Source organism: Lolium perenne, chromosome 7 (genome assembly GCF_019359855.2).
Source record: "Lolium perenne isolate Kyuss_39 chromosome 7, Kyuss_2.0, whole genome shotgun sequence".
Lineage (NCBI taxonomy): Eukaryota > Viridiplantae > Streptophyta > Magnoliopsida > Poales > Poaceae > Lolium > Lolium perenne.
Genome location: NC_067250.2, coordinates 157,015,494 through 157,087,582, shown reverse-complemented (window position 1 = coordinate 157,087,582; position 72,089 = coordinate 157,015,494). Strand labels below are relative to the sequence as shown.

General features: G+C 45.5%; 1 protein-coding gene across 3 annotated transcripts; it reads left to right on the top strand.

Moving 5' to 3' along the window:
* Positions 1–28,384: 28,384 nt before the first annotated feature.
* Positions 28,385–58,655, top strand: LOC127300949 (exocyst complex component SEC8). Of its 3 annotated transcripts, none has more exons than XM_051331149.2 (26): positions 28,385–28,549; positions 28,651–28,863; positions 28,989–29,162; positions 30,726–30,830; positions 31,105–31,214; positions 31,506–31,682; positions 42,236–42,374; positions 42,474–42,580; positions 43,526–43,827; positions 43,915–44,081; positions 44,351–44,466; positions 47,379–47,446; positions 47,635–47,753; positions 47,848–47,897; positions 49,454–49,554; positions 51,063–51,175; positions 51,259–51,366; positions 52,117–52,308; positions 55,586–55,671; positions 55,960–56,155; positions 56,247–56,324; positions 57,550–57,651; positions 57,759–57,833; positions 58,021–58,116; positions 58,198–58,247; positions 58,325–58,655. In XM_051331149.2, the coding sequence occupies exons 1-26, from the start codon at positions 28,493–28,495 to the stop codon at positions 58,410–58,412; spliced, it is 3,189 nt and encodes a 1,062-aa protein (XP_051187109.1). In that variant the 5' UTR covers positions 28,385–28,492; the 3' UTR covers positions 58,413–58,655. The 3 variants fall into 3 exon arrangements, with proteins under 3 accessions (XP_051187109.1, XP_051187110.1, XP_051187111.1); XM_051331150.2 differs by having other exon boundaries at positions 28,386–28,549; positions 47,641–47,753; XM_051331151.2 differs by lacking the exon at positions 31,506–31,682 and having other exon boundaries at positions 28,386–28,549.
* Positions 58,656–72,089: the final 13,434 nt, after the last annotated feature.

The window sequence follows — 72,089 nt, the reverse complement described above, 5'->3', positions numbered from 1 at the left end:
TTCTAATAATGGAGTAAGAGAGAGAGAGCTCAAGAACAGCTTGTAGTGTATTGCCTAAGTGTTCTGAGGTAGGAGAAGGCCTATTTATAGTGTACTTCAAAATATGGCCGTTGGTCACTTGCCACCTCAGCTTTCTTCTCGTCAAACCCGGTCAACCGGACCAGTGACCGGACTGTCCGGTCTGGAGTCCGGTCCGACCGGACCAGTGACCGGACCAGCCGGTTGTGACCGGATGCTGGGCCGGATCCCCTTTTTCTTCGTCCAGAGGCTCCTCCGGTTGGCGTCCGGTTGGCGCCCGGTCGACCGGACCGTGCGCCGGACTCGCCGATCTGGGGCCCGGCTGACCGGGCGGCAACCGGATTCTTCCAGCGTCGATTTGCAGCCCGGTTGACGCCCGGTTGGCACCCGGTTGGCGCCCGGTCGACCGGACCGTGCGCCGGACCATCCGGGCTGTGGCCCGGTCCAACCGGGTGACCAACCGGATTTCTTCTGTAGACCCCTTTTCGATTGTTGTTGAAGTGGGGGGGTCTCCTTTAGCCTTCTTGTTCCTTTGATACACCATTTATGCCTCATTGCCTAATACCTGAGATAATCCTTATAAACGTATTAGGTCAAATACTCTAGCACGGTGTCATTGTTACCAAAATAATGGATAAGGGTAAATACCCTTACAATCTCCCCCTTTTCGGTATACGATGACAAACCGAGCTAGAGTCACATATAGATATTATGATAAGCTCTAAACCTTGATTCCATATAAGATATTACGACAGCTCCCCCATAATGTGTGCACTTGGAGAGTTTGCGTTTGAATGCAAAGTGCACCATATGTGTAACATGAGAAGCTCCCCCAATATCTTTAGGAAACAAGCATGGTATGGACAAGTATATCAAGATATATAAACATAAAACATGATTATCCTAATAGAGTGAATAAGCACACACATAGTCGTCCATACACGTCCATACACAAATTATTCAAAGTAGCAAATGATTCTCGAGAAATCGAAAACAAATAAGCACAAGCCATATAAGATCCAAATAAAGCAACTCCCATGGCTTGTGATAATCAAGGAACCCCGTGATCCTAGACTCTACTCTCTTCTCCCCCTTTGGCATCGGGACACCAAAAAGGCGAACAAAAGAGGAGAGAAGCTATCGCACCCATCAATAGAAATGATGCCCGACGGAGTAGCCGCACCACGATCATCCTCATCATCATCAGCAGCAGGAGGGGAGGGAGCACGAGCAGTCCGAGGAGGAGGGCCACCATGAGCATACATGGAGAAGTCAAAGTTCTGGATCATCTCATCGGTAATGTGAGGCATCTCCCAAGCTGGTGCAACCACAGGCTCCATCTCAGGGCCAGAAGGAGGAACAGGAGCATTCCGTGCAGCCATGAACTCACTCTGTCTCCTTCGTGTCTCCTGGTTAATGGCAAGACTCTGATGTGCAACATCATTGGTGTTCTTGCACATCTGCCACATGCTGGTGAAGAAGCGAGCGGCACCACGCTGAGGGCGCCGAGTGTAACTGGGTCCTGCTGCAGGATCATGTTGTTCCTTGGAACGGCGCTCAGCGGTGGGCATCATGGAAGGGACTTCTATGCGACCATCCTGAGTAGGGAATCTGAATGGTTCCATGATGACCTTTTCACCAAAAACGTTGAGAGGAGCAGGAACAATGGTGTTGATGAGCCGCTGAATATACTGAGCATAGTTTGGAGTCATGCGGTCCATCACTGCACGCTTGATTTCACAGTAAATAAGATCACACCCATCAATCTTCCTTCTCTTGTCGGGGTTGCAATAGTACATCAGGTTCAGGTGATAGTTCCTGACTTCACTAGAATCTCCAGACTTGCTGATGAGGTTCTCATGGAATAGCTTGGCAAGGACAAGGTAGGAATAGTACATCCCGGAGATGGTGGGGGGCGCAGCTGTTGGGTTAGTGGGGTAGCAAAAGGAGATGTCACCCCTAGTCATCTTGGATCGAGAGTGAATCTTGTACCCTGGAGTACGGTCACCACCACAACCCAAGGCCGCACAGAACTGTGTGTAGGTGCAAGAGTACTTCTCCTTGCCAGTCATCCAAGTCATGGTGCGGTCTTCATCTTCATGAAAGTAGACAGTGCAATGGAACTGACGGACTAGCATAGGACAGTAGGTGGGATCTTCTTGTGTATCATCAGGCTTGAGGATCACAAGATCATATAGGCCCAGCCCCTTCAAGGTTTCAACCACAAAGCGGTACTTTGTGGCTTCATGCAAGGCAAGCTCCTGAGGATTGATGGCCTTGGGCATCACAACAGATCCATTCTTCATACTGTATGATCATCATAGAAACCATACCATAGGGTTGCTTGTGTCTTGGTCCAGAAGAACTTGTCACCACCCATGTAAGTCCGGCGCTCATGGCGATATGGATTCACCAATCTCACTTCCCTCCACTCACCGTGGTGTGCATCCGCAAGATTGAAAGTTGGCACTTCTTCATCATCTTCTTGGGCGGCATGCTTATCCTTCTTCTTACCACCCACAGACTTGGTTCTTCTCCTCTCCGAGCTGCCAGTGTCAGTAGTTTGATGAGCTGCAGGAGGTGCGCGAGCACTAGACCGGCGAGGTGGATTCTCAGCAGTCCGGCCTCTCTTGGCAACAGTGCCCCGTCGTTCAGGTTCACCACTCCAACTTCCTGTGAATGAGATAATAGAGCAAGGATAGCAGTGGGGTAAGTGTACATGTCATCAATAAGAGGGGAACCAAAAAGCATAGCATATATTCAAGTGTATTGATGAGATTGTGCGAAAAACTGGGCGATCCGGCGCACAGGCCGGTCCAACCGGGCGGCAGACCGGACGAGCCGGTTGCCAATCCGGTCAGACCGGACGGCACGGCGGGCCGGCCGGTTGAGGGGCCGATTGACCGGGCGGCAGACCGGATCTGTCGAGTTGTAATGATTTGCCCAGATTTTCTACCACAAATTCATGCAAAAACTCAAAAACTTGAACATAGACTATAGCAATAGAGTGGAGTATGTGTTGTGTGTTGTGAGACACTCTAAAGGCATGAGGACTTGCAAACCCTAACCCTAACCCTAAGATCTCCTCAAATCTTGTCAAGAACTAGCAATGTGTGAAGAGGACTAGAAATTAGGGAGGAAGGGAGAGTACATTACCCGAAGACATTGTTCTCCTTGATCAAGAGAACAAGAAGAACACAAGGTAAGGCTTGAAAACCAAGAACACCAAAAATTCCCAAACTAGCTTGAGAGGGCTCAAATCCTTCGGTGGAGATGTCCCAAAGAGCCCGATCTATGGTTTGGTGAAGTTTGGGGGGGTTCTTGTGGTGGGAACGGCCTAGATCTTGGTGGAGGTGAGCAGGGCGCCGGCCATGGAGGTGTGGAGGTTGGGGAATAATGGGGAAGATGACCCCAAGGGGTATCCCTTCCCCCATTTATATCAGGCCGCGTGGCCGGTCGGGCGCCCGGTCGACCGGACCTGGCGCTGGCTGATCCGGCCCCGCGCCCGGTTGGCGCTCGGTCAACCGTAAAATCCGGTCAGGAACCCGGTCCAACCGGGCCAGGGACCGGCCAGCCCAGAATTGTCTAGTTTTGCCTCGTTTTGCCCCTATGCTTTGTGTAAATGTGTGTGAGTGCTCAGATGATGACATGTACATATAGATAGATAGATGATGATGAGATGAGCATAGACATGGGGTTGGAAACACAAAGTTCTCTAGGCATACCCATTGGAGAGAAAATCCAAACAAGATGTGAATAGCAACAATGGGCATGATTCGAAGTATATATCAAGAAGCATAAGTCATTTGGAAATGATGTTTGCAATAATATCATTTGGCCTTATATAGTCAAATCAAGTTGTAATGAAGGCTCAATGAGGGGCGGGGGATTACTCCCCCTATGTGAAAGCGCAAATGTCATGAGACCGCGAAGAGACATGCTTGGGTCCATATAATGACATTGGGTCTATTTATGTTGCACACATAGGTATGCATCGTACCAAGACATGGTAGGATGACTATCCCCATATGTGCTATGCCTCTAAGCTAGATAGCAAGATAAATGCAAGAATATAGTGCAAGAAGTTAATCAATCCAAGTTTTTAGGATCAAGAATACCAAGTTCTCCTCTCAAGTTAACAAAGCGGGCTTCATCCAAAGGCTTAGTGAAAATATCCGCCAATTGGTAGGTTGTTCCCACATGAGTGAGATCAATATCCTTATTGGCAACATGATCACGTAGGATGTGATGGCGAATGTCAATATGTTTGGTGCGACAATGTTGAACCGGGTTCTTGGCGATCTTTATTGCACTTTCATTGTCACAAAGAGGAGGCACCGTACCAAGAGACACACCATAGTCTTTCAAGGTTTGCTTCATCCATAACAATTGAGTGCAACAAGATGCCGCGGATATGTATTCGGCTTCGGCGGTGGATAGGGCAGTGGAGTTTTGTTTCTTGGATGACCAACTCACCAATGACCGGCCAATAAATTGGCAAGCCCCGGAGGTAGACTTCCGGTCAACCTTATCACCGGCCCAATCGGAATCCGAATAGCCAATGAGTTCAAAGGTTGACCCCTTTGGATACCATAGCCCGAGAGTAGGAGTGAGAACAAGGTATCTTAGAATCCGTTTGGCCGCCACTAAATGGCTCTCCTTGGGAGCGGATTGAAAAACGAGCACACATCCCTACACTTAACATGATATCCGGCCTAGAGGCACAAAGGTAGAGCAAGGATCCTATCATGGAGCGGTATACCTTTATGTCCACATCCTTCTCACCGTCACATGAACCAAGTTGCCCCTTTACGGGCATGGGTGTCTTCATTGGACTCGCATTGGTCATGTTGAATTTCTTGAGCATGTCCCTCACATACTTTTCTTGAGAGATGAAGGTGCCTTTTCCAAGTTGCCTCACTTGGAATCCTAGGAAGAACTTCAACTCTCCCATCATGGACATCTCAAATTTCCTAGTCATCAATAGCTCAAAAGCTTTGTTATGATTGGGGTTAGTTCCACCAAAGATAATATCATCAACATATATTTGACATATAAAGAGGCCACCCCCTTTAACCCGCTTGGTGAAAAGGGTGGAATCGACCGTACCCATGCAAAACCCATCATGTAGTAAGAAATCCCTAAGGAACTCATACCAAGCACGTGGAGCTTGCTTGAGACCGTAGAGTGCCTTATGGAGTAAATACACGTGGTTGGGTCGGCATGGGTCTTCGAAACCCAGGGATTGAGCCACATATGCGGTTTCTTTTAGGGGACCATTCAAAAATGCACTTTTCACATCCATTTGATATAATTTGAAATTGTGTAAAGATGCAAATGCAAGCAAAAGAAGAATAGCTTCAAGACGGGCTACCGGCGCAAAGGTATCCTCAAAATCCATACCTTCTATTTGGGCAAACCCTTGCACCACTAACCTTGCTTTGTTTCGTATGACAATGCCATTCTCATCTTGCTTGTTCTTGAATACCCATTTGGTCCCAATGACATTGATGCGATGATCCTTGGGTCTCTCAACTCGAGACCATACTTCATTACGAGTGAAACACTCCAATTCTTCTTGCATAGCAATTACCCAATCCGGATCGACCAAGGCTTCATGTACCTTAAGTGGTTCAAAACTAGACACAAAAGCATGATGTTGACAATAAGTGATAAGTAATGCATGGTGTCTACGAGTTACCACTCCTCTTGAGATGCTACCAAGGACTTGATCCACTTTCATGTCACTTGCCCTTGTAGCGGCCTTGATCTTCCGAACGGTTCCTTCATGATCAATGAATTCATCTCTTGCTAGTGCTTGATCATGAGGGATCACTTGAGCTTGATCATGAGTTGAGGATGTTTCTTGATCATCATCATGGTCTTGCTCCATGGAATGAGGATCTTCTTCTTGTTCTTCGGAACGCGACTCATCTTGAGTAGAGGATGGTTCTTGAGTTGCACTTGATGGTTCGGCTTGAGTTGAGCTAGGCTCCACTTGAGCCGTGCTTGATACATCTACTCCATCATCTTGATCATCATTATGAACTTCCATGGGCCGGATGTGTCCAATGCCCATATGCTTGATGGCACTAGATGGATCATCATCATTACCTGCAACACATGGAACAACTTGCTCCACTTGGGAGCCATTATCCTCCAAGAACACCACGTCACAAGATACTTCAATAGTCCCGGTGGACCGGTTGTAGTATCTATAGGCGTGAGAGTTCTCCGCATATCCAACAAATATACCCTCTATGGTTCTAGTTTCAAATTTACCGAGCTTTCCTTTGTTGTTCTTAACAAGACATTTGCATCCAAAAACACGAATGTACATGACATTAGGCTTGTTACCGGTAAGGAGCTCGTATGGAGTTTTGTTGTGGAGGGGACGGAGGAAGAGCCGGTTGGAGTAGTGGACGGCCGTAGAGATGGCTTCTCCCCAAAAGTTGTGGGGTGAGTTGAATTCACTCAACATGGTTCTTGCCATCTCAATGATAGTCCGGTTCTTCCTTTCAACAACACCATTTTGTTGAGGAGTGTATGGAGCTGAAAACTCATGCTTGATGCCCTCATCATCAACAAACTCTTGCATAGTGTAGTTCTTGAACTCGGTGCCATTGTCGGTCCTAATTGCCTTGATCTCGGATTCATACATACGTTGAGCTTTCTTGGCGAAGATGATGAACTCTCTATGGGTCTCGTCCTTAGACTTAAGGAGAAAGACCCAAGAGTATCTTAGAGTAATCATCAACAATGACAAGTCCATACTTGCTCCCACCAAGAGTATCATAATGTGATGGCCCAAAGAGATCCAAATGAAGGAGCTCCAAAGGCCTAGATGTGGTAACAATACTCTTGATGGGATGCTTCTTCTTGAGTTGCTTTCCGGCTACACATGCACTACAAACATGATCTTTCTCAAAAGAAATGTCGGTTAGTCCCACAATGTGATCACCCTTTAGGAGTTGTTTAAGATTCCTCATGTTAACATGACCAAGGCGGCGATGCCACAACCAACCTTCGTCATGCTTGGCCGCCATTAGACATGTGGAGAAAGAGGGGCTCTCTTTCGAGAGGTCAACCACGTAAAGGTTGGTCTCCACATATCCAACAAGGACCAATTTGAGATTGTCACTCCTAAAGACTTGCACATAATATTTAGTGAAATATGAATTGTAACCGGCATCGGCAAGATGATATATAGAAAGTAAGTTATAGCCAAGGTGTTCAACAAGCATAACCGTCTCAAGGCACAAGTCCTTAGAGATTGCTACCTTGCCATACCCAAGTACCTTTCCCTTTGAGTTGTCACCAAAAGTGATGCTTGACTTCTTGTTGATATCTTCAATGAATTGATCAAGCACACCTCTTCCTCCGGTCATATGATTGGTGCATCCACTATCAAACACCCATTTTGGACCACCGGAGGAATACCCCTACAAAATCAAGTAGAGGATTTAGGAACCCATCGATTAATGGGTTCCTTTGCAATGGCAACAATATCTTTTGGTACCCAAATTGAGCACTCTCTATAAGCATAGCCATTAGGAGGGCCAACATAGTTAGCATAGACATCACCATAATAATCAACAAATAATGCATAGTGATCGTTTGGCCCTGTGCGGTCACCACTAGTGGCTTTGCCCTTTGAGGCTTTGCCATTATTAGTGACCTTCTTGTTCTTATCTTGAGCGGGTTTCTCCTTCTTGTAGTTGTTCTTCTTGTGGGACTTGGGAACATATCCAAGTCCATACTTTTGATTGTTTGACCTTTGCTTACTCAAGAGGTCATCCAATCCCATCTTGTTCTTGGCGGTGGTGAACTTTGCAAGTTCCTTTGTTAACCTAACATTTTCCTCAAGAATAGATGCTTGCTCACAAGAAGATTCATTAGGATGATAGTCAAGACCATATTTGGTCACCAAGGATTCAAGATATGCATTGGTCTCAACATGCAAAGAAAGTTCCTCTTGTAAACGAACATGTTCCTCAACAAGTTTAGCATGCTCACTAGTAAAGGAAGTGGAGGAACAAGCAAGCTTTTCAACATCAATGGGATCCTTCATTGATCCAAGAGCCTTTTTGTAGGATTCTTGGAGTAGATCATGGTTCTCTCCAAGTTTCTTGAGCTCATCCTTGACAAGCTTGTTAGCCTTTTCAAGGTGGTCAAGATCCCTATTGAGAGAAGCATGAGCAACTTCAAGCTCCTCCTTTGAGGCATTGAGCTCTTGGGTCAATAATTGAGCCCTATCAATAGTTTCTAGGTCCTTAACTTTATCAAGTTCATAGGTTTCAATTTGTTGCTTAAGGCCTTGAGATATGCACCTTTCGGTTTTTAGCTCTTGTCTTAGGAGATTGAATCTCCGTTCCTTCTCATTCAAATGATATTCTAATTCCTCAATGGACTCATCCTTTTCTTTGAGTGAGTCCATCAAGAAATCAAACTTGACAAGAGCTTCACCACGAAGGGTGCATCTAACATCATAGAGTTCCTTAAGCACAATTAATTCATCTTGATTTTCGTTTTCATCATCAAGAACACTAGATAGGGAAGGTGGAGGTTCCATTACCTTGGTTTCCCTTGCCATAAGACAAGAGCCAACGATTGTAGATGAGGTAGAGTCATCGGAGTCATCATCTTGAGTTATCCTTGCCATGAAGGAAGATCCAACATCATTCTAAGTGGAGTAGTCCTTGGAGTAGTCATATGTGAAGAGTGACCCGGGCTTAGAGAAAGCCAAACCGGCCACCCCGGCCTCCTTCTCCTCATCTTCCTCTTCATCATCGGACAAGTACTCGGCCCCAACAAAGGCTCTTCCCTTGTTCTTCTTGTATCGATCATTGATTGGGTTTGGCTTCAATCTTGGCTTGACCCCTTTGATGAATCTTGGCTTGTCCACCCTTTTCTCATAAGGGCACTCATTTGCAAAGTGGCTATCTTCATCACAATTGTAGCAAGTTCTCTTCTTCTTCTTGTCATTGAGGAGCATAGGGAACTTTGCCTTGTACTTCTTGGCAAAGAAAGCAAAGTCGGTAGCCATGTCACTAGTTGAAGTCATCTCTTCATCTTCTTTAATTTCATAGTCTTCTTTGCTTCCATGATCATCCCTAGCTTTGAGAGCAAGGTTGTGTGGCGCTTCATGGTTGTGTGAGGCTTCATCAACACGGTTCATTGCCATTAGCCTCTTTCCCGCTTTGGCCATGTTTTCATTGGCGGCCACATAGGAGACTAGATCATCGGAGTTGAGGTCGGCACTCTTGGTCATGATTTGCAAGTTGAGTGCGAGATTGGTGTCTTCTTGTTTGACGGCAATCATAGCAATGACCTTGGACTTTATGAATGCTTCATTCACCTCGAAGCCGTCATTGTATTTCTCAACACCAAGTCCCTTGACCCTTACTCTAAGAGCACCAAGTCTAGCATAAGCATCGGCCACGGACTCTCCTTCTCGAATCATGAATTGATGGGCCTCTTGCTTTGCGGTCTCATAAAGAGCGGATTGGATCAAATCGGTTCCCTCTTGGAGTACTATGATTCGATCCCACAACTCTTTAGTGGAGTCTATGTCATTGACTTGATCAAGGAGCTTGCGGTTGATGCCACTCCTAATCTTGTCATGTGCGGAGGCATTGAGTTGACGGTTGTAGAATTCGGTGGAGGTCAACCGAATGGGATCTTGTGGCTCCCGGTATCCATGAACAATGATCTCCCACAATTCCACGCTGCAGCTGCGAATATGAGATTCCATAGAAGATTTCCAAAAAGGAAAGTGAGTTCCATCAAAATGGGGAACATTCCCACTATGGTTTATATGAGGCATGGGTGAAGTGTTTTTGGGATAGTCATGGTTGACTTCACGATAGGGCCCTAGGGAGGCCGAAGCCATACTAGGAGACCCATTAGTCAAGTTCTTAAGCATGATAGACATCTCTGCCATTTGGCTTTGTAGCTCATCCTCCCTTTTCTTCTTCTCGGCATCATATGCCAAGAATCTAGATTTCATCTCTTTAACCGAAAGGTTAGAGTCTTCATCTAGACCCTCGAATAGTTTATCCATCTCACTCTTAAGGCGGTGAAGCCCTTAATAAGAGTCCAGGCTCTGATACCAATTGAAAGTATAGAGATGGTAAACCTAGAGGGGGGTGAATAGGTTTCTACATATTTTAATTCTTTCTTTGCAATATTAGGCTTTGCGGAATATAAAGGTGAGCCTAATGCAAACTAGGTGAAGCAACCTATATGAAGATACAACTATCTCGAGCACGAAGGCTCTCTCAGGCAGTTAAATCACAAGTAAGGAGTTCGGTTAGAGATAACCGATAGCACACGGAGACGAGGATGTATTCCCGTGTTCCCTTGCTTTGCAACAAGGTACGTCACGTTTGGAGGGGTGGAGGTCCCACGAAGGATTCCCCACGCCACGAAGGCTCACCCTATTCTCCGGAGCTTATCCCACGAAGGAATAGCTCACTCACTTGTGGTAGACTTTGAGGTAGCCTCCAAACCTTCACAATCTTGCCCGGAGCAAATCCACAGCCCGGATGCTTCCGGACTCCTCTTGCCCACCTAGGGTTTCCAAGGAACCCTAGGAAGCAAGCTTCTTGATGAATACAAGGGGGAATGAGATTTGGCTTGGTAGAACAGTAGATCGGGTCCTCCTCTAGTGATTCCCCGGAGGGATTTGAGTTTGGGTGGAGGAGGAGGGAGATCAGAGGCTTTTGGTGTTTCTAATAATGGAGTAAGAGAGAGAGCTCAAGAACAGCTTGTAGTGTATTGCCTAAGTGTTCTGAGGTAGGAGAAGGCCTATTTATAGTGTACTTCGAAATATGGCCGTTGGTCACTTGCCACCTCAGCTTTCTTCTCGTCAAACCCGGTCAACCGGACAGTGACCGGATCGTCCGGCACTGGAGTCCGGTCCGAGCCGGACCCGATGGCCGGACCAGCCGGTTGTGGCCGACCGGATCTTGGGCCGGATCCCCTTTTCTTCGTCCGAGGCTCCTCCGGTTGGCGCCCGGTTGGCGTCCGGTTGGCGCCCGGCCGACCGGACCGTGCGCCGGACTCGCCGATGCAGGGCCTGGCCGACCGGCGGCAACCGGATTCTTCCGGCGTCGATTTGCTGGCCCGGTTGACGCCGGTTGGCGCCGATCGGCCGGACCGTGCGCGGACCATCCGATCTCGTGGCCGGTCCAACCGGGTCACCAACCGGATTTCTTCTGTAGACCCCTTTTCGATTGTTGTTGAAGTGGGGGGTCTCCTTTAGCCTTCTTGTTCCTTTGATACACCATTTATGCCTCATTGCCTAATACCTGAGATAATCCTTATAAACGTATTAGGTCAAATACTCTAGCACGGTGTCATTGTTACCAAAATAATGGATAAGGATAAAATACCCTTACAAGCTTACTACGCAAGTTATTATTAATGAATCAACAGGTGCAAGTTGTCTATGGTCGAGTCATACAAATTCAAGTCGTCCATAACCGCGGACACGACTTATCGATAAGATGTAACCCTGCAGGGTGCCCAAATGTGCCCACATGCACGATCAACCCAACCGAGCAAGGGAAGGATATCACGACACGCACTCTCCTCCACGACAACAATGTCCAGGAAGCCACCTAACTAAGTTAAACCCATATCGAAATCCGGCCGAATCTCCGAAGCGGACCTAGCTGTTTCAGTCTACGGCTAAGTCAGTTTCTAGGAGATGCACATTGGATCAGAGCTCACTCTGGGGAGATGACCAATGACCTCACTCTTTTGGTTACCGCTTAACATCGTATCCCAACTATATGTGCACACAAGAATAAGGGGATACAAGGCACATGGCTTCCCCAAAAGTAACAGAAAGAAACAAGCTTGTACGCACACATCAAAAAGAAATCGTTACAATCTAGTTGTGGCCATTGGACAACCTTGTAGATTCTGGCAGTGGTCGAGGGGAGACCCATAGGCATATCCACGTGTGGTTAGAGCGCTCAGTCTCGGAATAGATAACATGAACTCAGGTCGCTTTAAAGAAACACAAGTAAGTCGTCATAAAACGAGCAACCGACCCACCGATGCCTCCGCTAAGCAACTAGTAACAAGTAACCATGATACCCTCAACAGATATATCCATAAACCATGTGTCATGATTCCCAACTGATAACCCGATAAGATGGCGATAACGGTAACACGATATAAAGATCACTAGCATGCACTACGACTCGCAAGGCAGACCCGGTAACCAAACAACAGCTGTAGGAGGGTGGTGGAGGCAATATGGGTTGCTTGAGTTAACAAGTGGATAGGACACGTGACAAGAACGCAACTCAATGATAGAATGAGGGAGAAGACAAAATAAAATAGGTGGGCGACTCCTGCAGAGATAGGAGTTTAGGAAATGCTTGTCTGTTAACGGTTGCCAAGGAACATCTGGAGAACTTGTCGTAGCTCACATCAACTCATCGGCCTATCCGTGAAGAAGCGAAACACTAGACCAAACAACGGATGTAAAATTTACTACTACGACAAAAGAATCGGCATGATCATAATATGATATGGATGACATGTCAACGATGATGCGATGCAATTTATCCAATTTAAGCGGAATCGGAATCCCGACACATAATTATTAGGTTCAAGTTATTTTTCTATCGGCAAATTAATTGTTGATTAACATGGCAAAGACATAGCATGGGTGAGCTACTTCAATATTAAATGAAACCGGGACAACATTTATATAATATCCTACATATTCCATATGTTATCTATTAGGTGATAATGCAAACTATCACGAAATTATATGATGCATGAAGCAACAGCAAGCATGGATGTCATATTCATGTTCTTCACATTTTTTTGAACAACTTTCATATATAACACATTTTATTTCGAGTTATATTTTGGAAGATATAAATTTTGCAAGTTTGGAACATATTGTGCAATTTTTCAGAAAAACAACAGATAAAGAGGGAAAGCCTTTCTCACCCAGGCAGAGAGAGCGACAGAGAATGACAGGCGGGCCATGGAGGCGCTGACTGGGAAGCTGACGAGGCAGTGCTGGTGCAGGATTTCTGTCACCGAAGGTTGGCTAGTCCAACTCAATGACGTACAGGGGCCACCTGTCAGCAGGACGGAGAAACAAATTGAGAAAAATGTTGGATTCTCTCCATGACGGGTATTGAACCCAGGATTACACGGTAAGGTGCAAAGCAACAAACCATTGCACTGCTGATTCAGATCGCGTATAGATTGTTGAGCCTGGAGTATTGGAGCAACGAAAGCTATGGCCTTGGGGTACATCGCATCGGAGGACTTGACGAGCGGACGTCGTCGTTGACGCACGACCGGAGCTGGTGTACAAGCCGCTCGACGGGGTCGATGTAGAGCCGGGGCTTGGTCGAGTTAGAGCGGCGCACAAGCCTGGCGGCGGACGGAGCCTGCAGCACACGGAAGGTGGCGAACTTGAGGTGGTGCTGAGCGGGGCGACGCGGAGCTTGACCGAGGCGCGAGGACGAAGTAGAGCAGCGATGGAAACGAGCAGCGAAGCTGGCCGATGTTCTAGACGACGAGGATGACGGACGCCAGATGATCTTCGAGGCCGAGGAAGCGGGCCTGGAGGTCGAGAACGTGTGCGTCTGGAGGCTGTAGGAGGCCGCTGCCGGCGACGACGAGGTAGAGGCCGGCGACGAGTTGACGATGCTCGTGCGTCGACGACCTTGGCGACGGAACGGAGGAGAGCGTCGGGAGCCTGGAAGCGGAAGAAGAGAGTGGCGGCGGTAGGAGGAAGTGAAGCTAGGGTTGCAAGGACAAACTAGCAAGTGGTTTTATGGAAGGGAGCCGAAGCACCTCGTCCGTCCCATCCATCACGTAGACTAGTAGAAGTGCTTGTTCGTCGCAACGGGAGAGAAAAACTGGAATACTTAAGCTAATCATCCGATGAAACATTTCCGCTATGTCATCTTCTACTGTACTGTTCTATTAAGGTGGTCATATTTTTTTCTAGTTCTGAAGTGGTCGATCCGAGGTGAACCGATGCTGAAGGATTATAACCAATTGAGAATTTTTTAATCAAGATTTTTTTTGAACATACACTACAGAATAAGCATATGTGTAATAAGCATATGTGTTTGGATCTAAGTCCTTGTAATGGGAACTCACAGCCGGATAGATTTCCCTTTGTCCCGGTCATCCTAATTGTTTCCTTGCCATCTCGCAGTAATCCTCAAGAGTGATTCATCTAAGTGCACAATCTAGAAAACCCAATGGCAACATGGTTAATTTGATGGCGAAGACTTCGCTCCATCATTGTGATCCCAACGGCACTCTGCTGTTTGTTGGCGGAGCACCTGCAGGCTGCAGCGGCTCTCTGGCCACCGTGACCAGCACAGACGCACCGCTCAAAAAAATTTGAGGCTCCTACTCATACTCATGAAATGCTAGAAACATGCACATGGACATTAAATGAATAATTTGGTAAAATACAAAATCATGGTAGCATAAGTTCTTGGCGTGCGCGTATCTCCTGAACAACAAATGCCAAGCTGGAAAATAACAGTGTCCATGAATTCACACTTCGCACCTTTTCAACAAAGGTGTCATCACAAACGATCCCCTACCAATAGTATAATAGAGAGTATATGTTGTCCAGGAAAATCACTTGGATAATACCAGTTAGACGGATTACACTGTTATTGCAGGGAATTTTGAAATAGCCAATTTGCATCTTCTCAACAATCAGACTGTACTGTGATCGATTCTTGCAAGTACAGGGTTAACATCACAAAACTGAAGACCATACCATAGCTTCTGGTTCCATCTACGGAAAAAGCTACAAAATCTGCAAGATGGTACCAAGGAGGGTTAACCAAGTAATCTGAAAGCTCCCTACATATGCATAATTAGAACCTCCTCTGCGGCGTGAACGAATTGCTCCATTCCTTGGAAGCAAGCACGGCCTTCCTCCTCCATGGCTACCAGCCTACCACGGGACTGCATGAAAATCCAGATCGAAAAAAAAAATTAGATCCAGAATTATTCTGAATTTCGTCCTCCACGCTGTCACCTCCCTTCCAGCCGGTCGCTCCCTCCTTCGATCCGTCGGACGGCTCCCCGACCTCGGTCTAGAATGGCGCGGCTAAGTTGTTGTGGTGCCGCCGCTGACTTTCCGTCCCCTGGACTCCTCCGCTTCCACTGAACTGTCGGCCGGCTAGCTCCGCTCGAGTGTTGCCTGCTGGTGCGGTGCTCAAGAACTTCGGCTCTAGCAGGTATGAAGGCACAGAGCTAGGATGGAGAAGGCTCCGCCCATGGAGGTCTCCAACAAACCGTTTCCTTTTCGGGATGTCACTCGGTCGGGGAGACGAGGATAATCCAAGGAACCGGTACCATGATGGTGGCTCGCGGTGAACGTCTCAGGCTGGCCTGAGAGGCTGAGACGCGGAGGACGACCCCGGCTAAATCCGGCGGTCGGCAGATGGCAACCAGATCGATCCGGCTGCGGCTTGTATTCTGCTCGGGAGGAAGAAATAGTTGGGGAGAAAAAAAAGTGAACCGGTACGATGGCAGTGCAGTATTATGGGATTTGGTGGGAGGGTAAATCCGTTCAAATAAATGTTGGACGAAAATTTTGGCTATATATAGATATAGGTATAGATATAAATATAGATATAGATATAGATATAGATTACGTGGCTGCGCTCGGATTCCTGCTGTTACAGGTAGAAGAAAGACTGAAGGAGGCATCGAGTTGGTCTCGTTGGAGATACTAGCAAAAGTGCCCGTGCGCTGCATCGGAAGAAATAAATACGCAAACGTTTTAGTAAGTCATCCACGTTGGCACTTCTCTTTTTCACAGTCGTCGATTGTGGTTACGGACATATAGCGTTTTTACGGTTAAAAATGCAAATAACATGCAAATAATTTTTTGAAACATAAATAAAAATGAGTGAAATATACACAAGTCTACAGGTAGTAACAGAAATATATATCTCAATGCTTTATAAAGGATTTTTTTTACAATATATAGGATAGGAATCGTTCATAAATTTCTTCCGAATTACGCACAACTCATGGATGAATATCTCCATTCGCTGAAGTTTGATCAATAGAAAATTGCAGAAACCGCCAGCAGCCGGCCATCACCCGCATCCTAGCATGCGTCTTCCAGGAGCAAACGAACTGAGCAAAAACAAAAAAAAGGGATGCAAATATGTAGGCTCTAATGTTCAGATCAGCCTACAACACCCCATTCATATCCCCACTCATATGCAGACATGCAGAAATCCGTACATCTGCCACACAACACGGCTACATATGTCCTCTCTGCACTTTATCTTCATATTTTTTTTGTATGCAGTTGGCATTATATATCTCACACTCACTATTACATGTTTAAATTCACCTCTAAATATGCATCACATAAATAGATTGTAATCCTAAGAACCACGGTCGGAGAAAGCCAATAATATTATAGAAAAGTACTTGCCTGTTTCTACTAAGAAGAGCTGCTGACCATTAGTTTCGTTTGGATGGTGTCCTGTTGGTCTTGACAGAAGGCATCTTTTGGACATTAGATCAGCCGAGACAATATCGAATAAATTTCTTTCTTAGTGGTAAGTTCACATCGCTCCAATCTCCACTCAGCTGGTCGCTGGTTGCTTCCCTGCAACTTCTCTTCTTCCTTGGACGAATTGGGCGCATCCTCGGTCACGTCGTACACCACGCCGAAGGCGCACAGCTGCACAAGCAGCAGAAAAATCCACGAGAAATAAAGCAATGAATGAACGTCATCGCTGGGGATCGATTACCAGTTCGCCGATCTGGGATTCATTCGCCAAAAATCACACAACTTCAGGGGTCTCGATCTCGGCTGTGGAGATCGATTATCACCTCGCCGGTCTGGATTCGTACGCTAGAAGACCCACAGCTTCAGCGGTCGCCGGTCTAGATTCGTACGCTAGAAGACCCAGACCCACAGCTTCAGCGCCGATCTGAGATCCGTACGCCGGGAGATTCATAGCTTCAGCGGTAACAAGCGCGTGAGTTGGATCGATGTAGGCTCTCTGTGGCCGCGCGCACAAAAGAGGGCGGCCGTCCCTGCATCAACATCAGCTGATTCCATAGCTCAGAGGTGCTAGGCGTTTGGCTCCAAGCCCTGCCCAGCAAGATCGGCGGATTACGCGTCGTCTTGAACTGCAAGGTCATCACGGAGTTTAGATCCGTAGCAGAACTCGGGAGAGAGGGAGCTGATTTATTTCCTCGCGGGGAAGAGAGAGTCCATGTAGGATGGGGCAGGGAGCGATGGACTTCGACTCTTACACGGTGGCAGGAGGAGGCGCGTAGGCGTAGGTCTCGCCTCCGGAAGCGGTGTACGCCCACGGAAAGAACAAAACGCGATGAATCGGTACGATGGCAATCTGCAGTATTATGTATTTCGGTGGGAGGGTAAAACCGTCCAAAAAAATGAATGGTCGTTGTCGCGTTGCGCTACGAGAACCAGGCTGGTATGGACTATCGTCAGTAGTGTACGGGCCAAACCCTATACACCGACCTTGGCACCTACCGCATGTTAGATGTATATATATATGTATATTGTAGTTTCGTCATATGTTAGGGGACTTCCTGCATATTTGCACTTGTACATGTACTATATATTGTGACATTTGGCCTCCTGGTAATACAACAAGCATATTGCCCTAACATGGTATTAGAGCAAAAATTGGTCCTCCTCCTCTTCTAGCCCGTACGAACGTTTTTTTGAAGCTTGTTCCGGCCGCCGGCCGCCGCCGATCCTCCTCCCTCGCTCCCGGTCGCCTCCTCTCCTTCCCGGCCACGGCCTCTCCTTTCCGGCTGCCGCCGCCGTGCGCCCGCTCTCCCGGCCCGCCCTCCGGCCGCCCGCTCTACCTCAGGCCAGCCTGTCCCCGCCTGCCCTCGGCCGCTTCTCTTCTTCCCAGCCACTGCTTCGTCGGGTGGGTTTCGTCGGGCGTGTGACGATCTGTTTTTCGATCTGAGTTGAAAAAAGGGTTCTGATATGTCTTCCTCGTCGGGCTATGTGGCGATTCCTCGCTGCCCGGTGATCTTTGATGGCGCGAATTATCCTGATTTTGCTGCCTTCATGCGTGTCCACATGCGCAGTCTTCGTCTTTGGGGTGTTCTTTCTGGCGAGGTCTCCTGTCCGTCGCGCCCGTTGCTCCTACGGTGGCTGTTGCACCGACACCCGTTGCCCTTGCCCCTGATGCTACTCAGGCAGATAAGGATGAAGCCAAGAGTGCTGATGATACTGCTCTGGCTGATTATGACCGGAAGGTCTGATGGCGTGTATTTCACACGTTCATTGGGCAACCCCAAGAGGAAGGTATGATGCGCACAGCAGCAAGTTTTCCCTCAGAAAGAAACCAAGGTTTATCGAACCAGGAGGAGCCAAGAAGCACGTTGAAGGTTGATGGCGGCGAGATGTAGTGCGGCGCAACACCAGGGATTCCGGCGCCAACGTGGAACCTGCACAACACAACCAAAGTACTTTGCCCCAACGCAACAGTGAGGTTGTCAATCTCACCGGCTTGCTGTAACAAAGAGTTAACCGTATTGTGTGGAAGATGATTGTTTACGAAAAACAAGAGAACAAGTATTGCAGAGATTGTATTTCAAAGAAAGAGAATTGGACCGGGGTCCACAGATTCACTAGAGGTGTCTCTCCCATAAGACGAAACGACATGTTGGGTGAACAAATTACAGTTGGGCAATTGACAAATAAAGAGAGCATGACAATGCACATACATATCATGATGAGTATAGTGAGATTTAATTGGGCATTACGACAAAGTACATAGACCGCCATCCAACTGCATCTATGCCTAAAAAGTCCACCTTCAGGTTATCATCCGAACCCCCTCCAGTATTAAGTTGCAAGCAACAGACAATTGCATTAAGTATGGTGCGTAATGTAATCAACAACTACATCCTTAGACATAGCATCAATGTTTTATCCCTAGTGGCAACAGCACAACACAACCTTAGAACTTTACGTCACCGTCCCGGTGTCAATGCGAGGCATGAACCCACTATCGAGCATAAGTACTCCCTCTTGGAGTTACAAGCATCTACTTGGCCAGAGCATCTACTAGTAACGGAGAGCATGCAAGATCATAAACAACACATAAGCATAACTTTGATAATCAACATAACAAGTATTCTCTATTCATCGGATCCCAACAAACGCAACATATAGGATTACAGATAGATGATCTTGATCATGTTAGGCAGCTCACAAGATCCGACAATGATAGCACAATGGGGAGAAGACAACCATCTAGCTACTGCTATGGACCCATAGTCCAGGGGTAGACTACTCACACATCACACCGGAGGCGACCATGGCGGCGTAGAGTCCTCAGGGAGATGATTCCCCTCTCCCGGCGGGGTGCGGAGGCGATCTCTGGATCCCCGAGATGGGATCGGCGGCGGCGGCGTCTGCGGAAGGTTTTCCGTATCGTGGTTCTCGGTGCGGGGTTTCGTCACGGAGGCTATTTGTAGGCGGAAGGGCGAGTCGGGGCCGGACGAGGGAGCCACACCATAGGGCGGCGCGGGCCCCCCGGCCGCGCCGCCACGTGGTGTCGCCACCTCGTGGCCCCACTTCGTGTGTTCTTCGGTCTTACGGAAGCTCCGGTGGAAAAATAGGCCCACGGGCTTTGATTTCGTCCAATTCCGAGAATATTTCCTTACTAGGATTTCGAAACCAAAAGCAGAAAAACAAAGAATCGGCACTTCGGCATCTTGTTAATAGGTTAGTTCCGGAAAATGCACGAATATGACATAAAGTGTGCATAAAACATGTAGATAACATCAATAATGTGGCATGGAACATAAGAAATTATCGATACGTCGGAGACGTATCAGCATCCCCAAGCTTAGTTACGCTCGTCCAGGCGAGTAAAACGATAACACGAGATAATTTACGGAGTGACATGCCATCATAATCTTGATCATACTATTTGTAAAGCATATGTAGTGAATGCGGCGATCAAAACAATGTGTATGACATGAGTAAACAAGTGAATCATATAGCAAAGACTTTTCATGAATAGCACTTCAAGACAAGCATCAATAAGTCTTGCATAAGAGTTAACTCATAAAGCAATAATTCAAAGTAAAGGTATTGAAGCAACACAAAAGAAGATTAAGTTTCAGCGGTTGCTTTCAACTTGTAACATGTATATCTCATGGATATTGTCAACATAGAGTAATATAATAATTGCAATAAGCAAGTATGTAGGAATCAATGCACAGTTCACACAAGTGTTTGCTTCTTGAGGTGGAGAGAAATAGGTGAACAGACTAAACATTTAAAGTAAAAGAATGGTCCTCATAGAGGAAAAGCATCGATTGCTATATTTGTGCTAGAGCTTTGATTTTGAAAACATGAAACAATTTTGTCAACGGTAGTAATAAAGCATATGCATCATGTAAATTATATCTTATAAGTTGCAAGCCTCATGCATAGTGTACTAATAGTGCCCGCACCTTGTCCTAATTAGCTTGGACTACCTGGATTATCACCGCAATACATATGCTTTAACCAAGTATCACAAAGGGGTACCTTTATGCCGCCTGTACAAAGGTCTAAGGAGAAAGCTCGCATTGGATTTCTCGCTTTTGATTATTCTCAACTTAGACATCCATACCGGGACAACATAGACAACAGATAATGGACTCCTCTTTTAATGCTTTAAGCATTCAACAACAATTAATTCTTTTCTCATTAGAGATTTGAGGATGTTTGTCCAAAGCTGAAACTTCCACCATGGAACATGGCTTTAGTTAGCGGCCCAATGTTCTTCTCTCACAATATGCATGCTCAAACCATTCAACTCGAGTAGATCGCCCTTACTTGAGACAAGACGAACATGCATAGCAACTCACATGAAATTCAACAATGAGTTGATGGCGTTCCCCGATAAACATGGTTATCACACAACAAGCAACTTAATAAGAGATAAAGTGCATAATTACATATTCAATACCACAATAGTTTTTAAGCTATTTGTCCCATGAGCTATATATTGCAAAGGTGAATGATGGAATTTTAAAGGTAGCACTCAAGCAATTTACTTTGGAATGGCTGGAAAATACCATGTAGTAGGTAGGTATGGTGGACACAAATGGCATAGTGGTTGGCTCAAGTATTTTGGATGCATGAGAAGTATTCCCTCTCGATACAAGGTTTAGGCTAGCAAGGCTTATTTGAAACAAACACAAGGATGAACCGGTGCAGCAAAACTCACATAAAAGACATATTGAAAACATTATAAGACTCTACACCGTCTTCCTTGTTGTTCAAACTCAATACTAGAAATTATCTAGACCTTAGAGAAACCAAATATGCAAACCAAATTTTAGCATGCTCTATGTATTTCTTCATTAATGGGTGCAAAGCATATGATGCAAGAGCTTAAACATGAGCACAACAATTGCCAAGTATCACATTACCCAAAACATTTATAGCAATTACTACATGTATCATTTTCCAATTCCAACCATATAACAATTTAACGAAGGAGAAACTTCGCCATGAATACTATGAGTAGAAACCAAGGACATACTTGTCCATATGCTACAGCGGAGCGTGTCTCTCTCCCATAAAGTGAATGCTAGGATCCATTTTATTCAAACAAAACAAAAAACAAAAACAAACCGACGCTCCAAGAAAAAAGCACATAAGATGTGATGGAATAAAAATATAGTTTCGGGGAGGAACACGATAATGTTGTCGATGAAGAAGGGGATGCCTTGGGCATCCCCAAGCTTAAACGCTTGAGTCTTCTTGATATATGCAGGGGTGAACCACCGGGTGCATCCCCAAGCTTAGAGCTTTCACTCTCCTTGATCATGTTGCATCATACTCCTCTCTTGATCCTTGAAAACTTCCTCCACACCAAACTCGAAACAACTCATTAGAGGGTTAGTGCACAATATAAATTGACATATTCAGAGGTGACACAATCATTCTTAACACTTCTGGACATTGTATAATGCTACTGGACATTAGTGGATCAAAGAAATTCATCCAACATAGCGAAAGAGGCAATGCGAAATAAAAGGCAGAATCTGTCAAAACAGAACAGTTCGTATTGACGAATTTTAAAATGGCACCAGACTTGCTCAAATGAAAATGCTCAAATTGAATGAAAGTTGCGTACATATCTGAGGATCATGCACGTAAATTGGCTTAATTTTCTGAGTTACCTACAGGGAGGTGGACCCAGATTCGTGACAGCAAAGAAATCTGGAACTGTGCAGTAATCCAAATCTAGTACTTACTTTTCTATCAACGGCTTAACTTGGCACAACTAAACACAAAACTAAGATAAGGAGAGGTTGCTACAGTAGTAAACAACTTCCAAGACACAAAATAAAAACAAAGTACTGTAGGTAAAAACATGGGTTGTCTCCCATAAGCGCTTTTCTTTAACGCCTTTCAGCTAGGCGCAGAAAGTGTGTATCAAGTATTATCAAAGGGTGGTGCATCGTTATCATGAGCTCCCCCATCCATAGTGGTACTAAGGGCTTTGTCAATTTTAGGCCTATAATAATACTTCTTTGGTCTAGGCACTTTAGAGACATACATAAACTTTTGCTCCTTACCCACATAAGCTTTCTCCTTATATTTAAGAGAAGAAAATGTTGAACCCAAGGTTCCCATAGCTTTTTCAAGTTCGTCAATCCTATTGATTTGATCATCATGGACAGCATTAGTTCCTAGGACACTAATTCTTTCATCAATTCCTCCTAAGGATTTATCAAGTTCATCAGTTTTATCAAGTAATATTTCCAATTTAGCTTCAATACTTGGAAAATTTTTCTCTATGGTTTCCAATTTTTTCATAACATCTTCAAGAGAGATTTCAGTTTTAACTTTATCAACAGAGGGTATTCCAAATAAACTCTCAATAATGCAACTAGCTTCTAATGCAGGGGTACTTAAGAAGTCACCTTTTGCGAGACTATCAAGAACATATCTATTCCAACTAGAGATACCAACATAAAAATTCTGAGTAAAATAATAGTGGAGTGCTTCTTAGTGCATCTATTATGAGCATCGCTAATTCTATACCAAGCATCTCTCAAACATTCTCCCCCTCGTTGCTTAAACGTACGAACTTCAACTTCAGGATTACTCATTTTAGTAGTAGTAAATAAAGCAAACTAGATAAAGTAAATGCAAGTAACTAATTTTTTTGTGTTTTCGATATAGCAAACAAGATAACAAATAAAGTAAAACTAGCAACTAATTTTTTTGTATTTTGATTTAGTGCAGCAAACAAAGTAGTAAATAAAACTAAGCAAGACAAAAACAAAGTAAAGAGATTGAGAAGTGGAGACTCCCCTTGCGGCGTGTCGTGATCTCCCGGGCAACGAGCGCCGAGAAAAAAGAGCTTGATGGCGTGTATTTCACACGTTCGTTGGGCAACCCCAAGAGGAAGGTATGATGCGCACGGCAGCAAGTTTTCCCTCGAGAAGAAACCAAGGTTTATCGAACCAGGAGGAGCCAAGAAGCACGTTGAAGGTTGATGGCGGCGAGATGTAGTGCGGCGCAACACCAGGGATTCCGGCGCCAACGTGGAACCTGCACAACACAACCAAAGTACTTTGCCACAACGAAACAGTGAGGTTGTCAATCTCACCGGCTTGCTGTAACAAAGAGTTAACCGTATTGTGTGGAAGATGTTTGTTTGCGAAATGTAGAACAAGTATTGCGGAGATTGTATTTCAAGAAAGAGAATTGGACCGGGGTCCACAGGTTCACTAGAGGTGTCTCTCCCATAAGACGAACAGCATGTTGGGTGAACAAATTACGAGTTGGGCAATTGACAAATAAAGAGAGCATGACAATGCACATACATATCATGATGAGTATAGTGAGATTTAATTGGGCATTACGACAAAGTACATAGACCGCCATCCAACTGCATCTATGCCTAAAAAGTCCACCTTCAGGTTATCATCCGAACCCCCTCCAGTATTAAGTTGCAAGCAACAGACAATTGCATTAAGTATGGTGCGTAATGTAATCAACAACTACATCCTTAGACATAGCATCAATGTTTTATCCCTAGTGGCAACAGACAACACAACCTTAGAACTTTACATCGTCCCGGTGTCAATGCGAGCATGAACCCACTATCGAGCATAAGTACTCCCTCTTGGAGTTACAAGCATCTACTTGGCCGGAGAGCATCTACTAGTAACGGAGAGCATGCAAGATCATAAACAACACATAAGCATAACTTTGATAATCAACATAACAAGTATTCTCTATTCATCGGATCCCAACAAACGCAACATATAGGATTACAGATAGATGATCTTGATCATGTTAGGCAGCTCACAAGATCCGACAATGATAGCACAATGGGGAGAAGACAACCATCTAGCTACTGCTATGGACCCATAGTCCAGGGGTAGACTACTCACACATCACACCGGAGGCGACCATGGCGGCGTAGAGTCCTCCGGGAGATGATTCCCCTCTCCGGCAGGGTGCCGGAGGCGATCTCTGGATCCCCGAGATGGGATCGGCGGCGGCGGCGTCTCTGGGAAGGTTTTCCGTATCGTGGTTCTCGATGCGGGGTTTCGTCACGGAGGCTATTTGTAGGCGGAAGGGCGAGTCGGGGCAGACGAGGGAGCCACACCATGGGGCGGCGCGGGCCCCACAGGCCGCGCCGCCCCGTGGTGTCGCCACCTCGTGGCCCCACTTCGGGTGTTCTGCGGTCTTGTGGAAGCTCCGTGGAAAACTAGGCCCCTGGGCTTTGATTTCGTCCAATTCCGAGAATATATCCTTACTAGGATTTACGAAACCAAAAGCAAGAACAAAGAATCGGCACTTCGTCATCTTGTTAATAGGTTAGTTCCAGAAAATGCACGAATATGACATAAAGTGTGCATAAAACATGTAGATAACATCAATAATGTGGCATGGAACATAAGAAATTATCGATACGTCGGAGACGTATCAAGGTCCAGGACCATTCTACTACCGTTGCGACTTACCGACTGGATCTGACTGACTACACTCAGTGGATAGATGAGGATGCTTGTGCTGCTGCTATTCTCACCTCCAGTGTTGTGCCTCAGTATGCTGCTGAGTTTATGGGTCTTCCCACTGCTGCTGCTCACTGGGCTTTTATTCGTCAGCGCTATCAGCCGTCTGGGGATGCTCTTTACCTGTCTGTGGTCCACCAGGAGCATGCCCTTCAGAAGGGTGATTCTACTATTGATGAGTTATACACTCAGAGTGCTGCTATTTGGCGTCAGCTTGATTCTCTTCGTACCACTGTGTGTACCACCTGTCCCTGCTGTCTGACTGTGCACGCGGATCTGAAGTTTCAACGCGTGTTTGAGTTCTTGTCGCGGCTCCGTAAGGAGTTTGAGCCGCGCCGTGCACAGCTGCTTGCCCGTGGTCGTGTTCCGCTCTCTGAGGTACTAGCTGAGCTTCGTGCTAAGGAGACTCGTCTTCGTGGTGCTGGCCTTCTTGAGGTTCCCTATGTACTTGCTGCTCGTGGCCCTCCTGTGCCGTCTGCTCGTGGACCTCCTACGCCGCCCGCTTCGTTGCGGTCTCCAGCACCGTCGATACTCTCTACTCCTCCAGTCCAGGGCCAGAGTCAGCCCCAGCAGCCTCGTGGTACGACAACACTTCCCTGCACCTACTGTGGCAGGACTGGCCACACTGTCGCTACTTGCTGGCAGAGGGATCCCAACTTACGTCAGCGGCACTATACTCGTCGTCATGCTGGTTCTTCAAGATCTTCTGCTGTTGCGCTATCTGATCAGGACATTATCCGTGGTCTTCGTGGTCTGCTCGCTGCTACAGGCTCTTCCTCGATAGGTACTGCTGGTTCTATGCCTGGCTCTTCTGGCACCGCACCACTACCTTCTACACAGTCAGGTATGTCATCCCCGTGGTATCTGGATTCTGGAGCTTCTTTTCATATGACTTCTGCGTCTTCTATTTTTTTGCTCTTCGTTCTATTGTTTCTCCTGTTCGTGTTATCACGGCCGATGGTACCTCTCTTCCTGTTTCCAGTCGAGGCACCCTTTCTACTTCTTCTTTCTCTGTTCCTGTTGTATCTATATCTATATCTATATAGATTACGTGGCTCCGCTCGGATTCCTGCCGTTACAGGTAGAAGAAGGACTGAAGGAGGCATCGAGTTGGTCTCGTTGGAGATATTGGGCTGTAAAGATCGCTTCGGTAGGGAGTTGGGCTGGGCTGGAATTGGTACGGTGAAAAGAAGGAAACAAATACCGGATACGATTTAGTGTAAATATGAACCACCGGGCTGCTGGTTGCTCTCTTCTCTTCTTTTCTTTGCTGCTTCTTCTTTTCTTTTTCTTACTGAACACTTCCAAGCCAAAGATGAGGATGAGGGGAGCGTTCTGGAAGTTTTTACAAACTATATTTTGATTTTAGAATAACTTTGCAAAGTCCCAAAAATATTTGTTTTGTTTTTAATTAAGATAAGAAAAGGACAAGGATGGCTTCTATAGAACCATATGAGAAGAAACAACTTAAAAGACGTACCCAGTGCTGAGAGCTCCCGCACTGTGCGGGGTCTGGGGAAGGTGTTAGTGGCAAGCCTTACCCTCACGAAATGCAATGTGAGGAGACCGCGACTCAAACCTGGGACCTCTCGGTCACAGGCGGTGAGGCTCTACCGCTGCACCAGGCCCGCCCTTCATGAGAAGAAACAACTAAATAGTTTTATTTGCAAATAAATTTTATTTTGTAAAAAAACATGTTTATGATGTATGCATGATGTTGATGAGTTAGGAACGACACGGACAAACAATCAGCGGAGAAAACTATTATGCTGGGTTTTTCCGGATCGTTACAGCCGCCGCCGAAGCTCGCCTACCACCGGTGCCGCCCCAGGAGGAGGAGCGTGTGGATGTGTCGTCGCTTGGATGCTGCGAGCGTGGATGAATCTCGTCGGAGGATTTGGGGAGAGCCATGTGAAGAAGAGAGAGATAGGAGAGAGAAAAGTGAGCTAGGTGGGGAAATGAGTGATTGACGTATGGGCCAGTTTTGGCACAGAGCCGGACGCATGCGGACGAGAAGCGGTCACGCAGTCTGTCCGCCCAGACGCAAACCTGACGCATATTTTGGTAGTGATGCAGCCCGACCTACGGTCTTCAGTTCATCATGTGCATCAAAGACAAGAACCACACTCAAGGGCGAGGTCAAAGAGGCATGAAAGAGAAGAAGAAGAAGAAGCGTTCGAGGTTGCCAAGATGAGAAGGCGCAAGAAGCACGACTGCTACGCCGGTCAATCCGCCCCCCACTAAGGCCGGACAAATCCGCCCTCTAACCTGCGCATCCAACACTTGGGCTCAACCCATGTAACCTCCCACTATGCTATTTGTATGCCTAAACTACCCCTACTTAGTGGCTCCCTATATATAGCCTCCCACCTCCCCCTTCATTAGGTAAGCCATAACTTGAGTGAGAACTTGACTTATGCCTCCATCATCCCTTTGGGATTGGGAAACCCCCTCCTCTTTTAGACCTAAATGTATGAGTTGTATCAAGGTCCTCTTATGTGATCGATCTCTCGCTTGTGTGTTTCCACTTCGGTCTTTTGCATTGATTCTATCGATTGCATATCGGTCTCTTGCTCGGGGATTCTACCTCGTGCCTTTCCCTTGAGTGATTCTATCGGGACGGCGGTTTGGGCCGTTGAGAGCAAACCGAATTGTATCGGGTTGGTGTATATTTGCGTGCGTTCATCAAGTTCTTCGCCGTGTTCTTCGTCAAATTCGTGAGATCAGGCAACCCACGTGGGCTTAGGCCCCATCAGGTAGCAAATGCGTCTCTGCTGACGCAACGGACAAAAAAACCAGAATACGTCTCCCCGCTGGAGAAGGGTACATACGCAAACTGACGCAAAACCAAAAAACCAGAAATGTATCGCTCCGCTGGAGATGCCCTCAGGTCTGGGCTGGTTGTGTTGTGGCCTGATCCATTCACGGTTTTTTTGCAAAACTGATCGGTTTCTAAGTTAACGTCCAAGGTCAGGGTATTGATAAAAAGCAATAACGGAGCAATCTTTTAATGGTATTTTTCTAGCTTACAAATTTTGGATGGTATTTTTCTAAAGATTGGATCTTTTAATGTTATGGATCCAATTTTCCCTCTTCTAAATTATGTTCAATTTTTATCTTGATCCGTGCTTTAATCGCGTCCGGTATTTTAATCGCGACAACTTCAGCGAGAACAATATCTTTTAAACGTAAACTATTTAAATTTATGTTTTTTGGGGACGCGATTGGCAGCCAGATGTCCAGCCGCTGCACGAAGAAACAGGGTCCACAAAATGCTCGATCCGGCGCAGTTTAGTAGAAGCTTTGCAGACGGGACCTGTCCTCCCGGCCCAACCTCTCGAGATCTCGCGCCTCTCCGGCAGCAGGGTCGCGCCTCGCCGTTGGCACGATGAACCGCCACCGCCGCGGCATCTTCGACGGCCTCCCGATTCCGGCCGACAAATCCGTAAGCCCCGCTCCCTTCCATATTGCCATCGCTCGATCCCTAGGCTGGAATTGTGATATGGACTTCGAATTTGGGGTCTGGCTGCACGTGCGTGCGTGCAGTACCTGAAAGAAGGGCTGTCGCGGATCGACGAGGGATGGGCGGCGGCGCGTTTCGACTCGCTGCCGCACGTCGTACACATCCTTACCTCCAAGGACCGTGACGGCGAGATCCAGTTCCTCAAAGAGCAGAGCGACCTTATCGAGGACGTAGTCGACGAGGTCGTCCACGCGTACCACCACGGTTTCAACAAGGCGATACAGAACTACTCCCAGGTCCGTTCCCCGGCCCTCGCACCACCTGCCCATTTCTTCTTCCTGGCGGATTATTCATCTTTGCCATTTGTGGAGCGTAGTTGCTGTTTGCACTTTATGTTCATCATTGTGTGGTGTGATCCCAGATCCTGCGGCTGTTCAGCGAGTCCGCGGAGAGCATTGCTGGGCTCAAGGGGGAGATGGCTGAGGCCAAAGCGCTCCTTGGGAGAAAGAATCAGCACCTGGGGCAGCTGTGGTACCGGTCCCTCACGCTGCGCCATGTGATCTCCCTGCTGGATCAGGTTGAGGATGTTGCCAAGGTCAGGGCACAAATTTATCTGTTACTGTCGTGCAACACTTGGCGGCAATGTAATGTAAAATGGAACTCGGAATTAGCTGCTAGAAAATATCTTCTTTGGTTGCTACAGATAAAACCATATGAAAAATCATGAACAAACTGCTTAGTTAAAATGAAAGCTTATCTTACAAAAAACCACTTTTTACAAGTATTTCACTTTGAAGCTTTGTTCAGCTATCCAGTGTACACCCTGATGCTACCGGAGCTGACTATCAAGAATAAAATCAATTTCTTCTTTATCCAAGAACACAAACAATATACTCACCATCCCAGAATGTGTGGCACCCTTGATTTCCAATGGTCAACAACTTACTACTTAGACTATCGTTCGTACTTATAATATTTTCACACAATTAGCATAAAGATTATATGAAAATACATAATTTTGCAATATAAATGCAACAATATCATTATAACATTCTCATTTCATATAATTTGGTGCTCTGTATATGTTAGTGGTCAAAGTCGTGCATCAAAGACCGTGCAAAATAAAGCGTGCCTTACATTTTGGGACAGAGGGAATACATTTTTTTTTTTTGGAAACAACGTAATACATCTAGCGTTAGAGATGAGATGTTGTATGTTTGCATGGTTTAGTTGGGTGGAGCATAATTCCAATATTCACATGAGAGTGTGGCATTGTTCTATATAAGATTGTCTTGAACATGCAGTTCTGTGGTGGCGTGCATATCCAGTATGTATATATTGTATGTAGATTCTGTGTTGTACAAGATTTCGACGTTCAAAATCTGTATTCTGTAAAATAAGAATAGAAACATCTCTGGGATGGAACAAAAAATACCATTTTTTTTTAGTATTTTATGCTTTTAAAGAAAACCAGTATGGACTGAATTGATGAGGCCTAGTTCGTGGCATACTTTTCTAAGGTGATATTAGTAACCATTTGTCTGACTTAGAAGGAAAATTCTTTATTAACTGCTAGATCTTTGGGTAACAAATTACAAGTATATTGTCTTACTATTTTTACATGTTTTTATGTATTGAATATTGTTGATTGGAAGAAAAAAACTGTAAAAAACAGGATTTTATAGAGAAAGGCTAGTATATAAAAAAATGAAGCATATTACAAAGAACAGAAAAACTTCAATCCTTCATATGTCAATCATCATAGAATTTCATGTTATTTTTCAATCATTGTTAAGAAAACCTAAGTTAACATTCACATCTCGATAGCAAAGATATGGATAGCAGAAAATCGCACAGATATCTTTGAGCACGAAAAACTACAATCGTCATGTACAATATAATAAATGAATACAATGAAGATAATTTGAGAAAATTAATAATCATGCAGTTCTAATGATCTTACATTTGAAAAGAAATGTTTGGCACGAGTGTATATTTCAACCTCAGCTTGTTTTATGTCCCAAATTTTGCAATTCTTGCAGCTTTAATGATTTTACCTTGAATTTTTTTTGGCACGCTGTATATTTCAACCTTAGCTTTCTTTTTGTGCCAAATACGCAATACTTTAATTTCCCTATTAATTTACTGAATCTGGCAGGTTCCTGCTCGGATTGAAAACTTGATGGCAGAGAAGCAGCTATACGCTGCAGTGCAGTTGCATGTCCAATCAATGCTGATGCTTGAGCGGGAAGGCCTTCAAGCGGTCAGTATTAACATACCACTATTTTGGAAACGAGATACACTGTTATTACTTGTAATATGCCTGCTGTACAATGTCTACACCATGTGCTTGGTTTGTCAGAAAACATAAAATATGTTTAGTGATAGTGGGAGCTACCTTTTTTCCCCTGTTGAACCGATGTCATGACATACAAGTCGCCCTCCTTGTTAGATTCTGTACCTCAAACTATTTCTCCTATCGTGCAGACATTCTTTCTTTCATTGTATTACTTTCGTACATTAACAAAGTTTTAAAGGTAGGTGCTCTCCAAGAAGTTCGCTCTGATCTGACGAAGCTGCGAGGTGCACTGTTTTACAAGATTTTGGAAGATCTTCATTGCCACCTATACAACAGTGGAGAATATAGGTAAATCCCCATATCTTTGATTTCTTTTAGTTTGGCATGATTATTCTCTTTTCTTTTCTGTAACAATCTTATAAATATATATATACAATTGCACACGATTTGTTACATCGCACTTGATTATAATGGTGTGATATGAACACCAGTGACTAGACTATGTTGTGCTCTAGAATCTAATCTTGATTTTGACTTCTTGCTAACTCTTTTGCTAATGTTTACCATATGTGTCAACAATTTACCTGTTAAAGTTCTGTCATAGGTCAACACCTGTTCATTTCTAAGTATATGCTGCAGCTTGATGACTTTAAGCATGGTTGACAATGAGGAAGTACCGACTTTTACAGCTACTGGCCGCTTAGTAAACAACATGCAGCCTCTGTCCAGGAGATCTAGGTCAATTAAAGGTGAAAACCACTTTGGCGGACCGGCGGCTGCAGATGGGATTAGTAAAATTAGTTCTGTTGATGGCGGGTATGTTCAACTTCCTATCACTTCGAAGTTGTAATTGGGCTAATGATGCCCTTTCATCTCATAATGAAATAAATTAGTAAATCAGATTCTGGTGTTCATAATGTGCTACCAGGTCTCGGGCGTAGATTATAGGGATGGAAGTGAGGGCGGTGAGGCTGGAGGCGTAGACGCCGGCGGCTGGGCGCCGTCGCTGCGAGAGAGAGGAGGCGGCAGCTAGAGCAGGGTGTGGCTAGGGTTTGGGGCTCCCGTCTCCCTCAGGAGACGACAACAGTATATGTTTATTGTCTGATTATAATCAAAGGGGTACATGTGTTTATATAGGAGGACAACTCCTCTAAACCCTAGATAACTTGGGCTAAGCCCCTAATTGGGCCTACTATTGGGCCTCTTGTGTATACTGGAGCCCGACCATAACATCTCTCCCCGCCTTCTCAAACAACTCGTCCTCGAGCTGAACATCTGGAAACTGCTGGCGGAAATCGTCGAGCTTCTCCCAAGTTGCCTCCTCCTCGGACAGGCCGGCGCACTGCACCAAGACATGCCACACGCCGCGACGCTGCTGCGCCTGCATCACCTTCGCCACCTTCGCGGAAGCTGGCAGAAGTCGGCCGTCCGAAGTAGGAGGAAGGGCCGGGGTCGCCGCAGGAGGGTCCCCGCGGTAGGCCTTCAGTAAGCCGACATGGAGGCGAGAATCAGCTGGCAGCTGAAGGTGGTATGCGAGTGTGCCAACACGCTCCAGCACACGAAAGGGACCGGCGTAGCGGGGTCCCAGTTTGCGCTTGGAGCGCCGGGTCTGGTCCTGTGAAGGAGGCGCAGCCACACCCAATCGCCCACCGCGAACTCCGCCTCGCGATGATGAGCATCATAGTACTTCCTAGCCAGCTGCTGTGCTTGGAGAAGACGCTGGCGCGCCTCAGCCAGGATCTCGTCGCGGGTGCTGTGTTACGTGCGCCCGCCGTCTCGGACCGAGCCGTGCCAGGCTCATAAGGAAGCATCGGCGGAGGTGGGCGCCCGTAGACCACCTCGAAAGGCGAGGCATGCAGGGCGGAGTGATATGAGGTGTTGTAGCAGTACTCCGCCCATGCCAACCAATCCACCCAAGCTCGTCCACCCAAGCTCGTGGACGATCACCTGTAACACAACGCAAATACATGGCGATCACCTTATTGACCACCTCGGATTGGCCATCCGTCTGAGGGTGGAACGCCGTGCTCATGCGGAGCTTTACGCCCGCCAGTCGAAAGAGAACTCGCCAGACTTGACCCGTGAACACAGGATAACGGTTGCTGACGATGGACGAAGGAAACCTGTGGAGGCAGACGATGCCGTCGAAGAAGACCCGGGCCACCGACGCGACTGTATAGGGGTGACCGAGGGCGATGAAGTGCGCGTACTTGGAGAAGCGGTCAACCACCGTGAGGATGACGGACTTGCCGCCCACCTTGGGAAGGCCGTCGATGAAGTCCATGGAGATATCAGCCCACACCTGTGAGGGCACATCCAGCGGCTGTAGCATACTCGCGGGTCGCAGTGTCTTCGTCTTGTTCCGCTGGCACGTCACGCATGACCGCACCCAGTCACTGATCAACGTGCCATCACCGGGGATGTAGAAATCAGCACGGAGGCGATGGAGGGTCTTCTGCACGCCCTCGTGTCCTGCAGAGTGCGCCAGGGACAAGGCCTGGTGGCGCAGGTCACCATGGGTGGGCACGAAAAGGCGGCGCCCATGTAGAAGCAGCCCATCGTCCAGGCGCTAGGGCGCCCCTAGCTCGCCGGCGTCAAGGCGACCGCAGAGCGCCTATGCGTCCGCGGCAGTAGAAGTCGCCTGGCGAATGTCGTCGATGAAGGCGAAGGACGGCCCGGAGCGGATGCACATGACAGTGCCTGCCGTGGCAACGTCGTCCGCGACATCCTCAGTGTCGCGGTGGGACAAGGCGTCGGCAACCGTGTTGAGACGGCCTGGGCGGTACTCGACGGTGAAGTCGAAGCCGAAGAGCTTGCTGATCCACTGGTGCTGCGGGACGGTGGAGAGGCGCTGGTCCAGCAAGAACTTGAGGCTGTAGTGGTCCGTGCGCACCCGTAACGGTCGCTAGTGGGTGGCGCACCGCCTGGACTAGCCCGATAAGCTCGCGCTCGTATGCCGCGAGCTTGTGATGGCGAGCGGCGAAGGGGCGGCTGAAGAAGGCCAGTGGTCCCTCGCCCCGGTGAGGACGGCGCCGATGCCGGAGGGGTCGCAGTCCACCACGAACGGCATGTCGAAGTCCGGCATCTAGAGGAGGGGTCCCGTCGTGAGTGCCCGCTGGAGAGCCGCGAACGCCGTAGCCGCCTCCTCGTCCCAGGAGAAGGCGTCGCGTGGAAGGAGGCGCATCAGTGGCGCGGCGATGAGGCCGAAGTCCCGGATGTACTTCCGGTAGTAGCCGGCGAGGCCCAAGAAACCGCGGAGAGCCCGTGGTGACTGCGGGGTCGGCCACGCGGTGACGACGGTGACCTTGTCTGCGTCCATCGCGACACCTTCCGTCGAGATGACGTGCCCCAGGTATGCGACGAAGGTCGTGCCGAACGAGCACTTTGAGCGCTTGAGGTGGAGACGATGCGCTCGAAGCTCGTTGAAGATGATGGCCACGTGCTGCAGGTGCTCCCCCCAGGATAAACTGCTGATAAGAATGTCATCAAAGAAAACAAGCACAAAGCGGCGCAAGTATGGGCTGAGCACGTCGTTCATCAGGGCTGGAAGGTCGCCGGCGCGTTGGAGAGGCCGAACGACGTCACCAGGAACTCGAAGTGGCCATGGTGAGTACGGAACACCGTCTTCTTGATGTCGTCCGGGTGTATGCGCACCTGATGATAGCTCGAACGCAGGTCGAGCTTGGTGAAGAAGCGCGCTCTGTGTAGCTCGTCCAAGAGCTCATCCACGACGGGGATGGGGAACTTGTCCTTGGACGTCATGGCATTGAGGGCGCGGTAGTCGATGCAGAAGCGCCATGCACCGTCGGCCTTGAGCACAAGGAGCACCGGGGCGGGGAACGGCGATGTCGAAATCTGGATGATACCCTGCGCGAGCAACGATGCCACCTGGCGCTCGAGCTCGTCCTTCTGCAGCTGGGGGTACCGGTACGGGCGCACGGCGACAGGCGCCGTGTCCGGCAGCAGGTGGATGCGGTGGTCACAGGGCCGCGCGGGTGGGAGGCCCTGTGACTCGTTGAAGATGTTGCTGTGCTGCTGCAGGAGGTCGAAGGTCGGCTAGGAGGGGATGCGCCTTGTCAAGTGCGGCCGCCATCAACTGAAGCTGCGGGGTCGCGGCGCCTGAGCCGCCGATGTCGAGGATGGGGCCTAGTGTGGACAAGAAGTCGACGCCGAGGATGAAGTCGTAGCAGCCCAGGTCGATGCCGACGCAGTCGATGGAGAAGGGCTCGTCGCCGATGAGGACGGGAACCTGCCGCACCACGCTCTGGCAAGCAAGGCGGTCCCCGTTGGCGACGGTGACGCTGAACTTCTCCGCGCTCGCCGGCTGGAGGGTGAGGCGGCGCATTGCGTCCCTGGACAGGAAGTTGTGCGTCGAGCCAGTGTCCACGAGCGCGGTGAGACGCTCCCTGTGGATCGTCACCGGAAGCAGCATCGTCTTCGCCGTCTTGATGCCCGCCATGGCATGAAGGGAGACGATGAAAGCGGTCGCATCGACCGGCCCGTAGGTCGTGACGCCGGCCTCGGAGAGTTTGGTGGGGTCGAGCTCCACGGTAAGGGCCTCCACCTCCGCGCCGTCGACGGTCTCCAAGTAGAACAGGCGGGCGTACGTAAGACCCGACGCGTATGGCTCGTCGCAGTTGAAGCACAGGCCCTTGTGGCGCCGCTCGAGCTGCTCGGCTGACGTCAAGCGCCGGAAGGTACGTGTCGGAGCGGGGGCGGCTGCAGCAGCGGCCGGTAGGGCGGGACGCGTTGGGGTGGCGGTCGCCGGTGCGGGGCGGGACGGGGGGCGCGCTCCACGGCCCGGGAACGCCCGCTGCAAGGCGTTGGAGCGCTGCTCGTGCGCGCACGTAGTACATGGCCATCTGCAGGTCCTAGGGGTCGCACATCTCGACGTCGGCGCGGATGTGGTCGGGGAGGCCGCTGACGAAGAGCTCGGCGCGCTGGCGAGCCGTGACGCCAGGCGCATGGCAGGCCAACGTCTGGAAGCGGTTGGCGAAGTCCTGCGGTGGTGAAGGGGAGGCGACCGAGCTCGGCCAGACGGCTCCCACGTATGGGGGGTCGCGGAAGCGCTCCCACGGGGGCATCCCGCCCTCGTCTTGCTCGAGGGCGTAGTACCACGTCTGTGCGGCTCCACGGAGGTGGTAGGAGGCGATCCACGTGCAGTCGGATGCATGGTTCGTTGCCCCTGAAAAACAGGTCGCACTGATTGAGCCAGTTCAGGGGGTCGACGGTGCCGTCATAGGTGGCGAACTCCAGCTTGGTGAAGCGAGGCGGCTGCTGCACATGCGGCGAGGCCGTGTAGGCGCCCTCGTGGCGGGGGAAGAGTACTGCGGCACCATGGAGCTCCAGGCGTGTGGGTCAGTATACCCGCCGAACCCCCCGAAGGTGGTGGCGGGCGGCTGCAACACCGTCGGCTGTGGCGGCGCCGTCGTGTAGGTCGGCGTGTCGATCCACGTCGGCAGCGGGGACGGCGACGACGGGAACCTGATCTGGGTGATCGGGAGTCCCTGGGGTGCGATGGTGGGCGGTGGTGGCGGCGCGAAGGACGCAGCCAGCGGGGGCGGTGGCGGCGGTGGCGCGTAGGGAGCCTGGAGGAAGGTCCGAAGGTTCGAGACCGCCAGGGTGAGGTCGCGGATCGCCGGTGACATCTCTGCCGGAGAGAGGACGGGGGCCGCATGCCATGGCCGCGGTGCCTGAGGCGGGCGGACTGAGGTGGCCGGCGGCGGTGGCTGGAGCGGCGGCGGTGGCCGCGCAGGTGGAGGCGGCGGCGGTGGGGAGGCCTGAAGAAGTCATCGAACCAGAGCAATCTGATACCAAATTGGTAGAGACTACGGTTCTACCGGGTGCGTAGATTATAGGGATGATGAAAGTGAGGGAGGTGAGGCTGGAGGCGCAGACGCCGGCGGCTCGGCGCCGTCGCTGCGAGAGAGAGGAGGCAGCGGCTAGGGCAGGGTGCGGCTAGGGTTTGGGGCTCCCTGTCTCCTGAGGGAGACGACAACAGTATATGTTTATTGTCTGATTATAATCGAAGGGGTACATGTGTTTATATAGGAGGACAACTCCTCTAAACCCTAGATAACTCGGCCCACTATTGGGCCTCTGGAGCCGAAGTTTTGTGCATTATAGCTTAATAATACAGTATATGACAAGTTGCCAAATATCTGCAAGATGTGAACAGTCAAATGAGAGTCCATCAAGAGCCTCCTCGCCTGTCTCCTCTGCCCTCCTCCCCGGCGGCGTTGCCGTCGTGAGTGAGCCTGGTAGAGGCAGCCAGGTTCCCCTCTATAGTAGGTCTAGGTTTAGGAGTAAGATTAGTGTGACACACCCCACCCCTTGCCGATGTGAGGCACAATCGAGATCGCCTGAATTCAACCGGAGAAAAGCAGGGAGAGAGAGTAGCGAGCGGAGTTTGGTTCTATTCCAATTATCAGACTAGTTCGATGTCGTTCCCTGTGTAACTCATCTGGCCTATATACTCTAATACAGCACCGATGAATCCATTCCTCTCCAAGCAAGGCTGGCCCAAGGCCCAGGTCGACAAGGCCCAGTGCATTTACATACTAGATGATACCCCGCGCGTTGCAGCGGAAAATCATGTTAATAGTGCTCCAAAAAATAATTGTCCAAAAGGATAACAAAACATTATGATTAATCATCAACAACGATTGTTTGTATGATAACATTGGCGAAGTATGTTTGTGAACATGGCGCTAAATGTAGTGTGTATAGCGAAATCGTTGATTAAACTTGAATTTCCGATATAGATAGTATCCCTTTGTATTTCATTAGACTAAAGAGCAAACATGATTAACAAAAGTTGAACAAAAGAGCCAATGAAGAAGTACCACTTATTTGATCTTTCCTATACCAAGTGAAACTAACCCTCCTTCAGATAAAACACGAGGAAGAGAGGATTTGTATGCGTGCCTAAGAATGTCTCCAACTAACAGCAACACATTTAAAATTCTTGTAATATCTTTGAAGCGAGAGAAGAAGAGTATTTAATAAATTCTAGATATTCTATTTCCGGTGGCTTCAGTTCAATTGGAAAACCTGTAGTGTTTAGCTAATAATTTGATTTTGGATACCCAGATTTACTTGATAGTTCTAGATACAACAAAGTTCTATAGAGCTTAACAGAAAACTCCAGGGCCAGACTACACAAAGGCACTATTGGCAAGGTAAGTCAAATAAAGCTGTAATTGTCATTGCACGGCAAGCCTTATAAGCAGTTTTATAAACCAAGCAACAGTATATGGTTGTAAATAAATTTCACCATTGAAGCTGGTTTCCTTTTTGTTGTATAAAGCATAAAAGAGATCGCCGTTTGATGCTTTGGTATACTGAGGTCACTCCATTCCATTTCACGTGTAATAGTATTTTTAAGCGCTAACCTGCATCGCCCAAAAAAGGTAGCTATATCACGATCTGAATGAATTTTATTCTGTCTAAATCATGATGCATTTTGCACATTTATCGTGTGTAATATAATTCATGCTAACAGAATATGAATATGCAGTACTAACCGTTAATTCTCTACCCTACCACTTACGATGGTACTAATAACTCCACAGATCTGTGAGCATAGCAACATTGCAGTTCCATATTCATCCTTTCTCTGCATAATCAGGTAAAAGAGAATGAACAAATGCATGTAAGATTCAGATCTCTTCATCTAAAACATTCAAGCATTTGGTGATCTTACCCTTAGTAGTAGGCAAAATTTAGGCAACTTGGGATGAGTCAATGCCTTTTTAACCATTTACGTAGAATTTGTTTTTGTCTTCAGATGCACCAAACAGTGTATCTGCATGAGGAATAGACATTTGGTTTCTTCAGTTCCATAAAACACTTGGTGGTTAAATTTCACAGAGCATCATATCCAGATCAATCAAAATTATGAACATGTAGCTAGTCTTGATTCCCATACTGGCACCGGATAGCTGAAGTAGGAACAAATACACAACCTATGTCAGGAGCTCAATGACTTAACGTTAGAAGTCCTATCTAGAACAAATAAAAGGGCACATAAGAAAGGAAGTATACTTACTCGGCATACAATCATGTTGGTTCCACTAATCAGATTAGACTACCAAATCCAACCCCACTGGAGACATCCAAGCGAGAAAATACCAATCTACCAGAGAGCAGCAAATAAGCGACACCGACAGCTGCGTCATCCAAATCGCCCAAGAAGGGCTAAGCAAGCTAATGGAGGGCGAAGAATCAAACATGAACGACCGCATCATCCAACACCTATGGAAGTTGAGAACAGAGGAGAGTGATGGATCCAAGGATATGGCGCATCTTGAAGAAGAGCAAGGTCTTTATTGGCACCTTTGGTCCCTTCAACTGCCTTCACGCATTTTTTCCGCAGACTCCTCAGATGCCTCCATCAATTTTCTTGGTAGAGATCATGGAGAAGAGGATGGGCGTGACCTCAGGTCCTCAGCGGTTCATGAGATAATTAAGGACGATGCAGCAGTGAATTATTGACGATGCAGTAATGGGATGCATGCGGGAAGAAATAATGGGCCAGGGAAATTAATCGGTGGGGAATTAATTGGGGAGATAAAGAGAGTGCTTTGGAGAAGATGACAGGCCGCAACACCAAGCTCTGGAAGCAAAAAAATTGTTTTTACAAACTGACGTGACAACATGCGGTTCAGGATTTGTTTTGTGGGGAAGAGGGACAATGGTGGGCCGAATCAATCTATTAAATATGGCCTGAAGAATTGTTTTTACAAAGTGACGTGGCAATTTAAGTGGGACCTGCTGATGTGGAGTGGCTTCCCGTGGACTGCCATGGCTTCAAAAACTGATTGAATAAATGAGCTGGTGACGTGGGCATACAACTAATAACTGATGGCTGATGTGGTAGATTTGAAGAAACGTGGCAGGCTAGGATTGCTCAGTGATACTTGATGAGGTGGATACCTTGCATGTGCAGGAAAATGGGATCACCTATTAAGAATAGAAAGATATGGTCATGACATTAACCGCCCCCAAGAAACATTGGTTGCCCCCAAGCAATGGCTCGGTGAGGTCGATGCGGTGTGAAGGCGGCATATAGATATTCTGAGCAGTCCTGAAACCTGGCAAAACCTAGCAGTGAGTATTTGTTGATCTTTCGTCAAGAAGCATTTGAAAACCTTTTGGCCGATGCCAGGATCCCATTGCTTGTACTCAAGGTCCCATGACATACCAAAGAATGGGCATAAATTTCTGTACCTGCATGGATCTTCTTGTAATTGTAGATGCCACGACCTGTCAATTTTCTCCTTTCTATTGCTTCCAAGAGGCCAACAATGGCATGCCGAAGAAAACACCAGTGGATTCCCAGATTGAGATTGGAAACTTGCAGCCTCTTCAGTTAACTGCACATCCATCTGACACCAGCAAATAAGAACTAAGCCTGGGACGTGTACATACTGAAAGATTCCAATTGGCCAAAGTAGACGTACTAGAAACAATTTTCTCTCATAAATTGCGACAATACCTGGATCCCAAAGTCGTTGTCGAACGATAACCAATTCATTTGAGTTAATTGACAGACAAGTACCTTCTTGTTTCCCTGGAATCACCCACATGATATTGCCTAACCATGTTCTGAAAGCATTTCTATCCCAAGGGGTTATCCTGTCAAGCACCAGCAGATCATCTTCTGACAATAAAATTTCGAAGTGATAGAAGATTGTTTCTGCCTCAGAAATGGCTGGATCCCAGAGCCTGATAATACCACCAAGTTGCTTCATAAATTTCGGATTGCTGGAGGAGCTTAAGTTATATTGATGCTCCTGTTTGCCTAGTCTGAAGTAACCTAGCCTCCACAGTGGAATTTTACCCACCACGTACCAATCACCTACTTCTTGCCTTTCACCAAGGCCCGCACTCGATCCCGTGGCATGGAGATGCATCGTGCCACTAGTCAGAAACGCCACCGCGACATGGTTGTTGCCAACGTTGACAGCCGAGCCAAGTGTCGAACACCTGGGGAGCGAAGACGGCATTCGTGTCTGGAGCACCACCACTCACGATCTGATTTGCCGAGCAGAGCCTGGGCGACGAAGGCTTGGTCGTCTGCTGCTTCGTTACTCAACCGGGCAAGGACTCCGGCGTGGTAGTGGCAGTGGTTGTCAGCGCCGCCTTCAGCTTCTTCAACGTCACGAGCATCTGGTCCTGCCTGGCAGCAATACGACCCAGTGCAATGCTGAGCTGCACCAAGCTCTCGTTGATTGCGCTTAAGTTCTTCTCCGTCGTTGTCGTCGCCACCTCCATCGCGCCGGCACGACCAGATCAAGTGGGGAATATTTTGTGGATTTTTTTGTGCGGAATTTTGTGGAAGGAACCTTGCTCTGATACCAAATTGTCACACCCTGCCCCCTTGCCGGTATGATTGCCGACGTGAGGCACGATCGAGATCGCCTGAATTCAACTGGAACAGAGAGAGAAAAGCAGGGAGAGAGAGTAGCGAGCGGAGTTCCCTGTGTAACTCCTCTGGCCTATATACTCTGATGCAGCAGCGATGAATCCATCCCTCTCCAAGCAAGGCTGGCCCCAAGGCCCAGGTCGACAAGGCCCAGTGCATTTACATATACAGTCATGACAATTAGGTCTACTTTTTCCCATGTGAGGTCTGGCGTGATGCCGCGCAGGTGCTGTGCGGCGATGCTGTCGAGCGGCGTCATCCCGACACCCAGTTTCGTGGGACGGTGGTGCTCCATGGTGGAGTGGCAACCTCCTGGCTAATATGCCAAGGCGGAGGCCCCTCTGCTCCAGCTCAGCAGGCTTCCGGGGCCTCACCCCAAGTGGTTTCGTCCCTGGCGGTGTGATGCAACTATGCTGTGGTGTGTAGAAGTGGTGGTCATGGAGCTGGACCTGACCGCTTTTTCAATTCTGTATCTAGGGTGCTTAGTGCAAAAAGTTGGGACTTGTCTGTAATTTCTAATTTTCTCGTGGTCCTCCATGTACATGTTTTTACTACCGCTGAATAAAAGCTTCTAGGTCCCTCCAGGGCCTATCCCTGTTAAAAAAGGGCTCAAAGTATTTTTTTTTTTGTCAAACTCATGAATTATTACCTCGAATCACTTCACTTAACGCAGTCAAGTGTCTCTGAGTATTTTTTTTTGTTGAACTCATGAATTATTACAATCACTTTAATTCATGTCTAGGAAATCTATATCAGAACAGTAGCACACATATAAACAGGTGCAACATCCTTGTTGAGTTGTTTTTTAGCGAAGTATGTTACTGTGGTAATCATTTCTTGTCGTTTGCATCAGAATTGCTATTGTTAAATGAATGAATACACTGACAACTTCTGAGTGTTACCTACGTTTTGATTTCTGATTATGTTTTCGTATTTTCAGTTCTTCATTTGATGGCCCAGATGACGATAGTAGCTTAGACATGCGTGAAAGTGATGGTGGGCGTGGCCGGAAGGATTCGACGAGCATCTCTCGCAAAATCCCAAGTTTTCTTTCTTGTGCTACACCAGATGAGTTCCTTGTATGGCTTACTCTGTCCTGAGTGCATCGTGGGTTAACATTATTTTGGGATCAAATTGCTTGAAACTTATTTATTTATTTATGTTTGGTGCTGCTTTAGGAATCAATGATAAAGACCGACGCTCCTCTCAATGTGAAATACTTGAGAACATTGGTGCAGTGCTTATCCATGCTTCAAAAGGTTGCAGCTGCTGGAGCTGTCATATGGTATTCATTTTTTGTTATATATTTTCTCACACCGAGTGGGCTTTGGACTTATTCGACATTGGTCTTCGTGCAAGTAGACTAGATAGGTATCCGTCTTCCTAAGAACAGGGAATCCTGATTTGCTACTGAATTCAGGGAACATCATAAGATTGAAAGTTCACTAACATACTGTATTTCTCCCAAATATGTGATCCATTGTTTATATTCCCACAAAATGGCGATCTTTGGGAAAACAAAGCTAGTGCCCTCCCCCTCTTCTGAGAGTATCCGGACAATAATATTGAAGGACATCTTGTCTGCTAATGTTATAAATAATGCTGTGTTAACTCAGTTGGTGGTTCTGAGCATGAGAATATCGCCAGTGCTGTTTCAGTCATTAGCAAGTGAATACTAAAGAACATTGTAACTAGCAGGTGTATGTGCAATGCACACGCTGGCAAGCGTAAATGAAGCCACATGCACATCGACATATAACACGTTGTAATGGAAGCATTGAACTTGGACTAAAGCACATGCACATCGACATATAAAATTCTCCATGAAACCCATGAATAAACAAAACAAACTGTTGTACAAACCCTGAAGGTAGACCCGCAATATTTCCTAGCAACAATTCTTGAGGGGTTGGTATCATTCCAACGTAATGGTGAAAGAACATGCAGAGTTCTACGAATTGATGACTCCAATATGGAGAGGTGCATTGAGGGAGCTAAAATGGGAGGAAAGGATAGGAAACATGATAAATAGGTTATTAAATAGATTACTCTTGTAACTAAGAGTTGTCAGGAGAGAGTCTCAACTATTTGCAGAACTACTGGATGATAATTATGAATTAGAATAGATATGTTTGAATGATTGAGATTGGTCAGGAGCAAGAGAATATCGCTACTGCCATTTCAGTTATTAGTTTACATTTTAGTGTAACTATTTGTATTTTCATAACAGCCAAAGAGTTCGGCCGACGATTCACGATGTTATCACTTCAAAGATAAAATCATATACAGGAGAGGCTTCAAAGTCCAATATAGATAAAATTGGAAGAGAAACAACATCTGATGTGTCGCACTCACATGGACCTGGCACCCTTTACCAGTTGTCCAAACAGAAGACGAAGAATGGGGCATTGGCAGTGGCAACACAACTTGTTTGTAGTCCCATCTCTCCTGCTATGGCGCCCACAGGGGATGCTCAGCAGGCAGCTAGCAAACTTCTTGGGTCAATATTCGAATGTCTAGTTGACATACTAGGTAAGTGCTCAGCTCTCACTTTCCTGGGTCATACTTTAAGCTAAATCTTTTAATTATGCATGTGTGAAAAAGTTCTTCACTTGCCAGAGAACCATATTACCGTCGGGGAGCTTCTTGAACAAAAATCATCAACTGAAGTTGAAAATGTGAATACACCTCACGTAGCAAATGGTGACACAAGCTGGAATCCAGATTCTGAATATTCCCAAGCTACTGGTGGTTTTAGTGTTGCTTTCTCTCTTTCTGTTGTTCAGGTAGCCATAACTTCTATGTTATCTTCAGTTATGATCTTTTGTTTGCTTATACATCGTCCACATTTATTCATTTTGAAATTTAATGTAACACCATGCATCCCATTCCTGTTGCTTTGAAAGGGTTTTAGAAAATATAGCATATGAGATTGTTTATTCAGCAGAGGATGCTATCACGATGACTGTCCGTTTTGCAATTAAATAGATAGTTCCACTACTGCAATATTCTCTTTTATTCTAATGTTCTCTGTCTGCCTTCCCTTTTTTATTAGAGTGAGTGCCAGCAACTTTTATGTGAAATTTTGCGGGCAACTCCAGAAGCTGCTACCGCTGATGCAGCTGTTCAGACAGCTAGGCTTGCAAATAAGGACCCAGTGAAGGAAAAGAGGCAAGTCTTCGCCTATCAGTGGAATAATATAATGATTTCTATAAGTTTATTACATGTTCAGTTAAGCATTACTAGGACAAAGCCCGTGCTTCGTTACGGAGTCGTTACGGAGCAAATTGCAAGTCTATCCCAGCTAGTGTTGCACAGGACACAAGCATCGTCCTTCTGCTAGCACCCACCATCCATGGGGAAGGTTACATAGTTGTGTTGTACACTCATATCTCTCATGCCTATTTCTTTCATCGCTCTCTTATCGTCCCATTGCACAACTCATCTAGAATTATGACGGCCTAAAACAAAAAAGAAATTAAAAGAAACAATCTTCTTATCTGCAACGGCTTGTTTTTTTTATTAAAAATAATTGATAGGAATTTTTTTGCATCCTAGTCGCACAAGCCGTGAACGCCTCCTCCGCACATAGACGAAAGCAAAGATATTATCAGGGTTGGAGTCAAGGTACAGATACCTGGCGTCTGTTTGATGTTAATTTTGGAGAAGAAACTTATACTAAAAAATTGCTAGGAATATTTTGGAATATATTATTGTGATGTGGCATTATACCAGGACACCCGTATGAGAACTTTTACTATTTTATGTTGCATTTTGAACCTCAGCTATTCAGATACATGATATGCTAAATTAAAATAGAAACTATCAATTATAGAAAAGACCCAGCGTTAGCTGTCCATGTAAAATGCATGTAAAAAAGATCCAAATCCATGACACAAAAAAATTACTGAATACACTCCGATCTGGATTCGCATGTCCCGTAACAATTATTAGTACCGATTGACCTGACGATCTCCACCGCATCCAAGCGAGCCTCTGCTCGCACCATGCCAATCATGCACACCACACACGTCGTGTTATTTTTGCAGACGTCCTAGTACTACAGCCGATGCTGGCCCAGGCCCATGTCCTCTGACTGTTGCGGCCAAGCGTGCTTCCGAGCTCCTCTAACTGCACGAGCGCAAGCGCTGGCCTCCGCCCTGCCCCGCCATGGCCGTGGCCGGAAAGCTCTGCCTCCTCAAAGTTAACGGCTCAGATTTTCTGACTTCATAGTTGACTTCAGCAGGCAGCCCACAATTCCTCTGTTTAATTCTCACAACACATATACAGTACTTATTTAGGCAACCACATCTTCTCCCATCAAGGCTCTATTGCTTGTTGATCCCCAGTCCACTTGCTGATACTCCACAACCTGCCAATGTATATAAAGCGGTGGGTGTTCATGTCAGGGAGCAAGGTGGGACTAAAATTGACTCGTACCAGCTGTTGGGGGTTATCTGATCCATCCATCGATCGATTCCTAGGCGCCTTGGGCTCACACGATTTGGGCCGCGTAATTGTGCAGCCTTGACGCATTATGAGAAATATGGAGGCGTTGACCCAATCTCCCTCATCCATTTGTGATCATTTAGCTTAGTCAGCAATTTAAAAGCTAAAATTATGAAGTTAGTTTTAAAATTTTCTTATGGGATATGTTCCTATGAATCAAACGGCTCGTGTAGGAAATTTCCATAGGACTCAAATCCTACGCAATTCCTATATGCAAATCCTATGAGTCAAAGGCGCCCTAGTTGGTACAGGATTTAGTGGAAGACTGGAAGTGTTGTTTGACTGAAACTGGTCTTTAACTATTATTTATGAGTCAGGATTTGGTGCGTTGGACATCATGATGCATGTGCTTATGCTATGTCGTTTAGCTTTGGTGAATTACATGTGTGGTGGGGCGTGCTGTACGTTGTGAGTACCAAGCGCCGAGCAATTAGTTGGGATGTTGGCCCGTCAGGTCATTAATGGCCCTTGGAGCACATGCAAAGCCTGCAACTTTGGCTGGCCAAAGCCCTTCCTTAGTTTTCTTAACAGCCCAAGCCCAAAGCTCAAGGGACTTTTGACTAGCTTTACCAGTCGAGACATGTGCGTATGCCGGACCTTGGCAGCATTAATGTTATAGCAGTTTACCTAAGCAGCATTTTAACCCAACCAGGTGACTGGCTATGGTCCCGTCATCATGCAGTGCTTGTGGTGTGTAGCATTGCTTGCGGCATCCCACAAATTTATAGTCTACAACACAAATTCCTCGGCTGAAGCAGTGCTTGCGGTGTGTAGCTTTCATCACGCACAAGGACGGAATATACTGACACACATGCTCTGCTATCTTGCATGGCAGGTTAGGCTGGTTGTGGTAAAATGCAAGTCTGTGACACTTACATGTATGCATGGAGTATCAGTGGGTTAAATGTCATTCTGTACATGGATGTGTAACATCGAGTTTGGCGTTGGCCAAACGCTGACACGTATGCACACAACACATGCCCAGGCCATGCACACAACACATGCCCAGGCCATGCACACACTGACACACACACACACACACATATAGACGCATGCCATTCACATGACACAGGGCTATAGTTTGAACCTCTGACGTCTTGGTGTCACGTGTACGACGTATCCTAGGGCTATGACACAATGGGTTTTGTGAATAACAGATAAAGTGTCTTTTCCGCATATAGCTTATATTTGAGTGTTTTCAATTAATTTATATTATCCAAGTTTTATCATAACCTAACCAAAATTTGGATTTATATGGTGTGCTCTAAAGTAAGGTTTAACAAAATCTGGTTCCATTTAGAACAACGATCCAAACCACTGCTTAGAGAACTGTTACTGAATCCGCACCCACAAATCTAAATGGATAGGATCGTTCTTCATCTTCAAAGTACTATGCCTTTAATGTAGCACATTATCCATGATCACTTGTTTAATTTCGAGATAAAGGTCTGTGACTTTTCATAAATGAGGTTACAGAACAGTATGAAAGTCCCAATATTGGAGAAAGACCTTCCATCCTCTTGGGTTTTGTCTCTTTTTTTACATCTCTAAACTACTAAACTTTGTTATTTCAGGGATGGATCAGAAGGCCTTTCTTTTGCTTTTCGTATTACAGATGCAGCAATCTCTGCGCAAAATGAAGGTATGATCTAACCAGATTACTGTGTATCATATGAACTCAACCTTGTCTTCAAAATACATGTCCTCTGCTGTCAATTATAGATTTCGCTCTAACGTCAGCTAATTACTGCTGTCACATGGTTTTGCATTCTCCTTGGCTATTATATGTATATGCCATATATGTTCAGTTCTGATATATTGTGATCAAAGTCTCAGGTCAAGGATGGCGAAGAAGCTCAACTGTACCACAAGAAGGGTATGGAACAGCAAGCGTCATACCTGATCAAGGGATCTTCCTAGCTGCATCTGTTTACCGTCCTGTCTTTGAGGTGACCTGTCTTATACTTCTCTTGTAATTCCTATGATCCTATTCCCACCACAGTGATATTACATATTTATTCATGATGATATTCTGTTTTGCAGTTTATGAATAATATAGGATTGGTGCTTCCTCCAAAATACTCGCAACTTGGGTAATGTACTAAATCTTTTAATATCGATTCTGATTAATGTTTGAAATTCTCCATCTGTACTTCGTCGCTATTATTCAGTGTTTACCGTAACTCCTAATAACCTGAGTTATATATGTTCGTTAGTGACACGCGGTTTATAGTTTTACCATGTTTCTGCCGCCAGCCATCATTTTTCCTCAATAATAGAGGTATTATGCATATGTATAGATGAATTTTAAGGTGTCGTTTCTCGATGTTCCTGAGCTTGGACTTAAAGATGTCACAAACTTATGCCTCACCTGTTAGTTGTTTTCAAGTTTTTCTAAAAAAAATTGACAGACCCATTTCTACCCCTAATTTTAAGCCAGCTTTCTCTACCTTATTGGGCTTGATCATGCGAAGAAAATCCCCTAAAAGGAACCCTTAATATGATTTACTGACCGATTTGTCCCTCTATAACTACCAGAAGCTTAATGAGCTTTCTTATGGCAAACAACAATAGCTCTTCGGACTTTCTTTTGCGTAAATATAGCAATTGAAACTAAAAGAATGGGTTCTAGATATCTGTTGACAAGTACCTGTTTATATAGTAAAAATGGCCTTGTATAGTGGATGGCCTTTATTAGTTCTGTGCACACCATCACTTAGAATTTCTCCAAAGACATCACTTTAGAATTGCACTGGAAGCCGGTGCTAGATAGTGGGTCCTTTTTGAAAGCAAAATATAGAGAGGCTTTTACCTTAATAATTGAAATTTAGAGGAACTTTCTTATCCGTAGAAGTGAACTTATTTTAATCAATGTTCTTTTCGTTCACCCATAATGTGGTTTGGTGGAGTGTCAATGGACTTATTTATGTTGACTCGTTCTGACATCTCATCTGCCTTCCATTAATATCATATTTTTGGTATTTCTATATGGTGCACAGTCAATTTAGGGTATACAAGACCATGTGACTCCTCTCCCCTCCTCCACAAACCAACATTGCTTCTCTCTGTTCTCCATGAATGTTATTTTCTGGTCATGCTCTTCAAGTTCTTCCTATCTTTCTCTTCCATTCTGTGGCCGGTCGACTAAAGTAAACATGTATCCCGGTAGCAAGGACAACACCAATGTATTCATTTGATTAGCTATGGATTTCCACTCCCTCTGTATGTGTTCTTAATCCACAATTTGCGAGATACACGCCTTCCAGAGGAGCTGTTGCAGCGCTTTAGTAGTGTTATGTAGGGAATTGATGTTTTAAATTAATCCCTGGAAACAGATAGCGCCTAGTTAGTGATCGTGTGATTCAGAACAATGAGGCATGCACACCCTGCAACTCTTCTCAAATTTCTTGGATTGTTGTCTTTGCTCCCGTGTACTTCTATATTCTCAAATTAACATCATATCAGGACACCTTAATCAATTTTTTCTAAAATTAGACCATGTGGACAGAAGTTTCTCAGTGTGCCACATGGAAATGATATTAGTAGACCGAAAATATTTCCGGTCATTTATGCTGTTAAGTACGATTGAAATATGTGAAATTTTACACCATTGATATATTGCATTATTGTTACTCTTAAATTTCTGCAGGAATGATGGGTTATTGGCTTTTGTGAACAACTTCTTGAAGGAGCACTTCTTGCCAGCTATATTTGTAGATTATAGAAAATGTGTTCAGCAGGCTATATCTAGTAAGTCAAGTAGTTTCAAGCAGTTCATAGCTACTGTTACTAACCACTTCATCTACTGTTATGTTGCATTTTAAAATCATCTTCTTTTATACTCCAGAAATTTGGTGGATTATGATTTCTTTTTGGAAAAAACTGATGTATTGCGTTGTAACATGTTGCCACTTCATCTACTGTTATGTTGCATTTTAAAATCATCTTCTTTTATACTCCAGAAATTTGGTGGATTATGATTTCTTTTTGGAAAAAACTGATGTATTGCGTTGTAACATGTTGGAGAATCTGATCAGACATGAGGGAATTAGTGCATTCAAATACCTATAATTGCTGTGATTTTGGCCTTATAATATTAAATGCATGTAGAATATATGGAATAAGGACGGTGCTAAGTGGCAAACGTTCTCTTTCACTTGCGGTAGCTGCCGAAGGAACTGCCAAGGAACTAACTTTCTCTGTACTGATGTATTGCATTAGTGAAGATAAAAAAAAGGGCTAATGCCAGCAAAGATTCTCCCTCATATGGGAGTTCAAAACGCCAGCAGGATGTCGAGCTCTTTTTTTGGGGGTGCCGTTTCTGAAAATGCGCCGTGGGGTGTGGGTGGGGGGGTGGGTACATGGGGAATAAGGTGAAGGATGGAACATGGCTATCGAGAGGAGCATGCTTTGAATTGGATGGCTTGCCCGTCACGCTCTGGGAATTGGACGACTTGTGCGTCGTTCCGACCTAAGAGCATATGAGGAACTTTCGGAAAATAGTTGTTAGTTTGGGCATTTCACACCATGAGGAATATCACCCATTTCCGATAGGAATTCAGGGTTCCAGTTACCTAGGAGGCATATGAGTAATTGTATTCAGGGTTCCAGTTACCTAGGAGGCATATGAGTAATTGTACATGCGTATGTTAAACATGATACAGCGACATGGCTCTCATAGTGTTATGATCATTGGATCATGTAAATGAGACAAGGTTCGATAGGGAAGGTGGAGAATGGATTGATTAACCCCTAACAACATAATAGATTTTAACTAATCTGTACTTTCCTAAGGCTTGTGCAGAGGGAAGGGCGGGCCTGGCGCAGTGGTAGAGTATCTCCACTCGTGTCCTGGAGGTCCTGGGTTCGAATCAGCCCCCTTTCATAATATAATGCAAGGGAAAGGCTTCCTAGAAATACCCTTTCCCAGACCCCAGAATGTGTGGGAGCTTTCAGCACTGTGTACGCCCTTTATACTTTCCTAACACTAGGAAATGATCCCTCATTAAAGAGATACTTCCAGATAACGAGATATCATCCTTATTTGGTGGGACCTAACACCTGGCTTGACATCAAACACCTAATTATCCGTTACATTATATTGTGACCCTATCATGCATCTTTGAAGAAGTGTGCTTAAAAATAGTTTGGCATCTTGAAGTTCAAACTTGTGTTTACATATAATGGTGGCTGCGGTAGCCTATTCCTAAACTTTTTATCCATGCACATTTGAACAACTTTTTGATATCGATTGGCAGGTCCAGCAGCATTTAGACCACGTGTAAATGCAACCTCAGTATATAGTTCAGTAGTGGAGAATGGGCGCCCTGTACTACAGGGGCTTTTGGCTGTTGATATAATAGCCAAAGAGGTAATGCCCCAGTAATTGAAACATTACTTTTCTTTCAGGCCTTGATTACATTTAATATATTTATTTTCTCAATCTCTCCTTAGGTTCTTGGCTGGGTTCGGTTGATGCCGAACTATGCCACTGAGCTTGTTGAGTATGTTCGCACATTTCTGGAACGTACACATGAAAGATGCCGTGCATCATATATGGAGGTATAGCTATGCACTTATCTTTATTCTGCAGTTTTCAGGAACATGTAATTCTTATTTGTGGAGTAAATATTTTTATTGTAATTATATGCCTTTTTCTGCCTTTTTTTTTCCTCTTACGCTGCTTATATGAAATGCAAGTTAATAATCAACTTCTGAGAATCAGCTGGTGTATATCCCATATTACCTGCTCATAGAGTTGTATAGTACATATCATGGTCAGTGTATATTTTTACTGAGCTATTGCCATATTTAGGAGTTAACATACACTCTCGCTAGAGTGCGGTAAAATATGTTACACATGTACTACCTCCGTTTCAAAGAATAAGGCTCCTCGTTTTGCGTGTTTTTTTCTTTGACTAAAAATTACTCTAAATATACAAAGATTGTTGGTTTAAAATTTAGCATCATTAGAAAGTGTTTTTCAATATGATTCCAAGGATATCAATTACATACAATATAATTAAGATTTTATTGCTCAATTTGTTTGGTCAAAGTTTGTCTTGGAATGCGCTTGTGCCTTATTCCTTGAAACGGAGGTAGTATATGCTGGAATACCTACATCCAGCATTAGTGGTAATAAGTAATAACTCATGGATTACATACATCCAGCATTAGTGCAATAATTAAACTGGTAGAGTTTTGCTAGCCATTTATTTACAATCACAGTTTACTATGTGGTGCTGATCTTGTAGCTCAACTTATTACTCGTCTGTTTTCGTCATGACCCTTCTATGTTTTGATAAAATGCAGGCTGTTCTTGAAAAACAAAGTTATATCCTCCTTTCAAGGAGTGATGTTGAAAGTTTAATGCGCCTGGACCCAGCAAATGCTTCTTTGCAAAATTCGTTTGGTCAACTTGAAAACTACATTCCAGAAGCAGAAGGAGTTGAAGTAGAGATTGAACTAAGTGATCTCTTATTGGACATGGGCCCAATCAAACAGGTATTTCATTCTGTTAGTCATTCTTTTCATGCTTTTCTGCTATGGAGGTATGTAACAGGTTCCAGTTGCCAATGTTACGGAAAATAATCAAATTTTCTACATCACAAATCTAGTTTAACCCCCCCAGTCCTTAGCATGCTTTAAGATCTGCATGCCAGAATGTTGTTCAAACCCTTTTCAAAATTAAAATGGTCGGACAAGACATGTTTGACAGCATGTGAAGTTTACTAGTAGGGTCCAGTAGTATGGATCCTCGTGGAGAACAACGACTGAACCTGGATGTGAAACAAATTATTTCTGATATTTGGACTTGGAACTTTCAACATTTATGAATTTGTGCATTTTATGTAGCAAACCTCTTCCAGGAGCCAAATAATGAACTAATTTCTCCCACGACGAGAATCATGAACATTATGCTTCCATCAATAAAGAAGGGGCCATTGGGAATTTATTCCACTGTGTATAAAATCTCACCATTCCAGGTTGAATCGATGGAGAAAAAAATTGAGAACAAGCAAATCTCAAAAAGTTTTATTTGGTTAGAAACTGGTCTGGAACGTCGCTTCTCATTGTCTTGATAACGAGTGGCACATCCCACCACTGATACTAGTCTCTCTGTCGCCTAGGCCTGTCGCTATGTTCACACCTCAAGTCCAACACCAACACTGATTAAGCAATGTCCGACCTCGTTGGTGCCACGCCCCGCCCCCTTGCACTGCAGATATAAGGAGAGAAGAAAATTTTGTTCAGTTAGGAGAGAAGAGCATCTCCACCAGCGCCCCCAATCGGCCCAATGGGGTCCGGACCGACCCAACAGGTGTCAGGCACCCCCTCGTCCACCCTCAACTTTCGGGCTGCCTAGGGCGTGCCTGAACATAGGGGTGCAAACGGGGCAGGATGCGGGACACATGTTTGCTCAACCTTCTTTTGCTCTATTTCTTGTTTTGCGGACAGGATGTGGGCGCCGCTTGCAATCCTACCTGGACATGTCCGGGCATGAGGGCCACCTGTCAGCGGCACACACTACTATGCCTAGACTATTAGCAGCGCACACAGCTGGTCAGCCTTGTTTAAAGTCACCACCCACTAGCGGACAAGTTACATGCGACGGAGCGTTGCATCTTTTGATGAAGGCTAAGCCACTATGTGTGGCCCAATCTCACGAATTGACTAAGGGAAAGACGGGGGAGAGGAAGAACACGATGAACGCACACACACTACCTGATACAATTCCGGTTTACTCCCGACAACCCGAACCACTGTCCCGATAGAATCTCTAGAGAGAAAGATCGGTATACGATCGGTAGAGTCACACGTGTGAAAGACCGCGGTAGAATCACAAGAGTGAAAGACTAATCATATAAGAGAGCCTTGATACAACTTAGTAGTGATTAGCTACAAAGAGGTGTTTTTGATCCCACATGGGAAAGGCCTAAAGCCAATTCATCTCCTAATTCTTGTCTGTCCAGATCTGACTAGAGAGGTTCTATTTATAGTCATAGCACACAGGGATAAAAGGACATACCCAGTGCTAAGAGCTCCCGCACTGTGCGGGGTCTGGGGAAGGTGTTAGTGGCAAGCCTTACCCTCACGAAGTGCAATGTGAGGAGACCGCGACTCGAACCTGGGACCTCTCGGTCACAGGCGGTGAGGCTCTACCGCTGCACCAGGCCCGTCCCTTCTCATAGCACACAGGGATACAATAGGTAAACCACAAGATACATCATAGCCACACACGAGGCAAGGAATGGTTCAGATCTTAAGTCGTTGCGGTCGCGGCGGTAGTATCGGCAGCCTGGCGGTAGTACGGGTCTTCAACTCCTAAGTATACCGGTGCATAGGAAACTGCAGTGGTACTGTTGTGCCGGTACACGTACCCAAGGCGGTGGCGGCCAGTACTACCGGCCTATCCTTGAGCGTTGCCTCGCGTGCGCATGCATGGGCGTGAGGCCTTCGCTGGCCTGGTCGTGGCTTGCTTGGCCTATTGCCTTGGGAATTGGCCCAACGTGGCCTTGCCCTTGAGTTGGCCGGCCTTGACTTGATTTGCGCATGGCCAACCAAACAAAGTGGTAGTGCCAACCATGTAGCTCCCCCTCTTCCTTCGATTCAATGCGTTGACGTCTTTGGTCTTCTCTCCATTAGCTGCCACGTTTCCCTCCCTTTTCTTCGTATGTGTCGACGTATACCTACCATTGACACACAATGGGCTAAAAGGTAGTATACCATTCACGAGGGAAATAATGGTGTCGCATAAAGGAACGAGTTCACCTTTAATTGGTATTTTGGCGTTGGCGCATATGATGTGGTGACGACTGAAGGTCAGGCTACATCACCCCTCCACTTGAGCGTTGGTGCATATGAGAGGGAGAGGGAGAGGGAGAGGGAGAGGGAGAGGGAGATGGGGAGGGAGAACAACTTCTTTGACGGCGAAGCGCTGTGCGATGTCTTTGACGGCGTCGCTTGGAGCAACTTCTCCACGACGAGCCGGAGAACAAGCAGCCACCGCCACCAAAGCTGTGGTGCCTTCCCAACGCGGTGCCATCCCAACGCCCCCGCCGGGCCTCAAGGCCGTCATCGTAGTCGTGCCGTCTAACGACGAGGTCTAGGGTTAGGGTTATTAGACCAGTTAAGTTTAAAACTCGGCCAAATTTACTTCAAGTTTCCTGTAATATAGCCCAAGATTTGATGAATTTGGCCTTTAAATTTGAGTGTTAAGAAATTTTGGGGGTTATGCATGCGTCTGGCGCCCCCATAGCGGACACAATTGGGGACGACCCAGACACATTAGCAGGGGAGCCGGTGGTGATACCCTAACTCTTTGTACAGGCCCGTTTGTTCTGTCTGATAAGTGATACCACATCACCAATTGGGGGTAACATTGTATGGACCTAGTGTCCTACATGTCATTGTCCGCTCATCATGTGTGCAAAGTGTCATGTATTCTGATGTACACAATACTCTTGTATTGTAGTGGCTGAAACATAGTCAAAGATGACCAAACAATTTTTCACATTGATTTGACTTGATGGTTTTCCTCTGTACTTTGTTCCAAAGGTCTGCACATATCTCAAGGGACCCACTCATGTGGCTGAGTCAAGCACATGAATAGCCATATATCACATACTTATACATCATATATATACTATACGATGAAAGGAAGGAATCCCAGATTTGTACTTATTTGTCTCAAGTGGAAATTGAATAATTATATACAGACTTTGGACAATATATTCTAGGAAATTTTGGCACTACTTGTTGACTGTTTATTGGTATGCAGGAAAACTTGATCCATGATGATCAGAAATTAATATTACTAGCATCTCTTAGCGACTCGTTGGAATATCTAGCAGATTCAGTTGAAAGGTAAAGCTTTTTCACTTGTTACTGTTCCATTGATGTTAATTGGCAAGTGGCAAATGGGGGTGTGTTCAGTTATTACTCCAGAAGCATTGTGCAAATATGAAAGCATCAACGGGTCCCAACTTTTGTATGCATCTGATTCCAGTTATACCTTGGCCCCTAATTACTGAACACTTGAGCAGTCAGCAAACATGTTCATCCGTTTTTGTAGTGTTTATTGGCTGCATCATCGCTAATGATCTGTCATTGCCAGCATTCTTTAGCTGCACGCTTATAGTTTTCAACTTTCAGGCTTGGTGAGTCATTCATAAGTCCATCCACCACCGTGGATAACAAAAGTCACATGCACCAAGGGTGCCACACTCGCTCAACTAGTGCAATTCCGAAAAACCTTGCATCTCTTGCTAATGAGTACAGAAGGCTAGCGGTTGATTGTGTCAGAGTCTTGAGATTGGAAATGCAATTAGAAACAATATATCACATGCAGGTAAATATCACTCAAGTTTCTGAGCGAAATATTCTATTGGTATTGATGGACTTATCCATGTCAATATTATCATACAAACAAATTTGAACAGGAAATGACAAAAAGAGAATATGTAGAAGATCAAGATGCTGAAGATCCTGATGACTTCATCATCTCACTTACAACTCAGGTATGCCAGCTCATGTTAGTACTATGAATACAACTTGAGTTCTCTTTTAGGACCAGTATATGATGGTTTTGCTACGTTGTGCTGCCTGTAGATCTAGTTAGCTATTGGTAGGGGAACTGAACTCCAGTAAAACAATGTAACCATCTTGTACTAACGGCTGCATCCGAAGATGGAAATAAATAAACACTTGCGAAATGCTACCAAAACATCAATCAATATGTAAAACGGTAAGCACTGACAATCCATGAACTTGGCTGGTGGGATCAGTTACTCCAACAACTTGTAAAGAGAAAGTCATGTGGGAACAAGTGCATGGTGGCAAATGAGTTGGCATAGTGGGTAGTCCACGGGTTGTAGTTAGTGCAAAATAACCCTTGCATGACGCTGGATGATGCACATAGAAGTTGGAGTGGGTGTGGCGACCTCAGCCCCTCCTGGATGCTGCCAGTCACCAGCATCCATCACAAGCGTAGGAGAGCAGGGTTAGAAAATGAAAATAAATCTGTTAGAACGCCGCGAGCTCACCTGCAATGTTTGTGCTTCATCCTACACTGTTTACTCGTTCATGGAGTTGCACAATGCACCACTTGGCAAAATTTATGGGGTCGAATTCATCTTTTGCGAGTTAGTTTGTACTAGTTGTGATACTGCATGCCCAAGTTTATGGACTGCCAGTATATGTATATGATACTGGAATGCATTTCGCGTACTTTGGACTTGGACTTATGCACATGCAGTGTATGTACAATATGCGAGACTGAGTCTGGTACTATGTACATATAATTTCCAGTTAGTGGTACAACAAGCAATTTAAGTAGGCTTCCTTTTAAGCATGAAATACCATGGTATACACAAAATGTAAATTGAGTTGACTTACTTGCCATTATTGCACAGTTTACTGAAATATCTTATTGGTATATTACTCCTTCCATTCCAAAATACATGGTGTATTTTTGCTTCGTTACGACAAGACTTTGACCAACAAGATCAACTTTAGGTCACATATAAAGGCTTATCCTAACGAAACAAAATACGCTGTGCATAAAGTAAAAAATGAAAAAAAGGAGTACTATCTTGGGTGCACATTCAGCAAGATAAAGTTTCAAGTTCATGTGCTGTAACTCACACAGCACGTAGTGCGCATTAAGCACTGCTATATTTTTCTTCGCTTTACTCCTCTAGTACTGGGTCTTGTAGCATGTGCTGAGCTTTACAATGTGAGCAGATTGCACGTAGGGATGAAGAAATGGCTCCCTACGTTGCAGAACCGAAAAGGAACTATGTATTTGGTGGAATTTCTAGCGTTGCTGCAAATGCATCAATAAAGGTTTGTTTTCAATTTGCTGCTCTACCTATTTTTTTTGTTATTAGTACATGCTATTAACAAGTCCCTATATCTTACTTACGATTCTTCAATGGGAAATGTATATTCAGGCACTTGCACAGATGAAGTCCATCAACCTGTTAGGAGTCCAACAAATATGCAGAAATTCGATAGCACTAGAACAGGTACAACTTTCAAATGTGGTAGAAATATATTATTTAATCTGTATTTGGGTATACCTGTTTATACTATCTGCAATTTAAATAGTTTTTGACATATTGAATGAGTAGTTTTTGACATATTGAATGAATAATTTTTGACATATTCAATGATTTCACATTCACATGTGTAAATTATTTTAAATATGTGCAGGCCCTTGCAGCCATGCCCTCAATTGATAGCGAGGCAGTCCAACAGAGACTAGATCGTGTTCGAACATTCTATGAACTGTTAAATTTGCCTTTTGAGGTATACTAATGAGATCACACTGTTGGTATCCCATTATGTTTTATTTTTTAAATCGTATTTACCCCATTTCTCTATGTGCAGTCCTTGCTCGGATTCATCGGTGAACAGGAATATTTATTTTCTGCCAAAGAGTAAGCATGCTATTTTCATTAACTACATTTTTTGTTTGTTAAACTATGTTTAATTTGAGGTTATGTTGATCATGTAGATACTTGAGCGTATTAAAGGTCAATGTACCTGGTAGAGATATACCGATGGATGCTGAAAGACGCATCTCACAGATTTTGGGCCATTAAATCGAGTTCCGACATGATGAGTTTTGCTATGTGGCACACGCCTCACTGAATCTTTCTCGGTTTTCTTGGTGCCTGTAGTTAATCTTGCTATTTCTGTTTGGTTACCTTTTAAGGGCAGATAGTTTTTTGTGTCTCAATCATTGTGAATTTGTGCGAGGAGTTAAACCAGCCTCAGTTTTTTATTCCTGTAAATGTGTATTCTCTTGGGTATAATATTAATAAAGTTCCCAAATTTATATGCAATCTCTAGGAATGTTTCCCATCTATCCAGACTCTTAGGATTCTTTGTTTTTCCTATGGTGCAAATGTGCAAACACCATATCGTAGGAATCCGATTCAACATGACATACAATCAGTAGTTTGTACGCAGTTGCTGAGGTGGAGATCCACTTTGGCTAAACGTCCAGAATATTGCTTTGTCTCCGTACAGTTGGTTAGGGTTTTCTAGTGACCTTGTGCTTGCCAAGATCTAGTTGGTGTGCATGGTGAAGCTCGACATAGGTGAGGTGAGTAGGCGTAGTTCAACAAGGAGAAAACTGGTGGAGATGGAAGTGGAGATACAACAACAACATTGAAGCATTTTTCGCAAAAAACTGGTGGAGATGGAAGTGGAGATACAACAACAACAACAACAACATCGAAGCATTTTTCGCAAGCAAGTTGGGGTAGGCTAGATATGAAACTCAGTAGAAAAGAGAACCAAAAAAGGAGAAGTAAAGAAAAAGAAAAAATAAGAAAGAAGGAAAAAAAAACAGAAAAGAGAAAAGAAGCGAGTGACTAAGGTTCGGCACATGGATCGCTGATCTCCATGCAGTCCTATCAAAAGCCAAGACTTTAGGTACATTCCAATCACTTAGGTCTCTTTTATCGCCTTCGCCCATGTCAACTTTCGCCGTCCTTTACCCCTTCTAGTCTCTCCTCCATACCCCGAGTTCCACTATGAAAGTTTAGAGATGGTACTTTTACCCCTTCTAGTCTCTCCTCCATATGCTGAGTTCCACTGTGAAAGTTCAGAGATGGTAAACCTAGAGGGGGGGAGGGGTGAATAGGTTTCTACAAATTTTAATTCTTTCTTTGCAATATTAGGTTTTGCGGAATATAACGACGAGCCTAATGCAAATTAGGTGAAGCAACCTATATGAGGATACAAGTAACTCAAGCACGAAGGCTCTCACATGCAGTTATATCACAAGTAAGGAGTTCGGTTAGAGATAACCGATAGCACGCGGGGACCAGGGTTTATTCCCGTGTTCCCTTCCTTTGCAAGAAGGTACGTCACATTTGGAGGGGTGGAGGTCCCACGAAGGATTCCCCACGCCACGATGGCTCACCCTATTCTCCGGGAGCCTATCCCACGAAGGAATAGCTCACTCACTTGTGGTAGACTTTGAGGTAGCCTCCAAACCTTCACAATCTTGTCAGGAGCAAATCCACAGCCCGGATGCTTCCGGACCTCTCTTGCCCACCTAGGGTTTTCAAGGAACCCTAGAGAGCAAGTTTCTTGATGAATAGAAGGGGAAATAAGATTTGGCTTGGTAGAACAGTAGATCGGGTCCTCCTCTATCGTTTCCCCGGAGGGATTTGAGTTTGGGTGGAGGAGGAGGGAGATCTGAGGCTTTTGGTGTTTCTAACAATGGATTATGAGAGAGAGAGCTCAAGAACAGCTTGTAGTGTAGTGCCTACCCCTTCAGAGGTAGAATAAGGGGTATATATATATATAGTGTCACTTGAATTATGGCCGTTGATGACTTGCCACATCAGCAGATTCCTCGAGAAACCCGGTCAACCGGGCCTAGCGCCGGACAGGCCGACGTAGGGGCTGGTCAGACCGGGCCAGGGACCGGACCGCCGGTTCAAACCGGAGCTGGGGCCGGGTCCACCGGGCGGGCTCTTGAGGCATACTGGACCCCCCCGGCTGGCTCCAGCGTGGGGGCCAGTTGGGCGCCGGGGCGCCCGGTCCGACCGGGCCTGGGACCGGATCGGCCGGTCCAAACCGGGTCGGCGACCGGACCTTGACCGGACGAGCGCTCCGACCTTACTGGACATCACCCGGTTGGCACCAGTTCTGGGGCTGGTCGGCGCCGGGCTGGTCGGTGCCAGGGCCGGTCTGACCGGGCCACTGATCTGCCAAGTGCTGAAACTCCCTTTTTCATCGAAGTGGGGGGTCTCCCATTGCCTTCTTGTTCCATTGATACACCATTATACCTCTTCGGCTAATACCTGGGAATCATCTTGTAGACATGTATTAGACCAAATATTCTAGCACGGTGTCATAGTTACCAAAATAATGGATAAGGGTAAAATACCCTTACAATCTCCCCCTTTTTGGTATACGATGACAAACCGAGCTAGAGTCACATATAGATATTATGATAAGCTTTAAACATTGATTCCATATGAGATATTGAGACAGCTCCCCCATAATGTGTGCACTTGGAGAATTTGCGTTTGAATGCAAAGTGCACCATTTGTGGAATATGAGAAGCTCCCCCAATATCTTTAGGAAACAAGCATGGTATGAACATGTGAATGTCAAGATATATAAGCATAACACATAATCATCCTAACATAGAGATTAAACATATAGGTACATGTCCATACACGAATTATTTAAAGTAGCAAATGGTTCTTGGAATGAAAAAGGACACAAATAAGCACAAGCCAAATAAGAAGCAAATAAACTGTCAAACATGGCTTGTGCAACCAAGGAACTCCCTGATCCTAGACTCTACTCTCTTCTCCCCCTTTGGCATCGGAACACCAAAAATGCGAAGAAAAGAGCAGGGATGCTAGCGCTCCCGTCAATAGAACTCGGTCCCTGCGGGTGGAGAGCCATCATCACTAGCATCACCATCTGTAGGGATTCGTTGCATAGAAAACAAAAAATTTCCTACCGCGAGAACGCAATCCAAGCCAAGATGCAATCTAGAAGACGGTAGCAACGAGGGGATGATCGAGACTCACCCTTGAAGATTTCCAAAGTCTATAAGAGTAGGCTCTTATTGCTGCGGTAGACGATCACTTGCCGCTTGCAAAAGCGCGTAGAAGATCTTGATCACGGTGCCACGATCGGGCAGCACCTCCGTACTCGGTCACACGTTCGGTGTTGATGAAGACGACGTCCTTCTCCCCGTTCCAGTGGGCAGCGGAAGTAGTAGCTCCTCCTTGAATCCGGCAGCACGACGGTGTGGTGGCGGTGGTGGTGGAGAACTCCGGCGGAGCTTCGCTAAGCGTGCGAGAGAGGTGGAGGAGAGAGGGGGTGGCTAGGGTTTGGGAGAGGGGGGAGCCGGCCACTAAGGGGTGCGGCCACCTTGTGGTCTTAGGGTGGCCGGCCCCCTCCCCTACGCCCCTCATTATATAGGTGGATCCCCAAGTGTTGGACTACAAGTCTTCGAATAAAACCCCAACACAAGAACCTTCCATGTAGTAGGGAAACCTACCCAAGGTGGGACTCCCACTTGAGGTGGGATTCCCCCCTTCCATGTAGGGGGTGGCCGGCCCCCTTAGGTGGAGTCCACCTTGGACTCCCCCACTAGGGTTGGCCGGCCATGGGAGGTGGAGTCCCTTCCGGACTCCGCCTTCCAATTTGATTTCTTCCGGACTTTTCTAGAACCTTCCATAAAATCTTCCGGGTCATTTTAAATCTTATAAAATGACTTCCTATATATGAATCTTATTCTCCGGACCATTCCGGAACTCCTCGTGATGTCCGGGATCCCATCCAGGACTTCGAACAATACTTCGAACTCCATTCCATATTCAAGTTCTACCATTTCAACATCAAACCTTAAGTGTGTCACCCTACGGTTCGCGAACTATGTGGACATGGTTGAGTACTCTCTCCGACCAATAACCAATAGCGGGATCTGGAGATCCATAGTGGCTCCCACATATTCAACGATGACTTTAGTGATCGAATGAACCATTCACATACGATACCAATTCCCTTTGTCACGCGATATTTTACTTGTCCGAGGTTTGATCATCGGTATCACTCTATACCTTGTTCAACCTCGTCTCCTGACAAGTACTCTTTACTCGTACCGTGGTATGTGGTCTCTTATGAACTTATTCATATGCTTGCAAGACATTAGACGACATTCCACCGAGAGGGCCCAGAGTATATCTATCCGTCATCGGGATGGACAAATCCCACTGTTGATCCATATGCCTCAACTCATACTTTCTGGATACTTAATCCCACCTTTATAACCACCCATTTGCGCAGTGGCGTTTGATGTAATCAAAGTACCTTTCCAGTATAAGTGATTTACATGATCTCATGGTCATAAGGACTAGGTAACTATGTATCGAAAGCTTATAGCAAATAACTTAATGACGTGATCTTATGGTACGCTTAATTGGGTGTGTCCATTACATCATTCATATAATGATATAACCTTGTTATTAATAACATCCAATGTTCATGATTATGAAACTAATCATCCATTAATCAACAAGCTAGTTAAGAGGCATACTAGGGACTCTTTGTTGTTTACATATCACACATGTATCAATGTTTCGGTTAATACAATTATAGCATGATATATAAACATTGATCATAAACATAAAGATATATAATAACCACTTTTATTATTGCCTCTTGGGCATATCTCCAACAGTCTCCCACTTGCACTAGAGTCAATAATCTAGATTACATTGTAAGGTACCTAACACCCATGACATTCTGGTGTTGGTCATGCTTTGCCCTAGGGAGAGCTTTAGTCAACGGATCTGCTACATTCAGATCAGTGTGTACTTTGCAAATCTTTACTTCTCCATCTTCGATTTACTCGCGAATCGAGTGATAACGTAGCTTGATATGCTTCAGCCTCTTGTGTGACCTTGGTTCTTGTGCATTGGCGATGGCACCCATGTTGTCACAGTAGATGACTAGTGGGTCCAATGCACTAGGAACCACACCGAGCTCTACAATGAACATCTTCATCCATACTGCTTCTGATGAAGCCTCTGAAGCCGCTATGTACTCTGATTCTGTTGAAGACTTCGCCACCGTGCACTGCTTCGAGCTTGCCCAGCTTACTGCAGCACCATTCAATATAAACATGTACCCAGCATCGTGACTTAGAGTCATCAGGATCAGTGTTCCAACTTGCATCGGTGTAACTTGTTACAACGAGCTCTTGGTCACCTCCATAACAAAGAAACATATCCTTAGTTCTTTTCAAGTACTTCAGGATATTCTTGACCGCTGTCCAGTGTTCCATTCCTGGATCACTTTGATATCTGCTAGTCAAACTAACAACATGTGCTATATCCGGTCTAGTACATAGCATGGCATACATGATAGAGCCTACTGCCGAGGCATAGGGGACCTGACTCATCCTTTCTCTTTCTTCTGCCGTAGCCGGTCCTTGAGTCTTACTCAAGACCTTGCCTGGTAACATAGGTAAGAATCCTTTCTTACTTTCGTCCATTCTAAACTTCTTTAGAATCTTGTCCAGGTATGTACTCTGTGATAGCCCTATTAGGCGTCTTGATCTATCTCTATAAATCTTGATGCCTAATATATACGATGCTTCACCAAGGTCTTTCATTGAAAAACTATTATTCAAATAACCTTTTACACTGCTCAATAGTTCTATATCATTCCCAATCAATAATATTTCATCTACATATAATATCAGGAATGCTACAGAGCTCCCACTCACTTTCTTGTAAATACAGGCCTCTCCATGACACTGTATAAACCCGAAGTCTTTGATCACCTTATCAAAGCGTCGGTTCCAACTTCTTGATGCTTGCTTCAGTCCATAGATTGAACGCTTAAGTTTGCATACTTTGTCAGCATTTTTAGGATCGACAAAACCTTTGGGTTGTACCATATACAACTCTTCCTCAATGTCTCCATTAAGGAACGCCGTTTTGACATCCATCTGCCAAATCTCATAATCGAAAAATGCAGCTATTGCTAACAAAAACCTCACAGATTTTAGCTTCGCTACAGGTGAGAAAGTCTCATCGTAGTCAACTTCTTGAATTTGTCGGAAACCCTTTGCGACAAGTCGAGCTTTATAGACGGTAATATTACCATCAGCATCTGTTTTTCTCTTGAAGATCCATTTATTCTCGACAGCCTTGCGGCTATCAGGTAAGTCTACCAAAGTCCATACTTTGTTATCATACATGGATCCCATTTCGGATTTCATGGCTTCTTGCCATTTGTTGGAATCTGGGCTCATCATCGCTTCTTCATACGTCGCAGGGTCCTCATCATTGTTGTCCACAATCATGACATTTAGACAAGGATCATACCAATCAGGAGTGGCACGTTCACTTGTCGATCTGCGAGGTTCAGTAGTTTCCTCGTTCGAAGTTTCATGATCATTATCATTAGCTTCCTCTGTTGCCGGTGTAGGCGGTACAGGAACAGCTTCCGGTACTGCGCTCCTCTGATCAACGAGTAAAGATTCATCAATCTCATCGAGTTCTACTTTTCTTCCAGTCACTTCTTTAGTGAGAAATTCTTTCTCAAGAAAGGTTCCGTTCTTAGCAACAAAGATTTTGCCTTCGGATCTGTGATAGAAAGTGTACCCTATAGTTTCCTTAGGGTATCCTATGAAGACGCATTTCTCCGCTTTGGGTTCTAGCTTGTCCGGTTGTAACTTCTTTACATAGGCTTCGCAACCCCAAACTTTAAGGAACGACAGCTTAGGTTTCTTATTAAACCATAATTCATACGGTGTCGTTTCTACGGATTTTGATGGTGCTCTATTTAAAGTGAATGTGGCTGTCTCTAATGCATAACTCCAAAATGATAACGGCAAATCAGTAAGAGACATCATAGAACGAACCATATCTAAGAGAGTTCGATTACGACGTTCGGACACACCGTTTCGTTGTGGTGTTCCCGGCGGTGTCAATTGTGAAAGTATTCCGCATTTCTTTAAATGCATGCCAAACTCATAACTTAGATATTCACCTCCGCGATCAAATCGTAGAAATTTAATCTTCTTGTTACGTTGATTTTCTACTTCACTTTGGAATTCCTTAAACTTCTCGAAAGTTTCGGATTTATGTTTCATGAAATAGATATACCCATATCTACTCAGATCATCTGTGAAGGTTAGAACATAACGATAACCACCGCGAGATGCTACACTCATTGGTCCGCACACATCGGTATGTATGATTTCCAATAAGACAGTAGCTCGCTCCATCATACCAGAAAATGGAGTCTTAGTCATTTTTCCCATTAGACATGCTTCACATCTATCAAGTGACTCAAAGTCAAGTGATTCAAGTAATCCATCGGTATGGAGTTTCTTTATGCGTTTCACTCCAATATGACCAAGGCATAGGTGCCACATATAAGTAGAATTATCATTCAATTTAATTCGCTTAGCATCAATGTTATGTATATGCGTATCACTACTATCGAGATCTAATAGAAATAAGCCATTCTTTTCTGGTGCTCGACCATAAAAGATATTATTCATAAAAATAGAACAACCATTATTCTCAGACTTGAATGAATAACCGTCTTGCATTAAACAAGATCCAGATATAATGTTCATGCTCAACGCGGGTACAAAATAACAATTATTTAGGCTTAAAACTAATCCCGAAGGTAGATGTAAAGGAAGTGTGCCGACAGCGATCACATCGACTTTGGGTCCGTTTCCAACGCGCATCGTCACTTCATCTTTCAGTAGTCTTCGTTTATTCTTTCGTTCCTGTTTCGAGTTACAAATATGAGCAATCGAACCAGTATCAAATACCCAGGTACTAGAACGAGAACCAGTGAGATAAACATCTATAACATGTATATCAGATATACCTTCTTTCTTCTTCTTGACAAGGCCGCTCTTCAGATCAGCCAGATACTTGGAGCAATTACGCTTCCAGTGTCCCTTCTCCTTGCAGTAATAGCACTCAACATCAGGCTTAGGGCCGTTCTTAGGTTTCATAGGAGGCGTGGCAGCTTTCTTGCCACCCTTCTTGAATTTTCCCTTAGACTTGCCCTGTTTCTTGAAACTGGTGGTCTTGTTGACCATCAACACTTGGTGCTCTTTCTTGATCTCAATCTCTGCAGCTTTTAGCATGCCAAAGAGTTCAGGTAACTCTTTGTTCACGTTCTGCATATTGTAGTTCATCATAAAGTTCTTGTAACTTGGTGGCAATGATTGAAGGACACGATTAATCCCCAGTCTGTTAGGAATCACTATTCCCAAGTCACTGAGTTTCTTCGCATGCCCGGTCATGGCGAGCATGTGCTCACTAACGGAGCTGCCTTCTTCCATCATGCAGCTGAAGAAGTGTTTCGATGCTTCATAGCATTCCACGGCCGCATGAGTTTCAAATATAGCTTTCAGCTCATTGACCAACTCACGAGGATCGTGGTGCTCAAAACGTTTTTGAAGATCGGCTTCCAGACTGCACAGGATGGCACACTGAACTTGAGAGTACCGAGCTTTCCGAGTCGCGTAAACATTCTTTACTTCAACAGTTTCAGTTTCTGCAGGAGGGTCACCTAGCGGTGCATCAAGCACATATTGCAGATTTCCGCCAGAGAGGAAGATCCTCACATGACGGAACCAGTCGGTGAAGTTGCTACCGTTGCTCTTAAGCTTTTCTTTCTCTAGGAACTGGTTAAAATTGATTGGGGACGCCATCTCTACAACATATATTTGCAATAGTTTAGACTAAGTTTATGACAAATTGAGTTCAAATTTTAATTCAACATAATTAAAAATCTAGGTGAACTCCCACTCAAAACAATATCCCTCGCATTGTCTTAGTGATCACACGAACCAAATCCACCGCACCTAAGTCCGATCATCATGAGACAAGGTGTAATTTCAATGGCGAACACTCAAAGTGTTCATCATATCAATCATATGATTCATGCTCTACCTTTCGGTATCACGTGTTCCGAGACCATGTCTGTACATGCTAGGCTCGTCAAGGCCACCTTAGTATCCGCATGTGCAAAACTGGCTTGCACCCATTGTATGCACTTGTTGATTCTATCACACCCGATCATCACGAGATGCTTCGAAACGACAAGTCTTGGCAACGGTGCTACTAAGGATGAACACTTTATTATCTTGAAATTTTAGTGAGGGATCATCTTATAATGCTACCGTCGCGATCTAAGCAAAATAAGATGCATAAAAGGATTAACATCACATGCAGTTCATATGTGATATGATATGGCCCTTTTGTCTTTGCGCCTTTGATCTTCATCTCCAAAGCACGGACATGATCTCCATCATCTTCGGGCATGATCTCCATCATCGTCGGCGTAGCGTCAAGGTCCATGGCGCCGTCTTCATGGTTGTTCACCTCATGTAGCAAATATTACAACTACTTTGAAATACTACTCAACATGAAATTTAAAGACAACCATAAGGCTCCTGCCGGTTGCCACAATACAATAATGATCATCTCATACATATTCATCATCACATTATGGCCATATCACATCACCAAACCCTGCAAAAACAAGTTAGACGTCTCTAATTTGGTTTGCATATTTTACGTGGTTTGGGGTTTTCGAGAGAGATCTAATCTACCTACGAACATGAACCACAACGCTGATACTAATGTTGTCAATAGAAGAGTAAATTGAATCTTCACTATAGTAGGAGAGACAGACACCCGCAAAGCCTCTTATGCAATACAAGTTGCATGTCCAACGAGGAACAAGTCTCATGAACGCGGTCATGTAAAGTTAGTCCGAGCCGCTTCATCCCACTATGCCACAAAGATGCAAAGTAATCAAACTAAAGACAACAAAAGCATCAACGCCCACAAAACCATTGTGTTCTACTCGTGCAACCATCTATGCATAGACACGGCTCTGATACCACTGTAGGGATTCGTTGCATAGAAAACAAAAAATTTCCTACCGCGAGAACGCAATCCAAGCCAAGATGCAATCTAGAAGACGGTAGCAACGAGGGGATGATCGAGACTCACCCTTGAAGATTTCCAAAGCCTATAAGAGTAGGCTCTTATTGCTGCGGTAGACGATCACTTGCCGCTTGCAAAAGCGCGTAGAAGATCTTGATCACGGTGCCACGATCGGGCAGCACCTCCGTACTCGGTCACACGTTCGGTGTTGATGAAGACGACGTCCTTCTCCCCGTTCCAGCGGGCATCGGAAGTAGTAGCTCCTCCTTGAATCCGGCAGCACGATGGCATGGTGGCGGTGGTGGTGGAGAACTCCGGCGGAGCTTCGCTAAGCGTGCGGGAGAGGTGGAGGAGAGAGGGGGCGGCTAGGGTTTGGGAGAGGGGGGCGCTGGCCACTAAGGGGTGCGGCCACCTTGTGGTCTTAGGGTGGCCGACCCCCTCCCCTATGCCCCTCATTATATAGGTGGATCCCCAAGTGTTGGACTACAAGTCTACGAATAAGACCCCAACACAAGAACCTTCCATGTAGTAGGGAAACCTACCCAAGGTGGGACTCCCACTTGAGGTGGGATTCCCCCCTTCCATGTGGGGGGGTGGCCGGCCCCCTTAGGTGGAGTCCACCTTGGACTCCCCCACTAGGGTTGGCCGGCCATGGGAGGTGGAGTCCCTTCGGGACTCCGCCTTCCAATTTGATTTCTCCCGGACTTCTAGAACCTTCTAGAACCTTCCATAAAATCTTCCGGATCATTTTAAATCTTATAAAATGACTTTCTATATATGAATCTTATTCTTCGGACCATTCCGGAACTCCTCGTGATGTCCGGGATCCCATCCGGGACTTCGAACAATACTTCGAACTCCATTCCATATTCAAGTTCTACCATTTCAACATCAAACCTTAAGTGTGTCACCCTACGGTTCGCGAACTATGTGGACATGGTTGAGTACTCTCTCCGACCAATAACCAATAGCGGGATCTAGAGATCCATAATGGCTCCCACATATTCAACGATGACTTTAGTGATCGAATGAACCATTCACATACGATACCAATTCCCTTTATCACGCGATATTTTACTTGTCCGAGGTTTGATCATCGGTATCACTCTATACCTTGTTCAACCTCGTCTCCTGACAAGTACTCTTTACTCGTACCGTGGTATGTGGTCTCTTATGAACTTATTCATATGCTTGCAAGACATTAGACAACATTCCACCGAGAGGGCCCAGAGTATATCTATCCGTCATCGGGATGGACAAATCCCACTGTTGATCCATATGCCTCAACTCATACTTTCCGGATACTTAATCCCACCTTTATAACCACCCATTTACGCAGTGGCGTTTGATGTAATCAAAGTACCTTTCCGGTATAAGTTATTTACATGATCTCATGGTCATAAGGACTAGGTAACTATGTATCGAAAGCTTATAGCAAATAACTTAATGACGTGATCTTATGCTATGCTTAATTGGGTGTGTCCATTACATCATTCATATAATGATATAACCTTGTTATTAATAACATCCAATGTTCATGATTATGAAACTAATCATCCATTAATCAACAAGCTAGTTAAGAGGCATACTAGGGACTCTTTGTTGTTTACATATCACACATGTATCAATGTTTCGGTTAATACAATTATAGCATGATATATAAACATTTATCATAAACATAAAGATATATAATAACCACTTTTATTATTGCCTCTTGGGCATATCTCCAACACCATGACCCTCTTCATCATCCTCATCCTCATCATACTGTCCGTTGCCATCATCATCATCATCTTCTCCATCTCCAGTAGTATCGGGGTCCTAAGCATACCGAGGAGGAAGACCACCATGAGTGTACATGGAGGGATCAAAGTTCTAGAGCATCTCATCATCAATGGGAGGCATCTCCCAAGTAGGTGCATACACAGGCTCCATCTCAGGTCCAGGAGGGGGAACAGGAGTGTTTCTGGCAGCCACGAAGTCATTTTGGCGCCTCCTAGTTTCCTAGTTCAAGGCAAGGCTTTGATGAGCAACATCATTGGTGTTTTTGCACATCTGCCACAAGCTGGTCAAGAAACGTGAGGCACCACGCTTGGGGCGCCTAGAGTAGCTGGAGCTAGCAGGGTCATGCCTTTCCTTGGACCGGCGCTCAGAAGGCATCAAGGCAGGGATTTCCTGTCTATCTCTTTGTGTAGGCATCTTGAAGGCTTCCATCTTGACCCGTTGATCTTTCTTATTGTGAGGTGCTGGCACAACCTTATTGATGAGCAGCTGAATGTACTGAGCATAATTTGGAGTCATCCTTTCGCGAACAGAGCGTCTCAGTTCACAGTAGAGGAGATCACAACCATCAATGGTCTTCTGGTATTCCAGGACGACAGTAGTACATCAAGTTCAGATGGTATGCACGACATTCACTTGAATCTCCGGACTTGCTGATGAGATTCTCACGGAATAGCTTGGAAAGTACAAGATAGGAGTAGTACATGCCAGAGATAGTGGGAGGTGTTGGAGATATGCCCAAGAGGCAATAATAAAGTGGTTATTATAATATATCTTTGTGTTTATGATAAATGTTTGCATACCATGCTATAATTGTATTAACCGAAACATTGATACATGTGTGTTATGTAAACAACAAGGAGTCCCTAGTAAGCCTCTTGTATAACTAGCTTGTTGATTAATAGATGATCATGGTTTCGTGATCATGAATATTGGATGTTATTAATAACAAGGTTATGTCATTGGACGAATGATATAATGGACACACACCCATATGAGCGTAGCATAAGATCAAGTCATTAAGTTCAACTTGCTATAAGCTTTCGATACATAGTTACCTAGTCCTTCGACCATGAGATCATGTAAATCACTTACACCGGACGGATGCTTTGATTACATCAAACGCCATTGCGTAAATGGGTGGTTATAAAGATTGGATTAAGTATTCGGAAAGTGTGAGTTGAGGCATATGGATCAAGAGTGAGATTTGTCCATTCCGATGACGGATAGATATACTCTGGACCCTCTCGGTGGAATGTCGTCTGATTAGCTTTTAAGCATATGACTAGGTCACAAGAGATGACATACCACCGTACGATTAAAGAGTACTTGTCGGTAACGAGGTTGAACTAGGTATGGAGATACCGATGATCGAACCTCGGACAAGTAAAGTATCACGTGACAAAAGGAATCGGTATCGTATGTAAATGGTTCAATCGATCACTAAGTTATCGTTGAATGTGTGGGAGCCATTATGGATCTCCAGATCCCGCTATTGGATATTGGTCGGAGAGGAGTCGCGACCATATCTGCATAGTTCACGAACCGTAGGGTGACACACTTAAGGTTTCGATGTTGCTCGGATAGTTTCGGGATTAAAGAAATATTTTTGGAGAATTACGGAATTGTTCCGGGAAGATGATTAGTGATTTATTAATTAATTGAATTAGTAAATATTAATATGTATTTATTTAGTAGAAATAAATATGAGACTAAAAGTAGTCTATGAGAAGTTTTATTAATGGGCCAATTAAATAACTCATGTAACAGACTATCTATCAAACAAAGCAAAAAAAAAAGAGAAGTGGCCGGTGCTCACACGAGCCGGCCAGGCCAAGGCATGAGCCACGCTGTGAGCTGGCCTTTTTTTTTTACAGAATACATCACTTTATTGATTAACTCATATCAATACAAAGGGTCTTCCGGATGCAAGCCGGAGCATAATTGGAAATAAAACCTAAAGACGCTAGATTACATGATCTAGCTAAAATGTGTGCCGCTTCATTCAGAGAGCGT

Excerpts from the sequence above, each read along its gene's own strand:
- LOC127300949 (XM_051331149.2), top strand. The coding sequence starts at position 28,493 with ATGAACCGCCACCGCCGCGGCATCTTCGACGGCCTCCCGATTCCGGCC. Across the intron at positions 47,754-47,847 it reads TTTACCGTCCTGTCTTTGAG|TTTATGAATAATATAGGATT; the intron begins GTGACCTGTCTT and ends TCTGTTTTGCAG. Across the intron at positions 56,156-56,246 it reads AAACAATATATCACATGCAG|GAAATGACAAAAAGAGAATA; the intron begins GTAAATATCACT and ends AAATTTGAACAG.